The 71,839-nt window shown below is 40.3% G+C and overlaps 3 protein-coding genes across 4 annotated transcripts in view; 1 reads left to right on the forward strand and 2 right to left on the reverse strand.

Moving 5' to 3' along the window:
- TMEM246 (transmembrane protein 246) overlaps positions 1-1,104 on the reverse strand; it is a 24,388-nt gene extending 23,284 nt beyond the window's left edge. The window contains exon 1 of the mRNA XM_027862784.1: positions 979-1,104. The gene's annotated coding sequence lies outside the window, so the exon portion shown is untranslated. The remainder of the gene's footprint in view (positions 1-978) is intronic.
- Positions 1,105-17,459: 16,355 nt separating this feature from the next.
- Positions 17,460-43,627, forward strand: RNF20 (ring finger protein 20). 2 transcript variants are annotated; one of them, XM_027863108.1, is made up of 20 exons: positions 17,460-17,538; positions 18,385-18,552; positions 23,602-23,769; positions 23,893-24,040; positions 24,188-24,370; positions 26,809-26,927; positions 31,595-31,741; positions 31,838-31,915; positions 32,031-32,150; positions 34,934-35,113; positions 35,603-35,738; positions 36,202-36,323; positions 36,522-36,904; positions 37,590-37,707; positions 38,027-38,176; positions 40,233-40,445; positions 41,385-41,510; positions 41,675-41,815; positions 42,201-42,302; positions 42,568-43,627. In XM_027863108.1, the coding sequence occupies exons 2-20, from the start codon at positions 18,424-18,426 to the stop codon at positions 42,742-42,744; spliced, it is 2,940 nt and encodes a 979-aa protein (XP_027718909.1). In that variant the 5' UTR covers positions 17,460-17,538; positions 18,385-18,423; the 3' UTR covers positions 42,745-43,627. The 2 variants fall into 2 exon arrangements, with proteins under 2 accessions (XP_027718909.1, XP_027718910.1); XM_027863109.1 differs by lacking the exon at positions 17,460-17,538 and adding an exon at positions 17,561-18,150.
- Positions 43,628-51,550: 7,923 nt separating this feature from the next.
- The window catches only part of GRIN3A (glutamate ionotropic receptor NMDA type subunit 3A), a 217,483-nt gene continuing 197,194 nt past the window's right edge, over positions 51,551-71,839 (reverse strand). The window contains exons 8-10 of the mRNA XM_027863113.1: positions 69,339-69,503; positions 67,107-67,180; positions 51,551-51,887 (exon numbers count right to left, since the gene is read on the reverse strand). Of these exons, the coding sequence (XP_027718914.1) occupies positions 51,551-51,887; positions 67,107-67,180; positions 69,339-69,503 (576 nt within the window). The remainder of the gene's footprint in view (positions 51,888-67,106; positions 67,181-69,338; positions 69,504-71,839) is intronic.

A 71,839-nucleotide genomic window follows, 5' to 3' on the forward strand; every position in this document is an offset into this window, starting at 1 on the left:
CGGACAAAACGAACTGCAGGCATCCAAGAAAGAGATCTGGGTCCCCTTTCCAGGCCTTACGAAGCTGAAGTCTTCCTACTTTACCGCCTTCCTTCAAATCCAGCTTAAACCCCACCTTCTGCAAGAAGCCTTTTGCAATCCCTCAATTTTAGAGCCTTCCTGTCCTCCCTCTGCTGATTATTTCGAATTTATCCTGTCTATAGCTTGTTTGTATATAGTTACTTCTATGTTGTTTCCCCCATTAGTCTGTGAGCACCTCGAGGGCTGGAACTATCTTTTAACTTTTTGGGGGGAGGGTATCTCCAGCTCTTAACACTGGGCCTGAAACATAGTAGACGGTGACCAACTAGAAAAGACGGCAGCAAGTCCATGCAGCCTGTGCCACACCTGCCCTGCAGCGCTGGGAATTCAGCTCAGGGGCTCAGGTTAATCCAGGGCTGCTTGGCACGGCTCGTAAAGGGTCCCCTTAGAGAAAACTAGCCGACTTGCCCCGAGAGAAGAGCCAGGGCCCTTGCCCCCACTGTTCAGATCAGACTGCTCAATGCCCATCTCCATCTCCGCTTCCCTTTCAGGATCCACGGTTACCAAAGCACGTTCCGCCCATTAGCTCAGCCTGGGCACCAAGCACAGTCTTCTGCCTTCCAGATGCCGGACCCCCTCCCTTTCGGGTCTGATCCTACTGCTCTCCGGTCGGATCGTTCTTCCCCCATGGGGGAGGGGTCCTATTCCTGCCTACCCGTCCTCCCAGTCTGATCCTTCCCCCTCCCACACATGGAGCCAGATCCTCGCCCCCTCTCTCCCTGCAGGCTTAAGGGTCAAGGTCGGAAAGCCCAGAAGCCCAGGGCGGGAGGGGGAGCTCCCGCTGCTGCAAGGAGCCACTGCTGCTGGGAGCTGGGGAATGGGAAAGTGGGGGCGGGGGCTGGCGTGAAGGCTAAGAGAGAAGGAGGTGAGGGGACGCGAGGGATGCAGTATTCCTACCTGGGCAGGAAGGAGAAGAGCCGGGACACGCCCTGCCCCGGAACGCTCATTCCACTCCTTTGCAGCCCAAGGGTCGGGTCGTCCACGCCGGCCGCAGGCTCCAGCTGCCGGCTCCCATCCTCTCCCCTGCCGCCCGGGCCCCGCGCCAGCCTGCGGGCCGACAGGAAAGGGAGAAAAGCGAGGTGAGGGAGGGGCGAACGGTAAAACCGGGTCACGTGAGCCGGGCCAGTTTGCTGGCTGCTCCAGGCGTGGGCCAGACTTTCTTTTCTTTTTAATTATTTTTATTTATTTCGTTAAATATTTCCTAATCACATGTAAAATTTTTTTAACAATAATTATTTAGAATTTTGAGTTCCAAATTCTCCGCCTCCTTCTCGCCCTGCCCTGCTTCTTGAGAAGGCAAGAAATTTGATGTCCATTATACATGTGAAATCATGAGAAACATATTTACATATTAGCCATGTTGCAAAAGAAAACAATAAATATAAAGTTTTTAAAAAGTATGCTTCAATCTGTATTCAGAGTTCATTCCTTGTCTCTCTGGAGGTGCATAGTATTTTTATCATGTTGTTCAGTTGTTTTAGTCCTGTCCCACTCTTTGGGACCCCATTTAGGGTTTTCTTGGCAAAGATGAGGAACTGAGGCAAAAAGGATTAAATAAGTTGCGCAGGGTCACACAACTAATAAGTGTCTGAGGCTGTATTTGAACTCAGGAAGCCAAGTGGGGCATTCTATCCACTGCGCCACCTAACTGTCCCATTTCATCACAGGTCTTTTGGAATTGTCTTGGATCCCTATCTTGTTTAGAGCAGCTAAGTCTTTCACAGTTGATCATGCTTACAATATTGCTGTTACCGTGTACAATGTTCTCTCACTTCACTTTGTTTAAGTTCATATAAGTTTTCTCAGATTCTTCTGAAACCATCCTGCTTGTCATTTCTTATGGCACAATAATATTCCATCACAATCATATCCTATAACTTGTTCAGCCATTCTCCAATTGATGGTTATCCTCCTAATATTTTCAACTGGATGCAAACTGGCCTCTAATCTGTTGGTTGGTAGAGCCAAGGCTAGAGACAGTAGAGTCAGGACACAAAACAGAAGCTTAATTAATTTCAGATTGAGGAAAATGACATATGCATAGAGAAGGCCCCCCCTCTCCCCCTCCCCCAGCTAGACTAAAACCAGGTCTTGTATAGATCCTTGGCTGGACCATGACGCAATCATTTTTAGGTCCTGAGTTACTGTTGCCATGGGCTTTGGGGGAACAGTATTGTCTCAAGTCTTGGGGGTCTTGCCTACCCTGTGGGGCACAGAACCAGAGTTCTGTCACAGTAACAGGAGTATAGTACCTGTCAGTGACAAGGAACAGGGATTGTGAATATGTGATGAATGACCCTGGGAAATAAGGGGAGCTAAATCCCTCAGTTAATACCTGGTGCTGGTCCAAGTAATATACTTTGCCAGAGGGTGATATCATCCTGAGCACAGAGCTGAAGCTCAGGATACAGCCTGCTTGCTGGGCCTTAGCTCTGGGAAACAGGGTACTTCAAAATATTTTGATATATCCCCTTTTTGACCAAAGGGAGGGGGTATCTGAAAAAACCTCTACCCTTATGGCCAAATAAGGAGAGGCATTTTTAAGACAAGATACCATGGGATATTGTCCAAGGGGTTAGTTCCTTAAAGGGACCTATCAGAGAAGTAGGTCCAAACCGTTGTTTGAAAGGGGGATGGGGCCCATCAGGGCTTTGGTCCTTGGGTACATAACAAAAGGGTAGAGAGGGGAAAAAAAAGCTAAGACAGTAGACTCAGTCTTCCTTCGGAATCTTGGGAGAGCTGTCTCATCTGGATGTGGGCTGCTTCTGTGTCCATCCACTTGGTTGCAAGGGCTTGCTTCAGATGATCCAGGATTGAACAATGCAATAAAGTTTTTCTCACAATTAGTATTGTATTTATAAAACTTCTTGATTATAGAAATTTGCTACAAAAGGAAAAAGAGGGATATAATTATATTATAACAGAGTGAAAAACTCCCTTAGCTCTGTTGGGAAAAAATTCCCTTAGCTTTATTTGATTACAGGCATGAGTCATATCTAACAGCCAATCATGCAGCCACAGAGTGTCAAAAGGCAAGGCTTGGGATTAACCAGGTGGGGAATTTTTCTTTTCAGCAAGGAAATAGCACAATGGGGAAATAGAGTCGGGATGATCCTACTGAACCAGGCTTCATGCTAGGTTATCCTCACAATCTTTCCCAGGCACAAACATCTGCCTTTAAGCAGTTCTCAGACTTCCACACATGCCATTTTCTACTATTGGCCTTATGACAATTCAGTTAACTATCCCAGTAATCAAAGCTCAAAACAACAGTAAATTTACAATCCCAGGAATTTTTACCTAAAAGAGCAAAATTTCACTAGCCACAACTTAGAGCTTGAATATCTTTCCTAATGTTTCCCTAACAGTTAACATTTCATTAATTCTTTACTTATAAAACTACCCATATTCTGGGACTTTGTGTGTTTCGATTCTTATTTAAAAAAATTAAAGTTTGGTCACTATCCAAACACTGGAAGAAAAGTGCAGATTTTTTAAAAATTCCAAATTGCTTTTGAAGAGGTGATTTAATAAGTGTAATGGCTAATTTCTACATCACACTTTACAAAAGGCTTTTATGACAGCCACCCTGCAAATATTACTCGTGTTTTAAATTTAATCGCCAGACAGCACTGATAGATACTGTTGACTTCCTTACTCACCCTAGAAGTTTGTATATTTCCTGCTGAGTGGAAGTGTTCATGTTTAGTGAGTGCTATGCTCTATGGTGATCAGAAAATCTGAGACTTCCTATCCTTCATCTTCAACTCTTGCTCCAGGTGGTGGTTCACATGTAAAATCTATCCATTAGAACTTAATTCACTGCCCCTGCTTTCTTTTGGGCATTCTGATTTCAGTGATCCCTAGTCAGTGACCATAGCATAATGGAGTTGGTTTCTACCATATATCCTATCACATGCTAGAATGCTATACATTCCATTTGAATTGATTATGAATTTATAAGATTATGAAATGGGGGCAGGTACAACTCAGTTCTTTGGGTACTTATTGAGGAAGACCACAATTGGTTGTGGAAAATGGCAGCATTCACACTTTAAACACAGAGGATATGGGTGCAAAAAGCCCATAAAGACAGAGACAAGTATCAAAATATGGGCAGGGATACAGAGGCAGACAGTGGTATAGGAACAAGAGATGGGATGGTGAAGGCAGGTAGCTTGGGAAAGAGGATGGGCAGGGGGAAAGGCAGAGAATATCAGTCATGTAACCATGGATTAGAGTTGGGAGCACTAGGTAGCATGGCCCTGATGGAAGAGTATAGGGGATTGAGTGTATGTTGGACAAGTAAACACACCTACTGCGCCATTTCTTAGGAAGGAGACACAAGAGAGCTTCTAGCATCTCTCTTACTAGCAGGTTTGCTTTTGATCCTGTCAGACAGGAAGACAGGAATGGAATCATAATAAGGGGTTAAATAAGCCTTCTTTATTCAAGTCTAGTCTTCTCAAAGGGAGTTTGCTGATAATGGGAATACCAGCTCCTACAGTATTCCCTAACAATCCTTCTTGCAGGGGCCAGGGTGAATGGGGGGGGCAACTACTCCTCATCTCAATGGGGTCAATTGAGACCAGCACCACTTGTGCACTCCCCTGAATCCCCTCAAGCCTCAATGGGGACCGGTTGAAGCAAACACACAGATTCCCCCTCCCCAGCCTTGATGGGGGCCGATCAAGGCACACATAGCATTCAGCCTGCACATTCACCCTTGAGGGCATCCCCAGTCGCTGACCAGTGACCACTTGCTTTATAGGGCAACAGACAAAGAAGGCACATTGCCAGCAATAGCCTCACAATTCTACATCACTTCATCCCTATATCTACCGTCTGGCTGTGCAGTAGAAACTGTTTTGAACCTTGATTGTGAGAACTCGTATCTAACACCTGGGAAGTAGAGATTGTTATGACTATGGATTCTGGGAAGAAAACTTTAAGAAAGAATAACAAAAAATTCACTTTCACACACTAAAATTCACCTTACAGTATAGGACTTTGAGGTCTCATTTTTATATGATTTTTTTTTGGGGGGGAAATAGACCAACTCCTATCTACGCCACATAGGGGTTAGTTAATCAACATATCCAAATCATCTCAAAGTTATGGGTAAAACTGCAAAGGTATCAGTACTTTTTGATGTTGTACTACTCTAGAGCTGTGGAAGTCTGGAATTTGTCTGGAATTTACATATCATAGGACCAGAAACCTTGACAAGCAGCACCTAGATGGCTCCTGCTGATTGATCACATATTACCAGGATGTGAATATCAGTTAATATGTGATACAATTTGTAAATGATCCTCCTTTGATCTTTGGGATGATTTATACATGACTTCCAGGTTCCCCTTAGCAATCCTATTTTACAATATAATTTATATATATATATATTTTATACTGGCTACTTATAAACCTACTTACTATACTGACTGGATTCTGGGGGGGGGGATAGAGGGATGGGAAGGGGGGTGGGGAGGGGTGGTCAAGGAGACCAGAGCAAACATACATTTTTAACCCATCAGTTTTGCTCTTAATAAAGACTCAATATGTAAGCAGTACTGAATAGCCAGATAACACAACATATAACAATAAATATCTATCTACCAAGTAGCTGAGAGCTCATCACTCTCCTAACCTGGGAAGTCTCCCTTTGTCCCCCAGCCAGTTCTAGGCAGTGTAGTTTGAGTCCTCCCTTCTGTATGAAAAGGAGAGTTAACACACACAATGACAGAATGACAGAATTTGAAAGTTGGAAGGGACCTCAGTGGGCCATCTAGTTCAACTCGCAGATGAAAGAAATCTCTGCTAAAATAGACCCAACAAGTGGCCATTCAGCTTCTACGTGAAGACCTCCAAGGAGGGGGGGCCCAGCACTTCTTAAGGGAGTCCGTTCTATTCTAGGACAGCTCATTGTGAGGAAGTTTTTCTTGGCATCAAGTCTAAATTTACCTCTTTGCAATTTCTACTTATTGTTCCTGGTTTTATCCTCTGGGATAGAAAAGAACAAGTCTGATCCTTTCTCTGCCCTTCAAACACTTGAAGACAGCTATAATGTCCCCTGTAAGTTTTCTCTTCTACAAGCTAAAATCCCAACTTTGTTCTATAGATTTTCTTATGGGAGGGTCTCCAGTCTGTTCACCATCCTGTTTTCCCTTTTCTGGTTGCAGTACTGTTCATCAGTACCTTCCTAAAATGAGGTCCTTAGAACTGAACACATGACCTCCTTCTCCGGGTTTCATGTGGCTTCTTCTCTTCCCCACAGTTCTTTAGGATGTGAGGGGCTATCTTGTCAATCTAAATCAGGCTCTCTCCCAGTCTCAATTTCTGGGGAAAATCTCCCCAAGAGATTGAGGAGGGGAACTGTGGGAGACCTCCGCCTAAAACCATTTTGATCTTGGGGATGGTTGGATTAGGTACGGCCAAGGCAGTGTTACTAATGCCTCCATTTCCTCATTTCCTATTCCACTTGAAATACTTTTGTAATCACTAACACTCTGGTTTCCAAACCCACCACTCAACTGAAACTGACTCTCTAATGTTCTTTTAACTGTTAAGTTCATTTATCTTAGTCCTAATTCTACTTGACATCTGTGCAGTGTTTGACACTGCTGGCTACATGTTTCTTCTGGATGCTCTTTCCTCGTTTAGCTTCTGAAATTCTGTTCTCTCTTGGTTCTTCTGCTTTTTTCCTATGTAATTGTTATTTTTGAATCTCCTTTGCTATATAATCACCCATGCCCTACCCCCTCACTGTGATTGTTACCTAAGGCTATATCTTTGGCCCTACTATTAACTTGTCTATATGATATGTCTCTTGGTAACCAAATTCATTAGCTCCCGGGCGTTTAAATATAATTTCTACACAGACAACTCCCAGATTTACATATCCAGTTCTCTTCTTTCTCCTGAGTTCTAGTCTTCACACTGCTGCTCTGTCTTCCATCCTCTTTGAGAATGAAGAACAAACAACAACAGCTTTGTCTTTCAGATCACCTAAATATTTACTGGAAGAGAATGAAATATGCCACTTCAGTAAAGAATATTATTTTGTAGGGGAAAGAATAGTGACCATTTATTCATTCAACAGGTAACTATCGAATATCTACTTTGTGGAGAGAATTAGATTTAGTGCAGTAAGGCAGGGGTCTCCAATGTGGGGGCCAGGCCCCACAGAAAGTTATGAAATGACCACACTGGGGTTATGGTTTGATGACAATCAATGGGGTGATAAACTAATCAGAAGATAGTAAGATAAGTTTCATTCCCACTTTTCCCTCCCATAACCACCCCCAGCCAATCTTCCAGTGGGTCACAAAACTTGGTCCCTCAGAGCAGGTACCAGATCCAGATACACACAGCAATGAGCAGGCCAATTTTCACACACACCCTTCTACCCCATTGTCCTTACATCCTTTTCCCCATCAACAGCATATGCTGTGCTCTGGGGACATAGCCAAATGAGAAAGAGTTGCTATATCTCATACCTCTTCCAGCTGAATGAATTTAAATTGCATAATCTTTTCCCTCACCTCCTCTTCTGAACTTCCTTATTTCTGTGGAGGGCACAAACATCCCTCCACTGTCCCAGCTTTTTGACATCCTTTTCCTTGATTCCTCGCTCAGTCAAACTTCTCTCTTCCAATTTACCAATGATCTCTTAATAGCCAAATCTGTTGGATTTTTCTATTCTCACTTTTCATTCTTCTTGAACTATTTGTAGCATTGACACTGTTGACCACTTGTGAGCCACATCTAAATCAGACACAAGGACACTTATAACTTATATAGGCAACATACCACATACCATAACCCTTACACACTTTAAATACAACAGTCCAAAGGCTTTAATATTAAATGGTGTACAGCTAGCATTATAACTCAGTATTGTTTGTCCTTATTTGTTTCTCAATTCAACCTTAATAAATGCTTGTTAACTGATTGCTTTCGAGCCTAGACATTAATATGAAAAGCAACTGTGATGTAATAGAAAGAATTTTGGGTCTACCTGGATTTGAACCTTGGTTCTGATGCTCACTAGCTGTGTGACTTTGGGTAAGTGACAAAGTCATAGGTTCCAAGTTCAAAGGACCCTCAGAAACTATTCAGTTCAACCCATACTTGACTAAGAATCCCCTCTACAACATTTCAGGCCTCTGCTTAGAGACCTTAGGTAAGGGAGAACCCACTATGTCTCAAGAAAATCCATATATTATTATCCCACTTCGGGATAACTCAAATTGTTAGGGTAGCAATCCTCTGGGAACTTGGATCCTCCTTACTGCAATGATAGAGCAGAAAGGCTTCATCCTATGGGTATAGAGTGAGAGAGGAGTTTGCAAAGGAAATGACGGCTTACAACAGAGAGGAAAGTGCCACCAGATGAGATCACAGGATCATACCTAGAAAGAATCTTAGAGGCCATAGACATTATACAGACTGAGGCCCAGAAATGTTAAATGATTTGCCCCGGGTTACACAACTAACAAGTGTCTAAGGTAGGATTTGAATTCAAGTCTTCTGACTCCAAGTCCAGTGACTTAGCTACTTTCTGTCAGTCTAGGTCACTGAAATTGGACTAGGACACTATAGTCACAGTCAGGAAGAAACATCAAGGTGACATGGTAGTGGCAAACTTCTGGCTGTGACCTGCTCCCTAAACAGTAAGGTAGCTGAAGTGAGAAATCTAAGGCCAGTAATAATACAGCAAAGAGAAAAATATTGAGAGTTCTTGATCCTGAAGAATCAATGCCCCATTCTAAGTGTACCCAGGTCCCAAGTTTCCAAGGTTTAACTAAAGACTGGTCCTTCTGGATGTGTGAATATACCAAGTTATACTGTTTATCCTTCTTTGGAGAAGGAACTATAGGGGCTAAGCAAACTGAACTATGATTTCCCTCAAACTCTCAAGTCTAGAGCAGATTGTGTCCTGCCTGGACACTGCCTACAGGGTACAGATGAAAGGTAGATGCTTTATTATGTATTGTTTATTGCTTTTATTGATTCTGTGCCAAGCATAAAATGCTGTGTACAGTATCTCAGCACAGTCATTCTGTTCCTAAGGAGAGGTGACTCCATGATGTGAAAAGTCATATGACTAGGGCTCTGTCAAATATAGCAAGTTCAGGGTGGGATTGGGAAAGAGTGGGACTGGCCAGAGGGGAGAGCTTGGCAGCTGATTTTGGTAGGGTAAATCCCCAAGAAAGGAGGAGTCCATGAGGGGGTGGGGGGCTCGGCTGTATAGGTGTGTCTTGAAGGGCTAGTCTTCTAGGTTACCCGATTCAATGCAGGATTAATGTTTTAGCCTGTGGAGGGGTCTGATGAGATAAAGAAGTGCCTATGCTTGTTTCTAAAGCCCTTAACATTAGTGTATTCAAAATACTTAAAGACATATTCAACTATAAGATAAAGATTATGGTTATTATCAAATTACAGAGACAAATTAATCCAGTTTCTAGACTAGAGTGTAAATTCTCACTTGAGGTCAAAGTTCATTCAAAAAAGGTAAATGGCTTATGTATTCTACTTAAAAGTGCATCAACCACAGTTAATCAGGTGCCAGTTTCTACTGTCTTTAGGAAGCAGCCTTTGTGGTGAGATTTGGGGGTATGGGAGTGGGATTTAACAAATGAATGAATAAAAAAGTATTTATTAATGTCAGGATCCCTGTGCCAAGACCACCCCTCTCTTTTTACTATTAGGACACAGCCTGTTTTCCAGACCTAAGGCCCAGGAAGCAAACTGTGCCCTGAGCTTGACATAACAACAATCCTTTGCACTCACCCTCTGGATGATACTAGCCACAGCAAAATCCCAGAATTGTTTCAGACCAGGATCAGGTGGCCTCTGAGCTTGGACAAGCACCTGTAGTACCCATGTTCTGGTCATGAAGTCCTGCTATGAATCAAACTTGTCTCACTGTTACTGTTATCCCTCCATTGTCAGGGCTCACTGTCTGGCCATAGGTATAAGTAATGAGACTTGTCCACACTAAAGCGGGTCTCCTACTACAGGGGGCCCGGCACATATGTGTCTAGTTTCCCTCCTCCAATGTTATAAAGAAAGCTCTTTGCTTATAACCACTGTTGGCTCTTTGGTTTTATTTTGTTTTATTTTATTTTATTTTTAGAGTTAACTGTGGTTTTGATAACCTGTGTGAGCTCTCTGGTTTTTGTTTTGTTCTGTTTTTGAGTTAACAGCAGTTCCATGGCTGCTGTGGCTCTCTGGTGATTTATTTTGTTTTTCAGAGATGGCAGTTGGACCACTACTTCTGTGAGCTCTCTGGAGTTTTGTTTTTTGTTGTTTAGAGTTCACAGATAGTTGTGTGACCTCTGTGACTCTTTGGTTATTTAGATAGGATTGACATTAAGCAGTATGTGACAAGCACTCTACTAAATACCGAGGAAACAAGAAGAAAAATAAGACCAAGAAACTTATACTGTAATTGGGGGAAAGATAGTAAAAGACAGAGTTCAGTTACAGGGTGAATAGAAAGGCCCAGAAGTCCTCAAGTTGCAGCTAGCATGGATCTCAAAGCCCAGGGTTCTTAGGATTTATCAGCAGATTAGAAGCCCAGTGTTCAGAGGGCACAGAAATAGGGCAAATAGTAAGGTCCAGAGGTTCTTCATCTTACTGGAAGAAATCAGTTTGGTGATTCCCTGCTTACCTAGGTAGTATGTCTGCTTCAAAAAGCAGGGGGTTTGGAAGGGCCTCCCCAACCACCACTGGGAAGGGAGCAGGGATAGACTTTACGTTCTGAGTAGAATGGGATTCCTGGGCATTCTTGAATAGGGGTGGGAATGTTGGGAAGGGATGAGGAATTGCCTGGAAAGTTGGGAGAGAAGAGTAGCCTGACCATCTGATGTCCTTATGGGTTGTCATAAGGCCCTTCTATGGGTAAGGTTGGGGGCAGGGAGGAGGAAGGGGAGGAGAAGGAGGAGGGTGGAGATCTTTGTCCTTTGTCTCTCAATGTCTTCCTGCATCCCAAAAGATATTCGCTGACATAGCTTTCTTCCATAGTCATACTCTGACTTATACCCAAACTCCTTTAAAGAAAATGATTATAGAATGACATAGAAGTTATTTGATCCCATTCCCCTATCCCTTTCCTGAGATCATAAGTTCCTATCATCAAAGTCTGTCAGCTAGGATGATTTAGTGGCAAAGTGGGGAAAAAATATGGATCTAGAGTCATGGAACCTAGGTCTGAATTTTGGCTCTATTGTTAATTACCTATAAGATCTGGGACAAGGTTCTTTACTTCTCTGGGTCTCAGTTTCCTTTTCTATAAAATGAAAGGTATGGCAATAAAAATTATTCAACCTCCAATAAGAGAGACTGAAGGTCCATTGTCCCCTTTAATAAAATGGACCTCAGATCCTCCTCACAATCTGAGATGCCCCTTCCTTCTAGGGCCCTATTTTTACAGGGCTGGATATCTAAGCATTCAAGAACAGCCATACCAAATACAGAATAATTCCATTGGTTGACATGTGATGCGTAGTCTAAAAATAATCTATCAGCAGGGTTATGAGTTGGGTGAAGCAAGGAATATCTTCATTGACTAAGTGGTCATGAGATGGACACCTGCTCATGTTGGACAAGAGAGAATGGTCTGGTAGTACAAAAATAATTTTGGGGAACTTTCTATGTAGTTGAGTCACTTCGGCCACACTGGACTTGGTCACCATGACAAGGAAAAACAAAGGTGGAGGGCTTCTAGTTAGCTCCTTATGATTATGCAAGTGATCTTACCATCTGCAGCTCATAGCTCTGGGGCCAAATATACAGAACTTACAATCACTACCCCTGTCATATCAAATTGACTAATACTGGTGGAATAGAGTAGGAATCCTCAATGAATCAACTTTTTAATTTCTCCCTTCAATCCACAGAAAGATCCCAGTCTTTCTTTGGATTGTTAAAATCTAAATTCATGGAGGGCAATCCTTCATGGGCAATGCAGTAAAGGGGTGGTTAAAATTATCCAACCAATAAGAGAAACCAAGGCAGGGCTCTGAGCCAGTGGCACTTAATTAAGGAGTCCATGGTCCCCTCTAATGAAATGAACCCCACATCTTCCTCATGATCTGAGATGCCCCCTCCTTCCAGGACCCTATTTTTATAGGGCTAGATATCTAAATATTCAAGAACAGCTATACCAAATATAGAATAATTCCATTGGTTGACATGATGCATAGACTAAAAATGGTATGTCAGTAGAGTCACGAGTTGGATGAAGCAAAGAATATTTCCACTGACTAGACGGTTATAAGGTTGTCATAAGATGGACACCTGCTCATGCTGGACAAGAGAGAATGACCTGGAAGCACAAAAATTATTTTTGGGGACTCTCCATGTAGTTGAGTCACCTCCACCACACTGGGTTTGGTCACTATGACAAGGAAAAACGAGGGTGGAGGGCCCTTCCTATGATTATGCAAGTGATCATTTGCAGCTCACATTTCTGGGGCCAGATATTCAGAACTTATAATCACCACCCCTATAGAATTATAATGATCTAATACTGATTGGAATAGAGTAGGGGTCCTCAATGAATCACCTTTCTCAAAGGGTTGGACTTAATGATCTTTAAGTCTCCTTCTAGCTCTAAATCTATGAACCTATGAACTTAACCATTCTCCAAATAGTCATTTTACCTCTCTGAGCTTCAATTTCCTCATGTGTAAAGTGAAGGAGAAAGCAGGATGCTGCTGCTCTCAAATGAGCAGGTAGTTCAGTATCCAAGTTAAAAGGATCTCATTTTAGGAGTGCAAACTCTATTTGTCGTTGTTTAGTCATTTTGGTTGTGTCTGACTCTTCATGACCCCATTTGGGATTTTCTTGGCAAAGATACTGGAGTGGTTTGCCACTTCCTACCCTATCTCATTTTACAGAGGAGGAAACTGAGGCAAACAGGTTAAGTGGTTTGCCCAAGGTCACACAACTAGTAAGTGTCTGAGGCCAGATCTGAACTTCCAAAGTTAACAAGGTACTCCTCCAGTCAAGAGGAGGGGGGTAGGAGGCTGAGTGATTAATTACAAATTAATTGATTTTCAGGGGCTTCACTGGAATGGCTATTCTTTATGGTGGCAAACTCTTGAATACCAATTTGAATTCTTGGTTTTGTACAGGCTCCACAGGGTATTTACCAAGTTCTTTGGCCAATTTGAATAGAAATTTAGTTGATCAAGATTTTTTTCACATTTGATTTAAAGAGTATGATTGGTTGAATGATTGACTGAATATATGTTCATCTTACCTGATCAGGTATCGGGGCCTAGCATCTTGATACTTTAAATGAGGTAGGGTGACTGTATTGATTTACTTGATTAATGCTCACATACTGCAATCCTACTTACGTTCTCCATTTTTCTATCCTCATCAAACACCCTTTTCCCAATTTCCTTTAAACTTTTTAGTCCTTCATGCTCAACCCCATCTTTCAGCTTTCATATTGTTTCTCTCCCATTCCATTCAACCACTTTAACTCCTCTATTCCCTAATTCTTTTCAGCCTCCCCATACTCCTCAAAACCTTCATGCCTGCATCCCTTTCAACTTTCCACCCACCATTCCTCTCAATCTCTTCCATTCCTTTTAATGGCCAATCAGAAAGCAGCACCACCAGGATGCCCAAACAGGATGTGGACCCCAAAACAAGAGAAGGAACTTTCCTTATGTAGGCACTTGCACAGTAATAGCAAAAGCTGTCCTTTAGGTAAAACTTATGACATAAAAAATTTTTTTAAATTCCCAAATCCATCTTGTTTTCACTAAAGTGGCTGATTCTTCTTGCAACTTAGCCCATTTCATGACAGACATCAATCTCAATAAATGCCTATACTTGGATTACAGGTGGTCTGACTGAATTCTTTGAGATGGTTCTGCCACAACACATCATGAAACCGCAACATATATATCCATTTGATCCTCATATCCTGGTGAGGTAAATACTACACGTATAATTATTCTCATATTTTAGATGAGGAAACTGAAGTTTAGAAAAGTTAAATTATCTATTCATGTTTATATAATTAAGTGTCAAAGGCAGGATCTAAACCCAGTCTTTTTTGACTTTTAAGTTCAACACTTCTTCCTCTATGGTATTCCACTGCCTTGAATATCTCAGTTTGGTATTTAAAACTCTTCATAGTCCGACTCTAACCTACCTTTCCAGACTCCCATTTTACTTTAGTTTGCATATACTACCGATGTTCCACAAAAATACCTTATTTTTCCTAGAAGCTACTGATGACTTAATTGCCAAATCTAATGATCTTTTCTCAATCTTTATCTTTTTTTTTTTTTACCCCCATCCAGAATTTTACAATGTTGGTCCCTGCCTCCTCTGAATTTACTATCATCTCTGAGATTTTGTAACTCTGCTCTCTCTTGTTCCTCTTCCTACATCCCTGACTACTCCTTTTGAGCTTCCTTTGGTTGATCTTTTTCTTTTTAAATTCAATTTTCAGCTCCAAATTTGCTCTCCTTTACCCATTGAGAAGGCAAGAAAAACAATTCATTACAAATATGTATACAAAACAAATTCCTGTATTAGGCATGTCCAAAAAAAGAAAGAAAAGTAAATATATTTCAGTTTCTTCTTTGAGCTCATAAGCTCTCTATCTGGAGGTGGGTAGTATGCTTCATTATGAGTACTTTGGAATTCTGTTTGGTCAGTATATTGATCAGAGTTATTAAGTCTTTTAAAGTTTATTATCTTTACAATATTATTATTATATAAATTATTCTGGTTCTGCTCACTTGATTTTGTATTAGTTCATAAGAGAATTCCCAGGTTTTTCTAAAACCATCACCTTCATAATGTCTTATAGCACAATAGTATTCTATCATATCATATACCATAATTTCTTAAGCCATTCTTCGGTTGATGGGCATCCCCTCAGTTTCCAATTCTTTGCCACCACAAAGGAGCTGCTATAAATATTTTTGTACATGTGAGTCCTTTTCCTCTTTCTCTGCTCTCTTTAGGTTGTAGACTTAGTAACAATATTGCTGGATCAAAGGGTATATGCACAGTTTAATAGTTTTTTGGGCATAGTTCCAAGATGCTTTCTAGATTGGTTAGACCAGTTCATGGCTCCACCCACAGTACATTAGTGTACCTATTTTCTCACATCCTCTCCAGCAGGTCATTTTCCTTTTTTTTTTTTTCCTGTCATAGTCGATTTAATGTGTATGAGGTGGTACCTCAGAGATGTTCTAATCTGCACTTCTCTTAATGATTTTGAACATTTTTTTATGTGGCTTTTAATAACTGATTTCTTCCTTTGAAAACTGACTATTCATCTTTTGACTTTTTATCAAATGGGGAATGACTCTCTTGTAAATTTGACTCAGAAATGAAACATTTATCATAGAAATTTGCTGCAAAGATTTTACCTCAGTTCCTTACTTTTAAAAAAATTTTTTAGCTACATTGGCTTTGTTTATGCAAAACCTTTTTAATTTCATGTAATCAAAATTATCCATTTTACCTCTTATGAACCTCTTTTTCTCTTATTTGCTAATGAACTTTCCCCCATCCATAGATCTGACAGGTAATTTCTTCCCTAATCCACTAATTTGCTTATAATGTCACCCTTTATGTCTAAATCATTCACACATTGAGTTTATTTTGGTATGCAGTGTGAGATACTAGTCTATGCCCAGTTTCTATCAGACTACTTTCCAGTTTTCCCAGTAGTTTTTGTCAAATAATGAGTTCTTGCCCTAATAGCTGGGATCTTTGAATTTATCAAATACCAGGTTACTGTGCTTATTTGCTTCTGTATGTTGTATACCTAATTCATTTCACTGATCAGTCCCTCTATTTCTTACCAAATTGTTTCAATTACAGCTTTGTAGTATAGCTTGAGATCTGGTACTCCTAGGCATACCCTTTGCATCCTCCCCACTTTCCCCCTAATTCCCTTGATATTCTTGATCTTTAATTCCTCCAGTTTAATTTTGTTATTTTTTTCCCGCTAGCTCTACAAGGTAATTCTTTGTGTGTTGATTGGTATGACACTGAATACATAAATTAATTCTGGTAGTATTGTAATTTTTATATTATTGGCTTGGCCTATTCATGAACAATGAACATTTCTCCAGTTACTTAGATCTGTATTTATTTGTATAAAGAGTGTTTTGTTGTTGTGTTCATACAGTTCTAGTGTGTGTCTTGGCAAGCAGACTTCTGAGTATTTTATACTGTCTGTTGTTATTTTAAATGGAATTCTCCAACTCCTTTCTGGATTCTGTTGGTAATATACAGAAATGATGATTATTGATGTGGGTTAATTTTGCATCCTGCAACTTTGCTGAAGTTAATTGTTTTCATTAGTTTTTTACTCTCTAGGGTTTTCTAATTATCATATCTGAAAAAATGATAATTTTGTTTGTTGACTATATGTATTCACTTCTTTTTGTCATAATGCTATAGCTTTCATTTCTAGTACAATATTGAATAAAATTGTAATAATGGACATCCTTGCTTCACATCTGACATTACTGGAAATGCTTGCTCTTGGTTTTAGGCATACTACTTATCATTTTAAGAAAAGCTCCTTTATTCCTATGCTTTCTACTGTTTTTAATAGGAATGAGTGTTGTATTTTGTCAAAAGCTTTTTCTGTATCTATCAAACTAATCATATGTTTTTTGCTGTTTTTGTTTTTAATATGGTCAATTATGCTCATAGTTTTTCTAATATCGAACCATCCCTGCATTCCTGGTATAAATCCAGCCTTGTCCTAGTATATGACCTTTGTATTTTATTTCCCTAATGAATACTGATGCAAAAAAAATTTAAATAAATAAACAGAGCTCTTGGAGGTCTTTGAATCCAACCCCCTAATTTTACAGTTGGGGAAAATGAGGCCCAGAGAAGTTAAGTGACTTGTCCGGGGTCACACAGTTAATGTCTCAGTTTCCCAGTCACAAACCCACTCCTTCAACACTCATTCTCCTCAGTTCTTTTCCCCAAGCTGTGTTTACCTAATCCTCGGTCCTCCCCACTACTATTCCTCTCGATCTCCCCGTCAGTGCATGTTCCTCTATCACCACTTGCCATCTCCAGCTCCTCAACCCTTCACGCTCCACATCCCCATGTCCCGTTAGTCTAATGGAGCGTCGTGGCATTGGAACCACATCGGCCAATAGGCTTTTTAGTGCTCAGGCTCAAGTTCACCAATCAGAGCACAAAGAGGCGGGTCTTCTGAATGAGGATTGGTGCTGATAGAGAGGAGCGGAGACAAGAGAGACCAACGCCTTTTTATCACCGTGGGCGAGTTTGCTGTGGAAGAAGCCACTTCCGCCCGGCCTAGCTTGGCTTCTGGGAGGTTCTTTCCCTCCTTCCGGGATCCTGTCCCGCCTCCGGAAGTTTGGTTCTGTCCCCGCCCCGGGTCAGGGGTGAGAGGCCGCAGAGTGGCCCAGGCACACTGGGGTAAGTGATCCGCTGCCCGAGGTCTTATCTCGTATCCCCTAGGGAGGAGACCCCCCCCCCCGCGTCCACCGCTTATGAGGCTCCACCGGAAGGAGCGCGGCACTTCCGGCTGTTGCTTTAATTCCCCCGCGCCAGAAGGTTCCTCGGTGGGTGTCTCCATGTAACCGGCTCCTGCAGCGTAGGGCCAGGAGATTTGAACCGAGCAGACACCTCGTTTCGCCTTTGGGATCGCAGTGTGTCCCCACACCTGGACCCCACGCGTGTGCGCGCCCTGAGGACGTCTACGTCTCCCTTCCCGAATTCCTCCCCACCGGAGTGTCACCCCCTCCTCTCAGAATCACCGTCTGTCCTCTACCCTCCCCGAGCCACTTCCCCTCCCCAGGTTTTCTTGTGTCCAAGCCGGGCTCTCCCTGTGCTCTTCCTATGCCCGAGGATGCCCCCTTCCTCCTTGCGAATCAAACCAGCTCAAGCTGTTGTCTTCCCCCTCCCACACTTTGAACCCTTTGGGAACCCCAGGACTGCTCCAGCACTGGCTCCTAAAGCATAAGCTGACTTCTGAGCCGCTCAAGCCCCCTCCCCCTCTGCGGAATTTATGGGACTCAAGCCAGAGAGGTTAGTGGGAGAAATGGAAGGTTTTCACATTGTCTTTGGTGCTTGAGTTCCAAAGCACATTTCTCTCCTTCCTTCCTTCCTTTCTTCCTTTCTTCCTTTCTTCCTTCCCTTACTTTTCTTTCCCTCCCTTCCTTCTCTTCCCTCTCTTCCTTCCCTTCCCTCTCTTCCCTTCCCATCCGAGTCCTTGTGTCCCTACCATCTATGGCTGATCTCATGTTAATTCACTCTTTTCAGGAAGAACCAGAAAAATTGACAATCATCTGTTGGGTTAAAATGTCAGGAATCGGCAATAAGAGAGCTGCTGGGGAGCCTGGTACTTCTGTACCTCCAGAAAAGAAGGCTACTGTTGAAGACTCAGGGACCACAGTAGAAACTATTAAACTCGGGGGTGTGTCTTCCACGGTATGTATGCCAGATACACACCTTCTTTACCATTTACTAAACACTTTTTGAATACTTCTTATGTGCTAGTCACTGTGCGTCACACAAAGGTGAATGCAGTCTAGCTTTTGTTCATGACCTTATAATCCAGTAGAAAAAATAAGCCTTTTATTACAAATAGTTGAAATAGCTCCACAGGACTGTGGAAGATGAAATTTTTCAGGGTGGAGGAGTGGGATCTATGTAGCTAAGGGTTTTATGTGTAATGAGAGTTAGTACTTGTTGTGAGTCTTGAAGGAAGAGCAGGTGGGAATTTCAAGAATAAAGTAATAGACCAGAAAATAGAGCAGCTAGGTGGCACAGTGGATAGAGATCTCAGCCTGCCTCCCAAGGTTGTTCTTAGGATAAAATGAGATATTTGTAATACAATTTGCAAATCTTAAAGCATTATATAAATGCTAGTGATTAGCTATTTTTAATATTTAAAAGAGTCATGATTCTTTAGGGTGTGGGGAGGAATGTAGAAGAGATATTCAAGAGTTTCTATGGAAAAAATACCATCACCCTGGAGACAACCTGGTGATTAAACTTCTCCAAACTTAGCTAGGCTAGGTCCTTCACGACAGGCATATGGTGTAGTCAGTCATTGAGCCTGTATTTGAAGCCTTTCTGGATTCTCCTCCAGCGCTTTATTTTAACTCTGCCTGTGTCTTTCAGTTTTAACTGTGTCTTTTTTACACAATGTATTATTGGATTCAGGTTTCTAATTCATTCTATTATCTACTTATTTTTTATTGCTTAGTTCATCCCATTCATATTTACAGTTATGTTTACTATGTGTTTCCCTCCATTGTATTTATTTAGTTATCCTTCTCTCTATTCTTATTGTGTTCCTCCTCAACAGTCTGTTTTGCTTCTTACCACTGTCTCCCTTTTAAACCCCCACCCCCCACCCCATATCTCTTATCCTCTTCCTCTCCTATTACAATATTGAGTAAGATAGATTTCTATACCCACCTGAGTGTGTATATATATTCTTCCCTCTTTGAACCAACCAATGAGAGTAAGGATCGAGCATAGCCACTCCACCCCCTATTTTCCCCTCCACTATAAAAACTCTTCCTTTTGTGCTAATTTTATGTGAGGAAAATTTTCCCCATTTTGTCTCTCCTTTCTCCCTTCTTCCAGTGCCTCACTCTTTGTCACCTCTATATATTATTTTGGAGGTCATCCTAACATAATATACTCATGCCTGTGCCCTCTGCCTGTGTAAACTCCTTCTAACTGCCCTAATAATGATAACGTTCTTAGGAGTTAAATGTATCATCTTCCCACATAGGAATATAAACAGGTTAACTTATTGAGTCCCTTATGATTACTCTTTCATGTTTACCTTTTTATACTTTTCTTGAGTCTTGTGTTTGAATGTCAAATTTTCTATTCAACCCTGGTCTTTTCATCAGGAATACTTGGAAGTCCTCTATTTCATTAGATATTTATTTTTTCCCCTGACGTATTATATTCATTTTTGCTGGGTAGGTTATTTTTGATTGTAATCCTTTTCCCTGTGCCTGCTAGAACATCGTTTTCCAAGCCTTCTGCTTCTTTAACATGGAAGCTGCTTAATCTTGTGTGATCCTTACTATGGCTCCACGATATTTGAATTGTTTCTTTCTGGTTGCTTGTGATATTTTCTCCTTGACCTGGGAATGCAGGAATTTGACTTTTATATTCCAGGAAGTTTTCATTTTGATATTGCTTTCAGGAGGTGCCTGTTAGATTCTTTCAGTTTTTATTTTGCCCTCTGGTTCTAGGGTATCAGGACAGTTTTCCTTGATAGTTTCTTGAAATATGATTATCTCGGCTCTTATTTTTGATCATGTTTTTCAGGTAGTTCAATAATTGTTTATCTATCCTAGATCTGTTTTCCAAGTCATTTGTTTTTCCAATGAGATATTTCACATTTTCCTCTTATTTTTTTCATTGTTTTGAGTTTGTTTGTTGTTTCTTGAAGTCTCGTGGAGTCATTAGCTTCCACTTGCCCTATTCTAATTTTTAAGGTATTATTTTCTTCACTTTTTTTTTGTCCCTCTTTTACTGAGTCGTTAAATCTCTTTTCATTATTTTCTTTCATCGATTCCATTTCTTTTCCCATTTTTCCTCTACCATGCTTAGCTCTTTCAGGAATTCTTACTGGCCTTGAGTCCAATTAGCATTTTTCTTCGAGGCTTTGTTTGTAGCTGTTTTCATATTGTTCCCTTCTGAGTTTATGTCTTGGTCTTCCCTATCATAATAGCATTTTATGGTCAAATTCTTTTTTCCATCCTGTTTCTCGACTTTGAACTTTATATTAAATTTGGTCTCTGCTCACCTGGAGGTGGGGAGGCACTGTTCTAAGCTTTAGGCTTTTTAGTGCTACTATTTTCAGAGCTAGTTCTGAGGGTCTGCAAGTTTTTGATAGTGTTATCTTGGGAGAGGTATGGTCACTGCTTCTCTGGTCAGTGCTCTGGTCTTTACTCAGGAAGGTTTCTGGCCTCCCTGTGGCCTCAAGTACTAGTGCCTGTACCAGGTCCCTTGCTCTCCTCCAGGCACAAGTGCTAGCGCTTCTCTTGGCCCTGAAACTCTGATCAGAGCCCCTGTTCCCTTGGGACCAATCATAAGTGCTCCTCTGTGTTCTGGAGCTACAACCCAGAACTGCTTATGGGCAAGAGAGTTGCCAGTCAGTGCTGGCTGTACCCAGTGTTTGCAGAGGGTCCCCTGTGATCTCTTTCTGGCTAGCTGTCGAACCCCTTCCCATCTCTGGGCTGAGAGTTCTGTGCTGCTGCTGTTGTGGTTGCCTCTACGGCCCACTGCTCGTGTTCCTGCCATGCTCTGGGCCTGTACCCGTCCCAGTGTCACAGACCTCTCCTGTGGACCTCCTAAAGTGTCTTAGTCTGACCTTTTGTTGGCTTTGCTGCTCCAAGATTTGATTTGAAGTGTTATTTTTAAAGTTGTTTAGTGGGGACTGTTGGTAGTTCTGGCCTGTACTCTGCCGTCTTGGCTCTGCCTCCAGAAACAGTGGAGGTAATTTAACTTTTGTTTTTTAGAGGAGAGAAAGAGCTGTGGATGAGTAAGAAAGGGAGTACCTGGCGGGGTCCGGCGTGGTGTGGAATTGTAAGAATTAGGACTCAGCCTGCCATAGAGTTATGAGATGTCTAGTATGGTTACAGTCTGGGACACAGAAACTGGAAAAGGCATTCAATATCAGGTCCTGATAACGTAGACTAGAGTTAAATTCCTGGAGATAACAGGATTTCTAATGGTGGTACAGGGGATGTGCAGGTAGATCCCTGTTGAGTTTGTGAGTCAATTCACTGAAAGAAAAACCGCTTCGATTACTAGCTAATAAGGGGTATACTTGAGACTTAACAACAGAAAAAGATACTGTTCCTAGAGAAATGCAGAGTGCTAACGTCCATTGTCCTTTTCTGGCCTAGAAGATTTATGCTAGAGTTGTTAGTGTTATTCTGACTTTTTAGATTCCAGGCCTGGAGGAATAAATGTGGTCTAAAAGAGGAATGATAATGATGTATCTGATGGAATTGTTCAGTACTTTAACTTTCAGTTCTCAGGGAACTGTATAATATGAGTTTGTACCTATGTAATTTTGGTCACTTTTACACAGATTGTATCCCCAAGGTTCCCTTACATTGTAGTAAAGTTATTCATTTGAATTGACTATGTTAAACTGAAGTGCATTGGATCAGGAAAAGAGGCACCTCCAGAGAAGAGGGAAGAGGAGGGAAAGACAAGGATCTAGATATGTAATCTCTGACAGAAATCTTCTGCTTTTCAATTTTGTGGGTTGCAATAAAAAATGAAATAGAATTTGTAGTGGCAAGATAGTCTTAACTGTGTATGTGTATTTTTCTACATATATCAGTATAAATGCATGTGTGTATGTATATATCTATAGAACTTTCTATAGGTTTGTGATTTTGCCAGTGTCTGTCCTGTGATGGCAGAGTGCAGCTCTTCTACACCTCAGGAGATTATCTGCCTGAGTTGTGACCAGCAGTAATGATCTGGTAGCCAGCCACCTATCTGGAGATGAACATCTGTGTGCTTAACTCGTTCGATCCTTGGATGATAGACATGTAGTCTTGTCACTGGACTATTTCTTGAAGCTTTTCCTACTTGGCAGAGCTTACACTCCACTGGTTGAGTCTTTAAGAACTCAGTTTTAACTTCCATAGTATGATGAGGCACTGGAACAGTTTTTGGTGGAGGGTGTGCATATGTTCAAATATACACACATAGGAATTATTCATTATTTCTTACAACTTCTCTGCAGGGAAGATAGATTCTTCCTCAGATGAAAACAGATTAAGATTTTAAGGGGCTATCCTGAAGGAATGTTACAAGTGGTAAACCATTTGAAAAGGAAGTAGGGGGATAAGATTCTAAAATAGGATGATATGGGCCAAGGGATCAGCTGTGGTGGAGAGGTATACTAGCATTTGGCCATATATGTGGTATACCTTATGCATGGTATATATGGAAACTTTCCTATAATACTACTTGTTGAAGAAGAATACTTTGTATAAGGCTGTTTTGGAATTTGTTTAAGGAATTTATTTGGTAATGAAGTATGTTTGGGATGTTTTTATTAGGTGGTTTCATTTGGATGGTTATTATCTAGCTAACAGTTATATATCACTTTGAAATGCATATGTATATGTGTGCGTGTGTGTGTGTGTGTGTATACATATTAACACATATATTAAGTACCCCAAGAATAATGCAATTTGTAATTTTGAAACCTTGGTATAAATTGCTATTTTCTTTATTCATACAATAGTCCCTGTATTTCATTAGCCCATATTTTTGTCCCCTTTTTCTTCTCTTTTACCGCTTTCTCTGTTGGAAACTTTAAAGAGATTCAGTGCTTCAAATTTTATGTATAATTTTATTTCTTTTGTAGTAGAAATAACACATTAACACAATAAAATAAATTATCCTAGTTGGCCTCTCACCTAATTTGTTTAATGATTTTATAATGGCATTAATAAGATTGATATTCTCTGGCAGGAGGAGTTAGACATCCGGACGCTGCAGACCAAAAATCGTAAACTGGCGGAGATGCTAGATCAGAGACAGGCTATTGAAGACGAGCTGCGTGAGCATATTGAAAAATTGGAGCGCCGGCAGGCCACTGATGATGCTTCTTTACTTATTGTTAACCGATATTGGAGCCAAGTGGGTTATGTATTTGCTTACGTATTCTTTATCCTTGGTTCCTAGTTTGAGAATTGTAGCTTTCCTTAGAACTCTCTCTAGCCCTGGAGTAAAGCTTTTCTTTTCCTATTATACTTTTTCCAGTTTGATGAAAATATCCGCATCATCCTTAAACGCTATGATCTGGAACAGGGCTTAGGAGACCTGCTCACGGAAAGAAAAGCCCTTGTAGTTCCTGAACCAGAACCAGATTCAGATAGCAATCAGGAACGTAAAGATGACCGAGAGAGAGGTGAGTACTTTTGTAATGACATGCCGTAATCAGTGTCTGTTTTTAGTGATATAATTTTGCTATGAGGACATCTTGTCATTTCAGGGGGAGAAGAGGATTTCATGCTTTTGAGTTTAGTGATTGTTTTGCTTTTCTCTCTGTCTTCAGGGGAGGGACTGGAGCCAGCTTTTTCCTTTCTTGCTACATTGGCCAGCAGCACCAGCGAGGAGATGGAATCACAGCTACAGGAGCGTGTGGAGTCGTCTCGTCGAGCTGTGTCTCAGATAGTAACAGTTTATGACAAACTGCAAGAAAAGGTGGATGTACTGTCTCGCAAGCTAAACAGTGGAGGTGAGCCAATTAATGAGAGATATAGGAAAAAATAGAAATTCATCTTCATTCTTGTGTTCATTGTGCGTCCACAGGTACTAATACATTTATGCAAAGCCCTCACGCATATAAACTCATGCTCAATTCCTTTTGCCCAAATTTTCACTTTCATTTAAGGAAGAAAGAACCTAGGGACTGGGGTTACAAATTTAAAAAAAAATGAAACAGTACTGACCTTCAGGGAGTTTTACTGGACCCATACTACCAAGTTTATAACATTGACTTAACCAGTCTTGGAAAAGAACTGCAGATGAATAATGAGCTGGGCCCAGAATTAAATAGAGGCACCTAGGTGGTGCAGTAGTTAGATTCCTGGACCTAGAGTCAATGAGATCTGAGTTTAAATCCAGCCTCAGATACTTACTAGCTATGTGACCTTAGATAAGTCACTTAACCTCTGTCTGCCTCAGTTTTCTCATCTGTTAAATGAAATTGATGATAATAGCACCTACCTCTCAAGATTGTTTTAAGGATAAACTAAGAATACTTGTAGAATGTTTCGCAAACCTTGAAACACTGTATAAATGCTAGCTATTATTGTTATTAAATAGGAGGCAGAGACTAGGCCTGATTGTATTTGGGAAATGGTGCAGTGATTTCAATAATCCCCAACTATTTCCTAATACAAAACATTATCTTTTTAAACATTAGTATTTTCCCAGTGATGATGTATTACTGTAAATTATGGAACATCACAAACATCACAGAGAATTAAAATTTCTGGTGAGCCAGAGGGCAATGGAGAGAGATAATAAGGCAGACATGAATAGATTTTATTATGTTATCAATGATTTCTTAGAAGAAAAAAGTACCATAAGCAATTAAGGAAACATGATCTAAATTAATGTGGGCTAGTCACTTAGTAAGGTGAGGGCTAGCGGTTGGATAACCACCCATATTGCTGCACTAACACCCAGGAAATGTTAAAAGATAGAGGGGAAGACCTTCACCTGGTTTTATGGATCTTCTGTGAAAAATGTACATAGGATAGTTTACCTGTCAGATCTATGGATAGAATTTAAGACCAATCAAGATATATAGAGAGCATTACAAAATGTAAAGTGGATAATTTTGATTATATAAAATTAAAAAGGTTTTGCACAAACAAAACCGATGCAGCCAAAATTAAAAGGAAAGAAAAAAACTGGGAAAAATTTTTTTTACAGCAAGTATCTCTGATAAAGGCCTCATTTCCCAAATAGAGAACTGAGTTAAATTTATAAGAATACTAGTCATTCTCTAATTGATAAATGGTCAAAGGATATGAACAGGCAGTCTTCAGACAAAGAAATCAAAGCTTTCTGTAGTCATTTGAAAAAATTCTCTAAATCATTAGTTATTAGAGAAATGTACATTAAAACAACACTGAGGTGCCATCTCACAGCCATCAGATTGGCTAATATGACAAAAAAGGAAAATGATAAATGTTGGAGGGAATGTTGGAAAACTGGGATACTAATACACTGTTGGTGGAATTGTGAACTGATCCAACCATTCTGGATGTCATTTTGGAGCTATACCCAAAGGCTATAAAACTGTGATCCAGCAATACTACTACTAGGCCTGTATCCCAGAGAGATCAAAAAAAAGGGAAAAGAACCTGTTTGTACAAAAAATATTTATAGCAGCTCTTTTTGTTGTGGCTAAGAATTAGAAATTGAGGGGATGCCTGTCACTTGGGGAGTGGCTGAACAAGTTGTGGTATATGATTGTAATGGAATATTATTATGTTATAAGAAATGACAAGCAGTATGATTTCTGAAAAACCTGCAAAGTCTTACATGAGCTTATACAAAATGAAGTGAGCAAAACCAGAACATTGTAACAGCAATATTGTTCAATGAAAAACTGTGAATGACTTAGCTGTTCTCAGCAGCACCATGATCTAAGACAAAGGACTCATGATGAAAAATGCTCTCCTTCTCTGGGGAAAGAACTGATGGAATCGGCATACAGACTGAAACATACTATTTTTCTTTCTCTCTTCTTTTCTTGCACAAAATGACTAATATGGAAGTATTTTACATGATTACACATGTATAACCTATATTACATTGTTTATCATCTCAGGCAGGCAGGAGGGAGAGAGAGAATTTGGGACTCAAAATTTAAAAATGTTAAAATTTTTTTTTACATGTAATTGGGGAAATAATAAAGTATTTAAAAATAAAAATAAACATGTATGTAGGAGCAAGACAGGAATTGTACATGGATGAGAAGACACTTATGACATATAACTTACTGGAAGAAGAAATAGCTACATCAGTGGTCCCTCAGAGTCTTGAATACGTAAGCTGTGGAGTTCCTAATAGCAGTGAATGGGAATTATTAAGATGATGTGATTGTGCCGTCACTTTAGTGACTTAACTCATTCGTTTCACCGGTTTTTGTCTCCACAGATGCTTTGATCGTGGAGGAAGCAGTCCAGGAGCTGAACTCCTTCTTGTCCCATGAGAATGGGCGGCTTCAAGAGTTGGCAGACCTTCTTCAGGAGAAGCACTGCACCATGTCTCAGGAGGTACCTGCCCCGAAAAGAGAACTCTCCTCTGTGTTTTGATGTTTTCTGCCAGTGGCGCGTGTCCGTCTTTCATCTAGAACACTGTGTACTACCCTGGTTACTGTGCAGCAGGAAGGTTATTGTTAGAAGAGTATGCGGCTTAGTCTAACAAATACAGGATAACCAGGGTTGAAGAATCAAGGCTACATGGGAAGGGGAGAGGAATTCCTGTGGAGTGGGAGTCGGAAGACCTGGGTTCTAGTTCTTACTCTACCCTTGTTTGAGGGTAATAGCAAAAAAGATAAAAAAAAAAAAGATCTCAGCACTCCCAAAACAAACACAAGAAGATGTGAGGAGTTATAGTGAGGAGGTAACAGAGAGATTCAGCATAGAGCATGAGGCAACGACTTGAACCAGCGTATGGGTCCTGGATGTTTGTGGTAACTCCTATTGACTAAGTCAGTTAACTCTCTGACTTTGACTCCGTCACTTAAAAAATGAAAGAGATCAAATGTCCAAACCTAGGTGTTACGGTGATAGATTTTTTACTCTAATACAAAGACCGCTGGACTGAGATTGAAAAGCTCTTGGTTTTATTTTTCAATTTTTGAACTGACTAAGCAAGATCCTTAGATTGCTTAACTTTTCTATGCCTCCCTTTAAGTATGAGACAGTAAACTTTACCCTCTTTTTCTCTGAGGGGGTAGTATAATAGTGGTTGTCCTTTGTTCTTGAAGAGGACCAAAATGACATCACTGTGTTAGAGTCAAGGTACAATGTGTCTGACTGTGGCTGATCAGACCAATACAAGCTTGGAATGCTGTACGATAGGTCAGGCACAAATAGTCCATGTGAATATTTGGAATAGAATCTCTAAATTTGTGCATCTCGTGTTTTTTTTGAGCTGAGGTAAGAAAATAGATGTTCAAACACTTGGAATAACTAAAAGGGTTCTTTTTAAGGTTAAGGTGGTTACTTATTATCCTTGTTCATAATGGTGAGACTAATTTGTTGGGGGGCTCAGTTCTACTCTCATGCCTCATGCTCCCTCTCACTTCTGGGCTGCCTGGAAGAATTACCGCTTTCCCTTCTGGCTGTCTATGCAAACTTGTCGTGTGTGTTTTCATCCTCCTGCTTTTCTCCGATCTGACAGTGAATGACTAATAACTTTTTATAAAACATGCTTTTGTGACTTAGTGTGACAAAGGGACCTTCCTTCACTTGAGGACAATAATATTAGTAGATATATCATACTGCAATTATTTGAAGGTAGTGACTAAATAATTTTTCATTTCATCTTCTAGAATAAACTACTTCTTCCTGAAACTTCTATGTGTATTCAGTCACTGCACATTAATAAATACCTGATTCTGAAAAGGTCTAGTGAAGAGATGGATTAGTAAATATTTAGATATGTAGTTTATATGTTAAATATATTGATTATTTAGTTATGTTAAATTTGAGATTTTGAAAAAATATCTCTGAAAGATGAGTAGCTCAGTTGAGTTATTTATGATTTTAAAGTAATGTTTACTTAGAGTCTTGGACTTGGATTCAGGAAGGCTTAAGTTTAAATCCTGCCACAGATATGTACTAGCAGTGTAACTCGGGAAAAGCTCACTTCCACCTTCTCAGCCTTAGTTTTCTTGTCTGTAAAATGGTGATGATAATAGTACTTACTTCAGGGTTGTTATGTGGATCAAATGAGATAATGTATATGAAGTACTTTGCAATTACTAAGGAAATCATTTGTGGTTTGGCCCTGTTTCTCTTTTATGGAATTCACCATCATAGGGTGCTAGAGTACAGTGCTATTTTTACCTAAATTGGAATATTGCGGACCAAGTTCTTTTATTGATACAAATAAATTTGTAAATAGGAAGAGTCTTCAGTTCTACTCTAAATCATAAACTAATTGTTGTTGAAATGGAAAGGCACAATACTGTAATTGAAAGACTGCCAGACTTAGAATCAGAATTCACAACTCTAGTACAGACAGTTCTCACTTTCTGCAGACCTGTACATAGAGTCATAATGTGAATTTGCCTGCAGAAGTGGAATATGGAAGGAGGGAGGGAGGCAGGAAGAAGGCTTTCTGCGCCTGTGGAGGAGGGAGGTTGCATAGGGTTCAAGGACAGGTAGGAGCTGGAGACAGTAGTGAGAACAGGAGGGGGAACACAAGGCCAGGACCAGCTACATGGGCCTGGCCGGAACTGAGAGGACTAATGTGTGGGAAGGTTGAGGGCAGGAGGAGGCCAGATGTGGGGGCTGGACACAGACACAGACAGGAGAGGATGGGCAACACACCAGGGCTGGTCACGGACACATGGCATCTGAGCACTGATAGCTGGAAGACATCCACATGGGGACCAGACATGTGAGTAGGTGGGCAGAGTGGGGCAAAGGTCTCTTTTAGGTGCTGAAGGTCTCAGGCTGAGTCCGGACCTGGCAGCAGTGGTGGTGGTCTCTGCATACCTCTGTTCAATTTCCCCTGGAGGTTTTTTGAGGTTTTCTTTTTCTTTCTTTCTTTTTTTTTTTTTGGTGGGGATTGGGAGGCTGCGGAGCACTGAGCTGAGGGACAGGAGCAGAAAGAGAGAATCCAGTACTGTATAGTAAAGTTACTATAGGTGTGTTTTTGGAATGCAGATTTCTTTCAGAATGCTTGATGTAAAATTGAATTTGTATAACGCAATATGTAAAGTAAGAACTGTCAGTACTTAGTAGCTGCAGTAATGGGCAAATCATTTAAACTTAATGAAACTTGAACTCCTGCCCCTGTGGCCTTGGCCTCTGCTAGGCATGGTTTAACTTTCTCTTGCCTTGGACCAAGTCACCTTGCCAGTTTCTGACCACCTCTAGACTGTGCTGCCATACCACCCACCTTCCACCTCTAACTGTACTGTAGCTCTTATTTTCCTCTGTTAGAATGTAAGCTGCTGGAGTATTAGAGGTATCTTACTTGCTTGTATTTGTATTCTCAGCAATTAGCACAGTTCCTGGCACAGGGTAAATGCTTAATAAATGCTTTTTCTTCATTCATAAATTTTGAACCTTGGGTTTCTCATAAGGATTATAATGTCTCCCCTTTACTAGGAGAGTTGTGAGCATCAGATGACCATGTTGTATGTGAAAGTCCTTCACAATAATAAAGAAATATGCTATTATTATTATTAATTATTATTCTTGCTTAATCAGCATTAGCAAGTTGGAGAGTCACATTCATTCATATATATGTGTATGTGTATATGTATATGCATATATACATATACAGAGAAATGATTAAGTAGAGTTAAAGGAGAAAAAATGCTTGAAGTATAGTCAAAGTATAGAAGTATAGAACCAAAAACCCTAAGATTTAGATAGTTAAAAATAGCATCTGTATTCTACCAGTTGTTCATGTCCCATTTCAAACATAGCAGATACTTTTGTAACTGACTTGATACTTCATGGAACAAGATGATAAGCTCATGATTCCCTAGGAATATCAAACTCAGTCTTTTCCTTCAAACTGAAACTGAACTAGATTCTATTTTTATTAAATTTTTGGACTACTGATACTGATCTTTTGTCAGCCAAGGCAAGGTTTAAAAATTAATAATTAGTTTTTAAAGTTGTATAACTACCATTTGTGAGCAAACCACCATTTGTTTTTATATTGAGTTCTCATTAGGCAGACATATAAAACTTAATGTATATTAAGTGTTTGCTACATTCAGAGAACTCAGAAAATGAGAAATTTATTTATTAAAACATGTTCCCTGCCCCCAGGGAGCTTATTCTTGTAGGGGAAAAGGTACTTGCACAGATGATTCTAATATGCACTATTACAAGCTAAATATGTTAAGAATACCAATTTCAGAACCAAAAGAAAGTTTTGTGGTTAAAATTATACAGTTATATTATAAAATGACATAGTTTGGTGGTTAAAACATATGAACAGTGTTCATACATTCTTTATGTTGTGTCTCTCTGTGAATATATGAAAGTTTTATTCTGTGTAAGTTGGATGTTAAGGAAAAGTGAAGTTATCTCCAGGTGTGCTTTAATTTATTTCCTAGAAATATTTATCTTATATATTGAAGGGAGTTTTCTTGCTATAACTTTTTGTGGAACATATCCACACAGGAGGATATGTACTATAATTTCCTATACTGGCAAGTGGTGCTTATTGGGATAGGACAGTTAGTGAGTATTAAACATTGCTTTCCTTATGGGCCAGAGTCCTCTTAATCTTATAGACTTCATAGAGATGTAGTAGTCCAGAGATCATTAACAAGATTAAGTGAGATAAAATATATACAGTGCTTTGCAAATCTGAAAGTGATATATAAATATCGGTAGTTGTTATTAAGAATATTCTTTTTAGGGGCCACTAGGTGGCGCAGTGGATATAGCACCGGCCCTGAAGTCAGGAGGACCTGAGTTCAAATGCGGCCTCAGGCCAAACACTTGACACTTACTAGCTGTGTGACCCTGGGCAAGTCACTTAACTCCCATTGCCTAAAAATAAAAAAAACAAAAAACAAACGAATTTTTTTTGACCCTTGCATGAGACTTGCCAACTGTCTTTGCTATGATACGTTTTAGTGCTATGAGGGATTTAGGACCTAGATCAGGTATGCCAAATAACAGTTTTCTGTTTATTGTTTTCTTTCTGTTCTTCTGAATGCCTGTACTTGGGACAACAGTTTTCTAAGTTGCAGAGTAAAGTGGAAACTGCTGAGTCACGGGTGTCTGTTTTAGAGACGATGATTGATGATTTGCAGTGGGATATTGACAAGATACGCAAGAGGGAGCAGCGCCTCAACCGGCACCTTGCTGACGTGTTAGAGCGGGTGAGTACTTGTCTTTGGGAATTTGGGGACAAATCTGACTCTGTAACTCGGATTAAAATCCTAGGAGATCTTACTAAAGAACTTCACTCTTTGTAGGTGAATTCCAAAGGTTATAAAGTGTATGGAGCTGGGAGCAGTCTCTATGGTGGCACGATCACTATTAATGCTAGAAAGGTAAAGAAAGTCTCAATATTTGTGTGAGGTTGTGTTTTTGAGAGACTGGACTGCAATTTCACATGTGAAAAAGAAATCTTCTAATCATATTTGATGACTTTCCCCTGCCTTCAAGTTTGAAGAGATGAACGCAGAGCTTGAGGAGAACAAAGAATTGGCTCAGAACCGTCTCTGTGAGTTGGAGAAGCTCCGGCAAGACTTGGAAGAAGTGACTGCCCATAATGAGAAGCTCAAGGTAGGACAGTAATTCCTCTTAGAAAGCTTCATAGGCCACTGACGTGTACATTTTTGGTAACTCTTTGCTTAGGGTAATTATTTTTTCTTTTTTTTAAACTATTTATTTATTTATTTTTAGTTTTCAACATTCACTTCCATAAGATTTTGAGTTTGAAATTTTCTCCCCCTCCTTCTCCTCCCCCCTCCCCAAGACTTCGTGCGATCTGATGCAGGCTCTACTTACACATTCCTATTAAGCATATTTTCACATTAGTCATGATGTAAAGAAGAATTAGAACCAGATGGGAGGAACCATGAGGAAGAAGAATCAAAGCAAAACAACAAAAGAAAAGGAGAGCAAATAGTATGCTTCCATCTGCGTTCAGACTCCATATTTATTTCTCTGGATGCGGATAGCCTTTTCCATCGGGAGTCTTTTGGAGTCCTCTTAGATCCTTGCATTGCTGAGACGAGCCAAGTATATCAGAGTCAGTCACCATACAGTGTGGCTGTTACTGCTTAGGGTAATTTTTAAGGTTCTTCATCCGTAGATAAATACACAGTTCATAAAGGGTAGATAAAAATTTGTGTTGTTTTGTTTAGGTTATATTCAGTAGTGCAATCTAGGAGATACGAAAATACTAGTTTTTCATTATTCTAATAAATCAGATACTCCTTTTATCCCTGATACGCACTTGATCCATTTCATTCTTGATGTTCAGTTAGTGTAAAATATGATTAAAAATGTTGCTCAATGACCAGTATATTTCCATTTTTAGTTATTTTTTAAACTTATGAAAGTGTATCCTTGGGCTTTGCCAGATCTGTAACAGAAAGGGGATACTACTCTTAGTCAGGTCAGCCATCTTGTGGTACATGAGGAGAATTGTAGGTAACTCTAATGTCTTCTCTTTGACTCTGTGGAACTTGTTTACTAGATTGATTGATCAGTTTATTCCCCGCAGGGATGGCCTTAGGACTGTCTTTCCCTTGCTACTATGTGGTCATCTATATTCAGCTTACAGAAGAAAATGATAAGAGAGTATCTCTTTGATGAAAATGGATCATACTTTTATAAATGAAAGATGACTGTTTTCCTGCCTAGTTGTGTTTTGCTCAGCCTGAAATGTCATTCCCAGCTTGGTTTTTCTGTTGCTGCATCAGTAAAGATTCTGCAGTCGCTGTCCGCTTTAGTGATGAGATCAATCAGATCGCTCTTGCTCTGCCTCTAAAAGGAATGGAGGCTCTTAATGATCTCTACAGACTCGTGCAGAAGACAGGTGTTTAGTGAGGAGGTCGTACGTCTGCTGCATTTTAGACTTTATTTCGGAATAGTTACAGAGATGTTTGGAGAAGACCAGTCCCTTTACCGTTTGAGAATTCTTATGGTTGAGTTGTTGGAGAAATAAGAGGGAGTGAATCTTCAATCAGAGCCGTTAGAAGAAGAAGAATCTAGTATAATAAACTTCAGATGCTCACTTTCATTAGAATGGTAAATTTGTTTTTCTTGATATTTGTAGGATGCTTTATAAATTAACTATCTTTTGGTATCTTGTGTGAATGTTTAAAGGGCAACTGCTATGTTCAAAACACCATACTAAGCATGTCTTAGGAAATTTTGTCTTTCTTTGAGATTATTTAATCAATCAACAATTTTATTAAGCACCTACTATGTGCTAGGTATTGGGGATACAAAGATAAAAGCAAAACAGTCTCTGCCCTCAAGGAGCTTACATTCTAAGAGGGGAAACAATGTTCACATGTGTAGGTATCCACAAAAGAGATAACCAGTTTATTTTGGGGGTTAAAACGTTAACCCAGGAGGGACCAAGAAAGTTCATATGAAGAAGGTAGAGCTTGAGCTTAGTCTTGAAGGAAACCACCGACTTTCAGATGTGAAGACGAGAAGGGAGAACATTTTATTTTGTTATTTTTTTAGGCAGTTGGGGTTGAGTGACTTGCCCAGGGTCATATAGCTAGTAAGTGTCAAGTGTTTGGTCTGAGGTCGGATTTGAATTGAGGTCCTCCTGACTTCATGGCCAGTGCTCTATCCACTGCACCACAAGGGAGAACATTTTAGACATGGAGGAAGGTCTGGAGACAGGAGAAGGAGTGCCATGTGTGAGAGGAACAGCAAAAAGGCCAGTTTGGCTAGACTGTAGAGTTTGTGGAAGGAAGTAGTATATAATAAGGCTAAAAAGTTAAGATGGAGCTGTGTTGTAAAGAGGGTTAGATGTCAAGCAGAAGACTTTTACTTGATCCTGGGATTAAGAAGGGAGCCACTGGAGCTTGAGTGACAGGATCAGACTGAAGTTTAAGAAAATCACTTTGGCAGTCTGGCCAGGAGAGGTTGTAGTAGGGAGAGATTTGAGGCAGGGAGATCAATTAGGAGGAGGCTGTTGCCTGTTAGTGTTGTCAGATGATAAAGGCCTATATTAATGGACAGAAGATACTCAAGAGATATTGTGGAGGTAGCAGTGTTGAGTTTTGTGCAACTAATTGTATTTGTGGGTTAAGATAGATGAGTCAAGGATTACATTAAAGTTGTTGCTTGGCCAACTGGAGGGATGATGGCACTCAACCCTAAAGAGGGGAATTTAGAAGAGGGGTGGGTTTGGGCGAAAATATAATGAATTCTGTTTGGGATATCTTGTACTTAAGATAACTGTGGGACTGTAGCTCATTAACAAGGCTGGTTCTGTAGATCTGGGAGTGGTCTGCATTAAGATGATACCATAGCTTTTTATGGCAATTATATATCTGACCTCCCTCTTACTCTTTTGGGGGGATGCACCTATTCAGGTAGAGTTGCGGAGTGCTGTGGAAGAAGTAGTAAAGGAAACCCCTGAATACCGATGTATGCAATCACAGTTTTCTGTCCTCTATAATGAGAGCCTGCAGTTGAAAGCACATTTGGATGAAGCTCGTACCCTGCTTCATGGCACTAGGGGCACTCACCAACGCCAGGTGGAACTCATTGAGGTAATAACCCCATATCTCTTCTCTACCCCCTAAAAGCCTTTCTCTTGCAAAAACCTCCCCAGTTCTGAACATTGCCTTCTCTTCACACCTTCAGCACTTATATATAGTTTAGTCAGTAATGATTTGTTCATATTTGCTAAATTTTATTTTGGAAGTATTTCAAAATCATTATCATATATTACCTCTCTAACTAGATTTTAAGATCCTCAGTGACAAGATCATTCTTTTTATTTCTTTTGTGTTCCTTGTCAGTGTCTAATGTAGTGTTTTACACAGAGTGGTTGTTCAATAAATGTTGACTGTCTCTGAAACTTCTCAGGGTAATAACCCCTTTTTTCCCTGACGTTTTCATCTTTTTTTTTTCTTGGGCTATTGTGGATCAAGTTTGGGAGATAGAATAGAAATTTGATTTATTTTGATCAGTTTGACAGGGGAGTGACATGTACCTGTTTCTCAGTAGTGATATTTTTCTCCCCTTCCTCTGTTTAGCGGGATGAAGTCAGCCTCCATAAGAAGTTAAGGACAGAAGTGATCCAGTTGGAAGACACACTGGCACAGGTCCGCAAGGAGTATGAAATGCTGAGGATAGAATTTGAGCAGACTCTGGCTGCCAATGAGCAAGCAGGTAGGGATCTCTCTCTCTCTTTCCTGAAGTGGATCTGCTATTAATGACTCCTTGAAAGACTCAGACTTTGTTGGGATAGAAATTAATCCAGATTTCCTTTAGTGTCAAATCTTATAATTCAATGTAGTTTATATCTTACTTTGAGATTAACTCAAGTGGACCAGTTTTTTCAACCTCAGAGAAGTTAGTTCTACTGAGTAATAGTTTCTCAATTGTATAATCATAAATTTAGTTTGGGAGAGAACCTTTGAGAGGCCCACGGACGTTAATCAATTTCCCCTAGGACACGTAGAGAATAAGTTGCAGAGCCAGGAGCCAAACCCACGTCCTTTGATTCTAAATCCAGGGATGTTTCCACCCTATGGTGCTGCCTCTAGGAGGTTTCTGGTACATTCTGTTGTTCTTGTCCTTATAATTTTGCCAATATCACAACTTCTTGTGATACTTTTGTTTGTGTTTTCAGGCCCCATAAACCGAGAGATGCGTCATCTTATCAGCAGTCTTCAGAACCACAATCATCAGCTAAAGGGGGAGGTCTTAAGGTATAAGCGCAAACTAAGAGAGGCCCAGTCTGATTTGAGCAAGGTAACTGGAAGGGCTGAGTGGGAAAACCTGATCTCTGAGCTGAGAGCATCATAAAGCTTGCTTTTGGATTTTCTACTGTGTTTAAACATTTAAGGCTTCAGGCATAATACTCCTTTTGGAGAGAAAAGGGATATAATGTGAGTGGTTCAGTAGGATACTTCAGCTGTCTCCTGCTTTTTCTCCCTTTTGGCCTCCCAGACACGCCTCCGAAGTGGCAGTGGACTTTTGCAGTCCCAGTCTAGTACTGAAGACCCCAAAGAAGAACCTGTGGAGGTCAAGCAGGAGCCAGAGGACTCTTCCACCCAGACCTCAGCACCCAAAGCTGCTCAGGAAGAGGCCAGTGAGACCAAGGCCAAAAGAGATGAGGAAGAGCGAGAACGGGAAAGGCGTGAAAAGGAGAGGGAACGAGAGAAAGAAAAAGAAAGAGAGCGAGAGAAGGAAAAGGAGAGAGAACGGGAGAAGCAGAAGCAGAAAGAATCGGAAAAGGACCGAGAATCCAGCAAAGATAAGGAGAAAGGGAAGCATGAAGATGGGAGGAAGAAAGAAGCAGAGCTGATTAAGCAACTGAAGGCTGAACTCAAGTAAGAGTGCCTCGCCTGCTTCTTGGCATTTCTGTCCTAAGCCATCACTTTATGTTCCTCATGAAATGACTGTCTGGCACCCTAGATATTGTTAGCCCTGCCCTCATGATGAAAGCAGCTAACTGAGTAACTGATATGACCACAGCTACTGTCACAGCGACAACTCAGATGTCCAGATTCGTTATTATGTGGTCTGGTGTAGCAGGTAAACATAGGGAAGAGCCATATCCCCTGGCCTTACTCTTCATGGATCTTAATTTGTGGAATGATGTTAGCTTCCTAGGAATTATTAGTAATTATTGCTATTCAGTAGATCTAGCAAGTGTAAATGGTTTCACTATTTGGACTTTTTTTAGTCTTGTGATGGAACACTTGAACAAATTTGTGGGCATCAGAAAATTTACTTTGAAAGTTTGTGAACTTAGCAAATCTCCCGTTCTTTTCTCCTTTTACCCCATTTTTCCCTCGAGGGAGAGATACATGGTTTAGTGACATAATTCCTCTCCACTCCCCAGGTCTCAAGAATATTTCCCAGTATCCAGAAATGGTCTATGTAAAAGTTTTACATTGTAGAGAAGCCAAGTGCAGAATAAAATTTTGATTCATTTGTAATTACTCTTTACAACATGGCAGCTCCGTGCTGGGGACCACCTTTGCCAACTTCCTATGTTCCTTTTGTCAACAGGAAGGCACAAGAGAGCCAGAAGGAGATGAAACTCTTGCTAGATATGTATCGTTCTGCTCCCAAGGAGCAAAGAGACAAGGTTCAACTAATGGCAGCTGAGAAAAAGGCCAAGGCTGAGGTAACCTTCTGTTTGTCTGTCTGCCTGTCATTTTTGTCAGTCATCTTCATCTTTGTGTGGAGCTGCCTGAAGAACAACATTTTGTGCTGTGGAGAGAGCCCCTAGGCCAATTAGGGAGGAGATTGTACACACCTAATCCTTCTAAAAGCTAATGCTTCAGTAGCCTGGTGTCTTCTTTTGTGATGTGGGAATAGGGCCAGATGGTGTAATGGTTAGCTCCAGGTTCTGCAGACTTTTAAAAGGCCCTGTATCTATGTATGCTATTCATTTCTGCAATCCTATTGGCTTGTGTTATCTGATTGTTTTCTTCTTTTTTGAGTTGGAAGATCTAAGGCAAAGGCTCAAGGACCTAGAGGATAAAGAGAAAAAGGAAAGCAAAAAAATGGCTGATGAAGATGCCCTGCGGAAGATCAAGGCAGTAGAAGAGCAGATAGAATACTTGCAGAAGAAACTGGCTGTGGCTAAGCAGGTGAGAGAAGACCTTGAAAATGACCTTTTAAGCAAGGAAAGGGGCCTTGACTGAAGTAAATACAGGGGAAATTTGTTACTCTATTAACTATTGCTTCTGTGCTTTAGCTCTGTTTTGAAGAAGTGAGCTTAGTCATGAAGCTGCCACATAGATTAGGGAAACTTTTACATACATTCTTATTCCATGTATGTGTGGTGTATGTATATGTTTATATAAATGTATATATATATGTAATTTTCATAACAACTGTGCTATTTTTTCATGTATATAGTACACACATGCAATTTAATATAATTACAGTTAGTGAGGATGTATAATTGTTTCAATAATCAGCCAGCATTTATTGAATACAGATTGATATATTAGGTGTTATGTATACACTAGATTAAAAGTGGAATTACTTCAATTTTTATTAAATTTGTTTAGTAGGACTTCCCTCTTTTTCAGAAAAGTTTATTACCGCATTAACTCAGTGTATTGATGACCTTCTTCCTCCCTATTGCTTCAGCTGTCACATCTCTATAGAGGTGGTATAGTAGAGACATAGAGTCAGGAGAGCCTGGGATCAGATCCCAGTAGCTGTGCAACTGTCAGCAAATTACCTCAACCTCTCTGAACCCCAATTTCTTCCTTCTCAGCAAAATGAGATAAAAATACCTGTTGAACTTGTCTCACAAGTATCACTGTAATGATAAAATGTTTTGTATAGCACTTAGCAAGCTTTAACAGCTGATATTTATATGACTCTTAGTATTTGAGAGTAATAATAATAATGACAGCAACAGCAGTGATGCTAATCTTGCTTTTTCCTCTAGGTCTGCATTCCAACCCTCTGCGGGATATCCCAACCCAGATTGCTTGTTGCCACTTCAAATTCTACATCTCCAAAACTAAACTCATGTTCTTTCCCTAAAACCTGTTTTTTTCCCCAAACTTACCATTTTTATTAGTGGCATCATCATTGTCCCAATTACCCAAGCTGAAAAGTTCTCTTAGTCATCTTTGACTCCTGCCTCTTCCTTTTCACCAGTATCCAATCAGCTGGGTCCTGTTGATTTGATCTCTTGGAGGTGTTTTCATATGTCTCTTCAGCCCCATTACTGACATCATAGTCAGACCCTCATTATTTTTAGTCTGGGTTGTTATAATTATCTCTTGATTAGTCTCATTTTTAGTCAATTCCATACCATATACTGCTGTCAAGTTAATTTTCATAAGTTGTAACTCTGATCATGTCACCAACTCTTTCCAAACACATTCAGTTGCTTGCCACTATTTTCCAAGTACAGTCCATCCTCTTTGGCCAGATATTGAGGAGACTTCAGATTCTGGCCCTAACTTACCTTTCTAGCTTTCCACATTCTGCTGGCGCCCCTTGTTTTACTGCCTTTGAACCTTTGCTTATGCTTTTTTACTCCACCTTAAATGTTCTCCCCTCAGCCTCATCTCTCTAGCACCATCCTTTAACACTCAGCTCATATACTCCTTTTCCATGAAAGTTTCCTTCTTTCCCCTTGTTAGAGGACAATTTTCATATTTCTATAGTTGTACTTTCACATTCTCCTTTGAGTTCTAGTTCTTTGTGTATATCCTATCCCTTCCTCAAGGGTACTCCTAACTCTTTAGGGACAAAGATTATATTTTGTGCTTTTTAATATCTATCCTCTGTTGTGTCTTCCATAGTACCTTGTACAAACTAAATGTTAAAATAAACCTATGTGGAATGAATAAATGTAGATTAATCTGTAACATAGAGATAAAGGCAATAGGAAAGTCCTAAGGTGGGCTAGAGCAGAGAGAATTTGGGAAAATATTAGAGCATATACCCAGTATGAAGCTGTCTGTTTCTTAGGGTAATGTATAGTAATAATAATGATGACTCATACTTATAAGTCGTTATTGTTTTCTTCTAAGACCTTTGTTTTTTAAGTGAGAATTTTCTCTTATCAGAACTCCTTCCTTTTTAATTGAACAGTAGGAAGAGGTTAGTTGATTTGTGCCAAGTTCTTGGGAGTTGGAAAGTGTGATTCAGAATGTAAACTCTTTCTTTCTTCAGGAAGAAGATGCTCTACTCTCAGAGATGGATGTCACAGGGCAGGCATTTGAAGACATGCAGGAGCAGAATATCCGTTTAATGCAGCAGTTGAGAGAAAAAGATGATGCCAATTTCAAGTTGATGTCAGAACGCATCAAGTCAAATCAGATTCATAAATTACTCAAAGAGGAGAAAGAGGAGCTTGCAGACCAGGTTCTGACCCTTAAGACTCAGGTAAGCAGGAAGGATAGGGTTCTTCTCTCATGTGCTTTAGTGTCCTCTCCAGGGGTAAGAGCTGTCTCTATTTGGCACTCCTTAGATAGAAGGCATAGTGCTAGGCTGATGGGGTAGTGTGGGGAGATGAGATAAAATTCACTAAACAGTTCAGTTGCCTTTGTGCTCATGAGACTATGAAAGGAGTGACTAGAGAAGGAGACAAGAGATGGAATGATCAAGCACTTGGTAGGGGTCCTCAGGAATCTTTTGCTCTTCTAAGTAAGAAAGACACATATTCTAGAAACATTACTAAAACCTTTCCCATTTGTGACTGTCCTAAGTAGCAGTGTGGTCTGTCTTCTTTTAAGAGATAGGAGACTGTAAATATGAAACATTATACCATCAGACTTAGTAGATGTGTTCATTAGTTTTGCTGCACTGCTTTTTCTTTTCTTTCTCATATTCATTTTTACAAGGAATGGCTCCCTGTGTAAGGAAGTATTGAGGGATATGTTTGGACTTGAAGGTAATTTAAAGCAAATGGTACCAGTAAAAAGTTTTAAAAAATAGAAATGCATATAAATATTTTTTTCTGGTTGAATTTATGGTTTGGAAATTAGGATAGTATAAGGAAGAGATAGTTACAGTGTTGGCAGTAGTTAGAATTTCATTTCCACTTTTTCCAAATGAGAATTTCAAAGCATTAAAGTATGTTATACATCCTCATTTTGAGATTGACAAGTGGCAAGTACAAATTCCTGTGTACAATAGAGAAATTAAACTGACTTCTAAACACTTGAGTGAGTCTTTTAATAGTTTGGCTAGTGAAGTCAGGAATAAAGCTTGAGATTCTTAATATGCCTCTTCCTTTTGTGTTTGAAGTTTAAAAACATGGTCAAATTTTAGGTTTTAGAATTTTTTCTTGTTTGTGTGGAAACCCTATTTTCTTCTTTGAAGGTGGATGCTCAGCTACAAGTAGTAAGGAAACTGGAAGAGAAGGAACATCTCTTACAGAGTAATATTGGCACAGGAGAGAAGGAGCTGGGTCTTCGGACGCAAGCTTTGGAGATGAATAAGCGCAAGGTGAGTATTTTTCTAGGTATTAAAGTAACAGTCTATCAGAGCAGTTATTATATATTGATAAAAGTATAAACTCTTTATTTCCTATTTTGGGTTAAGGTTTTTCAACACTGGAAACAATGTAGTGATGGAATAACTTTTTTTTTAAATTATTGAATTCTTTACAGGCAATGGAAGCAGCCCAGCTTGCAGATGACCTCAAAGCACAGTTAGAGTTGGCACAGAAGAAACTTCATGATTTTCAGGATGAAATTGTGGAGAACAGTGTGACCAAGGAAAAGGATATGTTTAATTTTAAACGGGCCCAGGTACTGGCTTATGCTTCTTTCATCTCTGCTTTTAGATCTTTTCCGAAGAACCATACTGTGATAAAGACAGAGTTAAGGAAAAACAGTGACGGTCAGCCAAAAGTTCTAGTTATGCCTTTAATATTTTTTTCCTCCCTTTCCTACATTTTTTCCATTCTTAATTGTGTTAGGTTGAATTTAACAGGGCTCTCAGATTGGCTAATTGAAATAAAGGGAGTGTTATCTTGCTTTTTGGAGTCATATTTCTCCCCAAAAAGAAAAGTGCTCATGAGAGTATAAAAGAGAGGATTAAAAGAGAGGATTAAAAGCTTTGATTTCCGTAGTCATTGTGTTCAGTTGATTTTCTTTCATGGAGGTGTGATTAACTGATGTTTTTCTGTCACAGGAAGATATTTCCAGACTTCGAAGGAAGCTGGAGACTACAAAGAAACCAGACAATGTACCTAAATGTGATGAGATCCTCATGGAGGAAATCAAGGATTATAAGGTGAGGTACATCTTCAATGGTGTTCCTGAATTACTTTAAATCAAATGAAGTCAAGGCTTGAACTGGTGTCACCAGGGACAGGGAGAATGAAGCCTAGGCTCTATCCCTCATTAGAATGATACACTTTTGAGGTGTTAGTAGAACTTAACGTGTCACTATGGTGTGTGGCTTTTCATTTGAAGATTGTCAGTTCCTCAGTTCACAGAATGGTGGTGGTGGTGGTAGTGGCTCAGCGTCTTACCCACTGCGCTTCTTTCCTTTTTAGGCCCGACTAACCTGTCCGTGTTGCAACATGCGCAAGAAGGACGCTGTGCTTACCAAGTGCTTTCACGTCTTCTGCTTTGAGTGTGTGAAGACGCGCTATGACACCCGCCAGCGTAAATGTCCGAAGTGTAATGCTGCCTTTGGTGCCAATGACTTCCATCGCATCTATATTGGTTGAAACAGGTTATGAGCAGAGGAACAGAAAGTCAGGATAGACATTCTTCATGAACCATCAGACTGTTAACCTCTTCTCTCCTTGCTGTCACTGGAAAGGCCATGTGTTGCCATTCACAGACTCCTGCCCATGTTCTTCTCCAGAATAACTGGGTGACTCCAGTGAGAGAATTGGGTAAATAAAAGGACTAGGTTTGTGGGAAGAAGTAAAAATAAGCAAATGATTGACTACCTTCCCTTCTAGGTTAAATTTATTTAGGAGCCCACTATACTATCTTGGCCTGTTGGCCTATCCCCCCCTCCCAAAGATACTGAGATGGTATTTTTGCTCTGGAATAGTACTGATTTTGTACTGATTGGAGAACAAAGAGGGGAAGGAGTCGGCTGGGGGCAGGCTGAAGAAAGCCGGAGCTCCTTAGCAGAAAGTTGCCTTTGGGCATGATTTGGTTTGTAAACTTGTAGCACAAAAGTGACCTAGGGGCACTCTTCCTTACACAACGTGAGCTGATGCTCTCAGGTATGAGGTACCTTTAAGGGCCAGTTACAGAATTTCTGGTGGCACCTTTGTTGTTAGAGTTTTTAATTGGTGGAAGATATATCAAGTAAAGTCTTTAATTCCTCCCAGGCTGGAATAGTTGCAAACAGTATAGCCCCTTTCTGACTTTCAGTATGACTAGAATTGGAAGAGACAAAAGAATCAGACTGAGGTGATGAGAACCTTCTGGGCTAGCATTCTGGTGGAGGATGCCATGAGGCCTTGGTGAGCTCTGAATCCTTTGTTCACTTTCCTGGGATGTTGTCAATCTTCGTTTTCCAGAGGACTGTTTGTAGTGTTTTCCATCAGACTTTGTACTTGACAAATGCCAATTAAAACATGGGTCAATTTATCTTTGTCTTACAGGTTTTTTCCTTGAGAAGGGTGAAAGCTGATTTAATACTTAACTGTTTTACTGCTGGGTTTCCTTTAAACATGAATTATCATCTTAGCACAAGAAACTTGATGAAATTTTTAAAGAACATTTAATTTTATGTATTAATGGAACTGTTCTTCTAGTCATCTTAATATGAACATAGGCTATTTAAAAGTTATGGTAAGAGGTTTTCCACTCCACTCTCCTCCTCCCCACCTCATGCTGCCTCTCATCCTCATCCTCTACAATAGTCCTGTGCTTCTATATCACTTCGTGTAGATTGTTTAAAACTAATATTTATAATTCTAAAAGTCTAGTTGTAAGATAATTCTTAAAGTAACTCTGACCATATTTTGTCTCATTTGAGTCACTGAGTCCTTGATTTGGAAGGACCCTCAGAGGTGGGATGCAGGCCAGCCTCCCCGCTGTCAGTCTGGAGCTCTTTCTTCTGTGGTACAGCTGTTAATTACCCTGTACTTTCTCTTCAAGGTAACACCAAAACGTCACCAACTCTGAAGATTAGAAGTTGTGAGGAAGAGCTGAGGGAGGCCCTATGCAGTAGGGTGGGGGTATTCCTTAGTTTGGGAGGTAGCGTCTGGGTGCTAGTTCTGGGTTTACTGCTATTTGTGTGGCCACGACCAAGTCCCTTTCCCTGCCGGAACCTTGTTTCTTGCTCTGGTTGTTTTCTTTGGCCTCTTGAGAATTGGAACTAGCTCACTTCCTAGGTCCCTTCGTTCTCTAAAGCTTTCATTGAACTTTGATCCAAAGCCTTCCGGCTTTAATATTTTGTGATTCATTGAAGCTTCACTCTAGCTAATTTGTGAAGGGAAATTTGTCAGAAATGAGAAGTAGAAAGACAGGCAGTGGCAAAGCTAAGGGCCTGAGGCAGCACAACTGCTGGACGAATGATAGATGTGGCCACAATGCGGGTTTTTCCATGAGCATGGGCTGTGCTGGACAGTAGCATCAAAGAAGAACTGAACAACCTGCCTGACCAGGTGAGGAAAGAGCTTGGTGAACAGCAGAGGACTTAAGCATCTAATCATTGTATGTTGGCGTGGGTGTCTGGCCCAGCCCATCACTGAAAAAGCCTGATGAGTGGTCATCCAGCTTATGCTTAAAGGTATCCCAGGGAAGAGGAACGATGCAAAGCTGACCTATTCAACTTTGGGAAAAGCTCTCATTGTTAGAAAAGTATTCCTGGGGCAGTTAGGTGGCGCAGTAGATAGAGCTCCAGCCTTGGAGTCAGGAGGACCTGAGTTCAAATCCAGTCTCAGACATATAATACTCACTAGCTGTGTGACCCTGGGCAAGTCACTTAATCCCGATTGCCTCACCAAAAAAAAAAATGTTACTAAGTTCTAAGTTTATGGGGCAGCTAGGTGGCGCAGTGGATAGAGCACCAGGTCTGGAGTCAGGAGAACCTGAGTTCAAATCTGGCCTCAGCTACATGATGCTCACTAGCTGTGTGACCTTGGACAGGTCCCTTCATCCCGATTGCCTCGCCAAAAAAAAAAAAAAGTGTTCCTTACATCGAGCCAAAATTTACCTTTTTGCAACTTCAACCATTATTCACACTTTTGCCTTTTGGGGCCAAACAAAAAAGTGTAATCTAGTAGGGTGGTGCAGTGGATAGAGTGCTGGACCTGGAGTCAGGAAGACCTGAGTTCCTATCCAGTCTCAGACACTTACTAGATGAATGACCCAGGACAAGTTACTTAATCTGTTTGCCTCAGTTTTCTCATCTGTAACATGGGAATGATTGTAGCACCTATCTGCCAGGGTGGTTGTGAGGATCAAATGAGAGAAAATATAAGGTGCTTAGCACAGTGGCTGGCACATAATAAACACTTTATAAGTGTTAGCTGTCATTATGAGTATGATTATTATTCAAATCCCTGCTTCCCTTCACACATTTGAAGACAGCTATCATGTGCCACCTCAGTCTCTCTTGTCCAGGCCGAACATCTCCAGTTTTTTCAGGCAGTCTTAATATGGCATAAACTAGATGCCCTTTACTATCCTGTTGCCTTCCTTTGGACACTGCAGCTTAAAAATGTCTTCCTAGAAATGTGGTGCCCGAAACCGGACTGTCGCCAGGGTATGAGGTGACCCAGGCCGAGTACAGTGATACCTCTTCCCCTCTTCCTGGAAGCTCTGCCTCTTGATTTAGGGCCCAAATCATGTTAAACCTTGAGCTGCAGTATCACACTGTAAGATTCATATTGAGCTTGCAGTTTACTAAAGCCCTCAGACCTTTTTTTAGGTGTACTGCCATCTTGTGCTTGTAAAGCTTCAATACAAGACTTTGCACCTGTCCCTATAGAAATGTGAGCTTTATATAACTTGGGGGCTTTAGGGCTATTGAGGAAGAGGAATGTACAGGGAGCATTTGCAACTTAAATTTCTGTCCTCCTAAGGTGGGTTTGGCAACATCCTCTTTAACTCAAGGCCCTCTAGCTGGGTTAAATTGCATCTATAAACTGGAAAAAGTAGGTTAGAGACAGATTTTACATTTCAAGGGAGAGTCTTGGCTCTGCACTCAAAAGACCTGGGTTCAGATTCTACCTCTGGCACTCGTTCCCAGCATGACCTTGGGCAGTTCACCTAATCTCTTAAGCCTCAGTTTCTTAATCTGTAAATTAATGAGTTTAGATTAGATGGTCTTTGAGGACCTTTTCAGCTTTAAGTCTATTATCATTTGATCTTGATTGGCAGGATAGTTTGTGTTTTATCCTGTCAGTCATGGAGGAAGGCAGGACATGTCAGGGCAGTGAGTATTCTGACCTGTGTATTAGCATAATGATTTTGGAAGTTGTTTAGACAACTGGGGAGTCAAGAGGCTGAAGGTAGGTAGAGAAGTTAGGAGGCTATAAAGTATTTCTGCTTCTAGGGAGAGGTAATGCTTGCCTGAACCAGGGTGCCTAGTGGTAGATTAGGAATAAGAGAACCTATACCAGAAATACTGCCAAGCTAGAATTGAGAGGACTTAGTAACTGATTGGATGTGGGTAGAGAGTAAAGTAGGTAGAGAGAAGAGTAAAGAAGCACACCACTTAGGATCATGGGCTTTGGAATTAGAAGAGTGACCCTTTATTTTAGAGGAAGAAATACGCCCAGAGAACAGATGACACTCTCCTGGGGTGTTACAGGCTGGATAGGGGCAGGATTCAGACTTGTCTTCTGCTTCAAAATTAATGTTTTTCTATTTATGTAAGAGTCAAAGGTAACAGGTTCTGGGCCCAGGTGACTGGGATGCTGCTGGTACATCTCAAAAGAGAGGAGATTTAAGGGGAAGGACAGGTTCAGATGGAACGGGAAGAGATGATGAGTTTAGTCTTAGGTTGAGTTTGAAGTGCCTGAAGGACATCCAGGTGTAGGTATTCTGTAGACAGAAATATCACTGGGTGAATCAGAGTAAGAGTGAGGAAGGTAAACATTTATTAAGTTCTTACTATGTGCTGGGCACTACGCTAAGCACTCTGTAAGTATTTATTCTATTTGATCCTTACAGTAATGCTCATAACAAGACTGGATAAGGAATGACCAATTTGAAAGCGTGGGAATGAATGAAATTGCTAGCAGAGAGTTTTATGAAAGAAAAGAAGACTGAGAGAAGAGGTTAGGGGACCAATTCTGGCCTATGATGTTTGTATTAACATAGTGTTGGGTTTCCTCAAATGTGATTCAGTCTATATTCTTTTTAAATCTTTTGAATTTTTTATGAGCCAGCATATATACTTTCTGCTGGGGAAGTCTAGTGCCATTCATGTCAACCTTTCACAAGTACCCAGAGACGAACTCTATTAGCATCATTCCAAAATTTTGTTTCAATCCAAACATTTATTCCACATTCATAGAAATTTGTGATGGAAAAGACCTAAAGACATTTCATCCATCCACCCAATTGTACACGAAACATGCCCAGAGCAAATCATCCTGTTTGCTTTATGCCCAAAGGACAACATTTCAATACTTCCCTGGAGCTGAGCAGTCTGTTTCATATACTTCAGAATGAAGACACATAGGAAAAAACTCTTTAGCCTTCCTAGGAAAATACAGCAAAATCTGCTTTCATAAAACAGTAAGCCATGATAGTAAATAGTATTGAAGAAATAGGTTTATGGCTTAGGTGGATGATGAAAGGAGGGACTGAGCAACTGGTCAGGCAGTCACACAAAAAATGTAAAAATTTGGTTTTAATGACCAGAGAAATACTCCCTTTGAAACTGGGCATGGATTTCTGACTTGCCAATCTTGACTTTGTAAAGTAGACCTTTCTACTCTTTCTTGGTTTCTTAGATTTTTAGAGGAGTTTTCTCAAAGGTTAAATTTAGGGTTGAATTTTAGCCCTAATGAGTCTAAAGCCAGATGACCTGGGACTATTCTCTTTGAAATTTCCTTTCACTTTTATTCAGTCCCTCCAGTATCCCTATTTGGAAGGGCAGCTGCAAAACTTCATCGTAACAAGGAGGATGACCTTTTATAGAATCACCAGAATCGCTGTTCTCTAAACACATCAAAGGAACCCAGTGGAGTCCCATGCTAGATTGCTGTAGTCATATCACTTGACTACCCTAGAAATGCTTTTAAGAGTTGTCTTGCACATCTGGTGTATTTATCATTTGCTGTGCCTATGGGGTACGTTTTCTTTTTTATGCTGTGTGGCATGTTAGCTCTGGGCCCTGTGATTGCTATCCAGACATTCATTGGCCACATTAGTACCACTTAACACAGCTATGCGTGGTGCTCACATAGAACCCTTTTTCTAGTGAGTGAGCTTGAATTTCCCAACATTTTCCCAAAACACAGTTGGGCATTAGGTGGCCAATGACATTCCCTTCCTTGTAGCTGAGGGAGTAGAGATACGGAGTGGTCAAATGTTACTCCCAAAGAGACTTGATAAGAGAATTCAAACTTTCTGTCACTTTTTCCTCCTTTATTCACCACCTTGTAATTTCATGTATTTGTGAAACAGGATCTCATTCAGCCAAGGGATGAAAACTCCTTTTCTTTCTTATGTAATACCATCCCTAACCTGAAGGTCACTGACTTTTTCTCTTAGAGCCCAAGTAGGGCATAAACCCATGGAACCCAGGTAAGGATAGAGCTGGGCAGAGCAGAGTTGTTTTGAAGGACTCATAATTTCATGAAAGGTTTTTTACAAAACACAGCACACTGTTTCACAAGTTGCAAAACACTGTTCAACCACCAGCAATAAAAATAACCATCACAATTTAACATGAAAACAGTTTCATTTCATCACAAGAAATTTTTTTTTCCAGAAAACGAAATCATTTCAAGCAACATCAATGACAGTAAACCTGGTGACAGCCCCCACCAGCTGACCTTCAGGTAGCTACATTTCTCTCCCAGGCATTCCAGTGACAGCTAGTTATCACCCGATAGTCCAGAACAGACATTGAGTGACTGAGTGGGACAAAAATTACTGCCTATTTTGTGACAAGGTAGAGAAACCCAAAAAAGCATTCCTCAAAATGTCTTTGTATTGATGTGTGCCCTGCTTTAATTAAATCCATTATTAAAAAACTCAAACTTAGAAAAAAAATAAATTAGGGAATAATTATTTGCATTACAAAAGGATTCTTCACTTTACAAAAGACTGCTGGGTTCCTCTAAGTAGTTAGCCACCCAAATGCAGTTAGAATGTAATTAGATTTACAAAAATTTCCATTTATAGGCAACTTTTCCAGAACCTGGCTACTGTGTGAAGTGAGGTACACCAGTACATAAACCTTTTGGATAAGAGGTGCACAGAGGGTAATGACCTGGTCCCTACAGTATCCTGGGCTGTAATTAGGAAATTCTGGGAGATAGTTTTAGAGATGTGCCTTCAAACTCAGGGCTTCCTACTTTAGAGCCCTGTGAGGGATAGTCTTGAGAGCAGGGTTGGCTGAAACCTTTAAAGGTTTTTAGTCCCTCTTCCTTTCCATTTCCCCTTCTTGAGGTGTCTCCTTTGCTTTGTTTCCTATTGACTCATTTTCCAGTTGTGATTTATCACCCTCAAGGTTTAAAATATTACTTCGTTAGGAGTATTTGAATGTTAATGGGAGCATCCAGAAAACAGTTCTCCATTTAAGAGAATGACTTTAGTAGAAACTTCAGATGCCACAGTGTAAAGTGAGGGACAGTTGGGGAGTAGGAGCCCTTTCATTCCCTTGATGGAGGTGGCTAACTACTTGTCAGGTTGACTGGTTGTAGCCAACTACTGTGCCAGTCACTTAAGAGGCACTCGAAAAGTAAGCTTGTGAAGGCAGGGACTGTGAAGATTTTACTCACCTATCCATCAGCACCTAGTGCAGTGCAGTTCCTGGAATTAATAGGTGCTTAATAAAGTTTGAATGGATTAATGGACAAATGGTGAGTATTGGGAAAAAAAGAATGTAACTGACTTAAAGGAGAGTCTATTCCTGAGTGACATTTTTTGGTGCCCTGGTGGTTGTGGAAGGTGACATATTGTAAGCATATTCTCCCAAAGGCAGTAATACTTCGTTTCAGAGCACTCAGAGCACTCAGGGCCCTCGGCAACCGTGATCTTTTGGCTTCCCTGGCTCCATCCCAATCTCACTTCTCCAGAGAGCTATGTGGGGGTTAGGAGGTAGCTAAATAAAGACAACTAGATAACTCAGATCCAACTTCGTGGAGGTGATAAATATGTTAGAGGTACCAACTGGAAGAACCGAGAGTCATTTCAGTATGCCTTTGGTGACCGGGGCATTTGGCAAATATCACAGTAATTACACAAAAAAGGAAGGGTAGATGCCTGAAAGTTCAAGCATGGGATGGAGCAGGTTCAGTTGCATGCATGAGGATCACTTTTGGGGCTTCCTACAGTCCGAGGACAGGTTGTTGCTAATTTGAGAATTAACCCATCACATGGTTTGCACAAACATTTTCACAGGATTCACAGTCACACACATCCTATTACAAATAGTAAACACAGATGTTCATCAGAGAGGCCTCATCTCTGTTTTCTTTTCTCTCATTCTTTTTGTCTCACAAAAGGCACACACTTATAAAGAAAGCTTAGTTTGACTCAAGAATATGATGCCATTTTTTTTTTCAGCAAGATTGGCTCTAATAGAGTCTTAACAGAATTAACCTCGTTGCTGTGCTGAAACCCAATTAGCTTTTTGAGGGTTCAGGTCATCTTTTCTTCACTGCCCTTTTTACACTTACCCTACCCCCAAAATGAAAAAAACCACCCCCAAATTTGAGTTGGGTTAAATTGAAGAAATGTTATTAAAATAGTAGTCCTGGGTCACCATTCTATACAATCATACCTCGTGTAACATTGCACTGTCCCACAGTACTTTTGCAATAACATTAACATGAAGTAACCACATCATCACATCATGAAACCCTGATGTACCATTTTCAGGCCAATTGATCACTGAAAACATTGAATCCGTGGAACTGGTTGTCTCTTATAACATTATTACACCTGATTAATCATGTTAGTCGAGGTATGCTTGCACTAGTAAAAACATCAAAACCCAGTAAGAGACACAGGTCTGACTGACATTTTTTTTAATGCGCAGAAAGGGCTAAAAACCAGAAATGTGGCACCAGGTGAAGAAGGAAACAGGAGATGGGTATGGTCTGGTTTGTTCCTTTGTCCAAGATTGCCCTTGACTGATTCAAAGTTCACATGGAGGAAAGATTCTTTCTCTGAATGAGAATACCACCCTGGAGGATGGGAATTGATGAGTCACTTTGAGGTTGCCTTCTAAGGAGAACCTATTGTTTTGTTCTCCTTCACCACTGCCAGCAGTTACAAAAGTGCATTACAAATTTTACAGAGGGGTTAGAGAAAGGTTGAAAGTGGCTTGGGGGAAGGACAGGAAGGTCAGGACAGAACAGATAGAGATTGGATCACTTAGGACTCGACTGTCCTGTTTGTCCTCTGATATTCTTCCAGTTGGTTCTTCCTGTTCATGGCCAGCCTTAGGTCTTGCCTAATCACCTGAATCTGCTTCTCCAGCTCAGTGAGCTCCTGGGTCACTGAGTTCCTAGCAGTATTTAGGGAGTCTGGTTTCCCATTGGTGGTGAAGGAAGTGGGAATCTCTCTCCTCACTATAGGGAGGGAGATCCCCTGATGGGGGTGCACCTTCAGGTGGCTTTGCCCTTCATCACTGTAGGTGTATTTCCGGCGATTGCAGTGGCTCAGGTTGGCAGTATTCCATACGCTGAGCTGACTGTTCGCTGCGTTGGACCTAGGGAGACAATAGAGATCTTTCAGAAGAATGATACTTGGAATGACACTAAAGAAGAATGACTTTTAAAAATACCACTTCTGGTGGATTTAGAGTGCTATGGTTCCCTTTTCACCCTCAACCTGATCCCTTGCCCCTGCATTCATCTAGTACAGGGGTGGGGAACCTGTGTCCATAAAGGATTTGTTCCTTGAATTTTGGATTAAGTCAAAGGGCTGCACTTGAGGACTTAGAGGGCCACAAGGCCTCAAGGCCACAGATTCCCCACCCCTGAAGTACCTCCAGCTGGGGACCAGGTAGCTTCTTTCTTCAGGCTTGTCCTTTCTTAGGACATATCATTTCCTCACATAAATCCTGTAAGATAGGTAAGGGATTGTTGTTGTTCAGTCATTCAGTTGGGTCCAACTCCATGTGACTCCATGGACTTTTTGTCCATGAAGTTTCCTTGGCAAAGATACTGGACTGGTTGGCCATTTCCTTCTTTAGTGTGTCCCTAGTTTACAGATGAGGAACTGAGGCAAATAGGGGTTAAGTGACTTGCTCAGGGTCCCAAAGCCAGTAAGTGTCTAAGGCTAGATTTGAACTTAGATCTTCCTGGCTCAAGCCCAGTGCTCTTTGCATCACACCATCTAGCTGCTTCATAGGTAAAGGATTACTGTCTTCATTTTGTAGAGGAAGAGTTTGCAGCTCAGAGAGAAGTGACTTGCTTAAGGTCATGCAACTATTAAATGGTAGTGCAAGACCTTCAAGTCAAGTATCCTGACTTGTAACTACAGTGTTCTTTCTACTTTATCATACTGCTTAACTTTCCAATAATGGGGTCTTTTAACTCATCCTGTTTGAATCAGTGATTGCTTGTAATCACTTGCTCCTATCCCTATCCACTTTAGCAGCAGCAAGTATTGTAGAGGGAGGCAAGCTTCTCTCATAAACAGTGGCTACAGCTTTTTGTCCTTTACTCATGTTAGCTCTTCAGTATCCCAATCTTCTGATTCTCATGTTGGAACTGACCTTGCGTCCCACTGAATTTTCTCAGGGGGCTGGATCTCTGTTGCTAAACTTTTGGTCTTCTTTGTGGGACCCCACATATCTGCTGTTAGACCTCCCCGATACCAGCTGCCTGGTACCTTTTGCCCACTAGTAGGCTCTAGACTTCTTTGTCTTTTTGATCTCTTTGAAGTTGCTTTCTCAGCTTTGCTTGGACCACCTGTCCCACCCTATTGTGTCTTCTAGTCTAAGCCTGTTTTTTTTTTCCTGATCGAATAAGATAACATATTCAAAGCATGTTGCAAACCTTAAAAGTGTTACATAAATGCTAACTGTTGTTATTATTATTATTACTGCCTGATTCCCTGAATTCTGACAACTGAGTATCATCATTCCCATTTTACAGATAATATAGCTGAACCACAGAGTATGTCTTGCTAATGCCTCACATTTCTCTGGTGCTTTAAAGTTTCCCCACAATAACACTGTTGGTTTAGCATAGAAAGCATTATTACTATTTTAAAGATGAAGAAACTGAGACTGAAATCAAATGACTTGCCTAGGTTTACATGACTTTAAAGTAGGTATCAGATCTGGGATTTAAGTGCAGGCCTCTCTGACTCCAAATCAAAATCTTTCCACCGACCCATGTTGCCATGAATACATGAGCCTAATGGGGCCAAAAGCTCCTCTTTTCCTTCCTACAGAGAGACTGTCACTATGAGATGTCTTGTATCACTCTAGACGTGGCAGAACACATGTTTCTGTAGCTGACTTCCTTCTGTTCCAGGGTGCTTTTGTGCCCTGCTCATCCATCATCCCAGAGTGGCTTATCTTGCGTCCTGATAGTTCTGCTCTGAGTGTTTGTGCTTGGTGAACCAGAAAGGTCGCCTCTGAAGGGCAGAATTGGAAGAAAAATGTGTAAGCACCGTAGGTGATGAGATTTTTACAGGGAGGAGAATCTGCGTCAGATCTAAGGCTTAGAAAACAAATCCCAAGGCAAATATCTAATTATCACAGGGCAAATAAAAGCCAAATAAAAACTGGTTTTGCTGCTGCTCTTGGTTTGACTTTTATCCCAGCAGTGCCACTGGGATGTCACTTTGGAATGAGGTACCTACGGTTTAATGGGAAGTTTGGAGCACTAAGAATACCCCCTAGGGCTCTAAAGGAACATACTATCCTATTTCTGAAATACAGTCTTCCAGCTGCACAGCATTAGAAGAGTTTCTCTCTGTATGAATGGTCAGATTATGGCTTCGAACAGTATTGTTAACAATGTACTCAATCTGGTGAAATTAAAAAAAAAAAAGAATGGTGGGAACAGAGATCCAACCCAGGGGAAGCAGATATAGGATCATAGATTTGGAGCTTGAAGGGATCTTAGAGGAGCATCTAGTCCAATAAGGAACCCGAGGTCCAGAAAGGTCAAGGCCTTGCCCAAAGTCACGTGGAAGAAAATGGCATAGCTGGGATTTGAACTGAGGTTCTTGCAGCTGTAGAAAGCACAGATTTAGAGGAAGGATTCCAGCACATTAGGTAGATCTCTCTAAAGGATCTCTGGGAGAACAGGGAGAAGAATCACACTGGATGAGAAGATAATGTGCATCAAAGGAGGGAAGGCATCCAATATTGATGACATTATGGATCTACAGAAAAATTCAAGAAGTATGAAAGATAGATTAGAAAGGGAGACGGGGTACAGGGAAATCAGGTTTAAGACTATTAGAATGTTTAGTCCCTGCGATGAATCAGGACCGCAGTAGCATTGGAAAGAAAGGAAGGAAGCAAGTATTTATTAAGCACTTGCTATATGGCAGGCACTATGCTAAGCACTTTACAGTGTCTCGTGTTATCCTTACAACCCTGTGAGGTATTATACTCATTTTACAGTTGAGGAATCCGAGGCAAACAGAGGTTAAGTGACTTGCCCTGGGTCACACAGTAGGGGCCTGAGGTTGGATTTGATCTCAGGTCCTCCTGTCTCCAGACCTGTTACAGTTGTTTGTTGTTTGTCCTTTGTTCTCAAAGAGGACCAATGCATCATGAGGGTGATGTCTTGACTTGTATTGGGTTGGATTAAGTGAGGCAGAGCTGAGCAAAGTCATCAGCCTCACACTCTCCTCCAGAGTCATCTGAATCCAGTGGCATGACATAAGTCAAGACAACTGGCAGTGGCCCAGCCTCCAGATCTAGCACTCTAAATAATGTGCTACTTATCTGCCTAGGAGAGGGGAAAGGAGAGGTTGGTTATGGGTGATTTCATAAACACAGAATCAATAGACTCTGACAATGGCCCAGAAAGATCAAGGCCTTACCCAAAGTCATGTGGGCAATAAATGGCAGATCCAGGCTTTGAACTGAGTTTTTTGCAGCTGAAGGAAGGATTCTAGCACCTCTCTGAAGGATCTCTGGGAGAACAGGGACAAGAATGTGAGAGGGGATACCAAAAAATCCAAGTCAACTCCATTGTTCATTCAACACATTGAGAGACATATCCTTGAATGTGTCTGCGGTGTTCCCACCTTCATTGTAAAGCAGTCTGGAGGTGGTAGCATATAGAACCCCAGTGGAGAGTACTGGTTGTGACCTTTGCTACACCTGTACTGACATTTCTGAAATGACATGGTGACACTGGATTCCTGAGTCAGGAGATAACCTGGGTTCAAATCTTACCTCTGGCATTAGCAGATCATCTGTAAAATGGATATAAATAGCTCTAGTACCAACCTCACAGGGTTTGTGAGGGTCAAATGAAACCTCAAAGTGCTATATAAATGCCAGCTACCGTTAATGTTTATCTCAGAGAATGCCCATGGCAGAGGACATGTGTCAGTACCAATTAATGGGACCAAACATGCTTTTATGGGAAGGATATAATTCTTATATTTGGCCACATAAAGACAGCTTTAGTCACTCTTATTATTGATGTTAATCCTTTTTTCCTTCTCCTGCCTTATGTCATCTTCACAAGGAAGAATTGGGTTCTTTGTGAATTTAATAACAGATAGCAATATCCAGTATGCAGAGATATAGGACTCTGGAGAAGAGTAAGGTGGGCATGACAAAAAAAGTACATTAGGTGAAATTCATTCTTTACATGATGTAGGCATCCTCCTCTAAGCGTGCTCTAACCTGTTAGTGTCTTTCCCAAAGTATGTTTGACCTCTTTTTCAACCTGTATCAAGATTTTAACCTTCTTGAAGGCAAGGGCTTTTGTGTTTCTCATTTGTGTATCTTTAACACCTAACTTAGTGCTTTGTCCATAGCAACCTTCATTTAGTGTTTGTTGGATTGAAACACAGATATTCAGGGGGAGGCAGCTATAGGTCCAGACCACCATGAAAGCACTGTCTCTTTCCTAGCCCTCAAGACCCCAGCTGACTCCTTCTAGGGCCTCCTTAGGTGTTAGCTCATTGCCTACAATGCTAATAGAGACATTTCTACTGCTTGGCATCTCCTCTGGTCTGCTGACGAGATACTAGGTAGGACCACAGAACCAGAGCTGGTTTGGAGCCTGCACAGAAGACAGCTAGTCCAACCTGCTCATTTTATAGATGAGGAAACAGGTCTGGAGAAATTAAATGATTTTGTCCAGGGTCATCCAGATACTAGGTATATGAGAAGGGATTTGAACCCAAGCCCTCTCCAGAGCCAAAGCTTTTCCCACTATTCCATGCCTCTTCTTTGTGTGGACTGGGTCAGGTAATTGTCAAATGCCAAGGGAGAAAGGAAGAAAGAAAGCAGACTGCAAGTGGCAGCTGGGCTCCCTGGCAGACTAGGTTAAGCTATTGTTTACTTCCCAGGGGAAAATGGCACTCACTTCTAGGGGCCATGGCCAATAATCACCTCATTCACCATAAGTCTAATCAAATTTTTGCTGGAGGGGATAATCTTGGAATGTCCTAGGAGAACCTGGCACTGTGATGTGGAAAGACAAAAGAAGCAGATGATTCCGTGCTGGCGTTGAAGGAGTTTGCAATATGCTGCATAGGTGTACCCTCTCTACGTCTTCTCACAGGTAAAGGAGAAAAGAGAATGTGTTTGTAGGCACAGATTCCCATAACAGGAAGGAGAAGAGGAAGTTTATCCAATTTTATCTTTGACTTATTGACCAAATTGTTTTTTTAGGTCCTCAGTCTGGATCCTTGTAGTCCTTGAGCATATGAATTCACAGCATTCAATACACAGGGTTACTTAAAGCAACTGATGATTGTTTTATATGGAGAAACCATGTAAACGTTGAAAGGGACCTCAGAGATAGTCCCACTCCTTCACTTGTACAGATGTGGAGGCCCAGAGAGGGTTTATGATCTGTCCAAACTTTGTCCACAGGTTAAGTCAAGAGCAAAACTATGATTTGAACCCAGTTTCTCTGACTCCAAATCTAACACTCCTTTTCTATGCTGCCATACTGGTGGCCAACTGGCCAGCTTAGGCTTCATACTCAAGCCTGAGAGCATATTCAGCATGAAAACGTCAAAGCTAGGCTGATATAGGGCAAAGATATGTACAGGGATAGAAGCCAATAATGACACCAGAGGGCTATAAACCATATAGGAACAAAGCCCAGACAGGGCCAGAGACCAGACAGGTCTACAGACCATATATAAGGTCAGATACCATACAGGGCCAGAGATCTTATCAAGATAGAGACCGTATAAGGACAGAGACCATACAGGGCTCAAGACCAGAGAGGGCTGGCTAGAAACCATATAAAGTGAGAGACCAGATAGGTCTGGAGTCTATTTAAAGATAGAGAATGTAAAGGGTCTGAGAATATATAGGAAAAGATAGAGACTACAAAAGTCTGGAAATTAGACAGGAAACACAAAACTAAGGGAGCTATAAACATTTGGACATTAGACTGTCTGTGTCTGTTGCTGTTCTACACTCCTAACTCTGCTTTGCGGCCTCAAAAGTAACACGCTTCATTCTAGTAGGGGGTCTTACCAGAGTCTTCCTTTCTAAAGGATTCCATCTTCATAAATGTTTAGAAAATATAATGGCAAACTCAAACCAAATCCACTGGATCATAGTTCACCAGATGTTACATAGTGCTTTATAGTTTGCAAAACCCTTCCCTAAAACCACCCACTTGAGGGAGTCAGGTAAGGAAACTGCAGCTCCTCAAGACGTCCCTCACCCCTATCACATGATATATGTGGCAGACCTAGGTCTCCTGGCTCCAGTGCTCATTCCATGGCGCCACACTACCTTCCAGTGGGTTCAAAACAGGAAATGAGAATTGCCCCGTTCATTACATATGGCTGCAGAGGTCACAAGACTCTTTAGGGGAAATTCACTTTAGTGGAATTTATTAATGAAACATACAGAGGAGAGGCCTAAATAAGATGAGTTTCTGTTGATTTTGAGAAGCTCTTCCACCAAGGCTGTTCTTGCTGGCCTTGAAGAGCGGACTCTACGGTCTAGAAAATAAAGACTCTTGCTATCAATTTGCTGACAAGGTAACACTGCACTCCTAAGCTCTTTGTAAGTGACTTGCCTAGGGTCACACAGCTAGTAAGTGTCAAGTATCTGAGGCCAGATTGGAACTCAGGTCCTGACTCCAGGGCTGGTGCTCTATTCACTGCGCCACCTAGCTGCCCCCTCCTAAGCTTTTTGCACCCTTTTCTTTCCAATCATCCTTTTAGGCAGAAGTGATAAATGTGCCAGGAGACATTTCCAATCTCAGCCTTTTCTAAGTTTCCACAAGTTTTCCTGCCATGCTGAGCTGAATGCTGAAGGGGTAGAAGTTTGGGATCTAGCACAAAGAGTGAGACATAGCTAAGAATTTTCCTCAAGTTTGTGGCTTTTAACTGGCTTTGGGATCTGGAGTTGGACTGGAAATGCTTTGAAGAGGCTGCAGGGGTGGAGGAAGGAAAAGATAATATCTGTCTGCTGATATTTTGTAGGAATTCCATGTAGAAGAGGGTTTTTTTTTTTAGGAGGATTTGATTGTTGTACTTGGCTACAAGGAGTGGAGAGAACTTAAGAGGAGAGAACACAGAGGAGAGAACTTCAGTTAAGTTTTAAGGAGACAGAGATAGAGAGCCTTGTCAGATGTAAAAATCAATAATTTTGATTCCATTAAAAAGGCTTTATACAAATAAAACCAATGTAGCCAAAATTAGAAGGAAAGCAGAAAATTGGGAAAAAAATTTATATATAGTTTCTCAGATAAAGGTCTCATCTCAAAGAACTTTTGCAAATTCATAAGAATATGAGTCATTCCCCAATTGATGAATGGTCAAGGAATATGAACAGTTTTTTGATGAAGAAATCAAAACTATACATAGTCATATGAAAAATGCTCCAAAACGTTATTGGTTAGAGAAATGCAAATTAAAACATCTTTGAAATATCATCTCATACCTGTTAGATTGACTTAAATGATGGAAAGGGAGAATGATAAATGTTGGAGGGGATGTGGAAAAATTGGGACATTCATACACTGTTGGTAGAATTGTGAACTGATCCAATCATTTTGGAGAGCAGTCAGAAATTATGAACAAAGAGTTATAAAACTCTGTATACCTTTTTATGCAGAAATAGCGCTATTAGGTCTGTTTCCCAAGGTGATCAGGGAAAAAGGAAAAGAGCCTACAGGTTCTAAAATATTGATAGCAGCTCTCTTTGTGGTGGCAAAGAACTAGAAATTGAGGGGATGCCCGTCTATTGGGGAATGACTGAACAAGTTGTGGTATATGATTGTGACAGAATACTACTGTGTTATAAGAAACAATGAGCAGGTTGATTTTAGAAAAAATATATGGAAAAACTAGCATGAAATAACAAAAAGTGAAACACACACAACCAAGAGAACGTTGTATACAGTAAAAGCAATATTGTTTGAAGAATAATCATGAATATACAAGTTATTCTGAGTATTATAAATACTCAAATCAACTACGAAGGACCTACGAAGGAAAATGGTATCTATCTCCAGGGAAAGAACTCATAAATAGAAGTATGCATGGTATGCTTTTACATATATTTATAAATCTGTGTCAAATGGTGTCCTTCTCTAGTGCAGGGTGGGGAGATAGGGAAGGAGAGAGTTCAGAACCTAAAATGTTACAAAAAAATTACATTAAAAATGTTATAAGGAGACAGATTGCATTTCAGCGTGGGGAATCAATTTGAACTGGTTAACAGAATGCATTGCCTCCTGGTAGGTAGGTAGGAAGTTTGCTATCATTGGAGGCCACTGATGGGTCAAGAGCCCTGGGAATAGCAGTGATCCCCCCCACACCACTTTGTCCTGCTTCCAGCATAGTTCGTGATAGCCATAGTCCTGATAGCCTGCAGGATGTGATCTGGTAATGCCTCACAGGTTCTGTCTCCTTAGCAGCTACAGATTCTGAAGACTCAGAAAAGTCCTTGGCACTGTCAAATGATTCAATATCAGAAATGGATGGTTTTATCAGTGGAAAAGACATTCAAGATGATGCATTACTATCTGCTTTGCCACTATACTCTAAGGACCATTTCTACTGAAATGGGACCTTGAAGTAAAACAATGTGAGCTCCTTGAGAGGAGGGATTATATTGTTATTATTATCAATGATAATAATAGCTAGCATATACATTGTGTTGTAAGGTTTGTAAAGTGCTTTACAAATATTATCTCATTTCATCCTCACAACACTGGGACATAGGTGCTATTATTGTCCCTGTTTTATAGATGAGGAAATCAAGGCAGACGGATGTCTGACTTGCCCAGGGTCACAAAGTTACTAAATGTCTGGGGCAGGATTTGCATTCATGTCTTCCTGATTCCAGGTCTAACACTGTCCACTGTGCCACCTAACTGTCTGTGAATTAACTATATTGCTTTTCTATTTGTATGAGCGGTACCTTAGCACAATGATTTGCACACAGTAAATAGTTAATTAATGCTTTCATTCATTCAGGCAGTAACACAAGATCATTTGGGATGTCCAGAAGGATCTTTCAGGTAGAGAATTGAACTAGAAGATTTTGAACCAATTCAAGAATTCTGTGATTAATGTATTAGTTGAAAAAGTCGACACACAACTTGATAATCAGCTCTGGAGAAATAATGTCACCCTTCTTTTTCCTCCCCAATGGAAGACAACTATAGCCATTTATACAAAACTTTCAAGTTTACAAAGTTAACTTTACATATCTTATAATGCTCATCGCTTCCTTGCTATGAGCATCAAGAAAATGTGTGGCTCCCTATTACTCCTAGGAACAATACTTAAACCTCCTGTTGGCATTTTAAGCCCTTCACAATCTGACTGAATTTAGCCTTTCTCTTTAGGCTGATTACTCACCACTCAAGCACTCTATACGCAGCCAAACTAGCCTATTTGCTGTTTCCTATTGGACATTTGATTTCCTGCCCCCATGCTTTTGCACGTGCATTGTCCCCTGTGTCTGGAATGTTCTCTTTTCTCACATTCGCCTCTGGGACTCCTAACAGCCCCTATAAGGCTTAGCTCAGTTGTTGTCTCCTTCAAGAGGTCTTTCTTGATTATGCCTCCCCCGCCCCCACATCCATAATTGTATTTTATTTTTAATATTTCTTGTATTTGCTTAGTTGTGACCGTGTTGCATCCCTCTAGTAGAATGTAAGCTTCCTAAGGGCAGAGATGGGTTTATTTTTGTATTTGTGTCTCTAGTCCTGAAGTTCACAGTGACTGGTGCATAGTAGGCATCTTAATAAATTTTTGTTGCTTGATGATTGAAGAGATATTATTAACAACGATTTAGAGAAGAGGAAACAAGTTCAGAGAGGTTGGTACTTGCCCAGAGTCTCTCTCAAGAACTTTGGAATTGATTGTGTGATGTGAGAGACACTGGTACAGGACTGCCCAGCGTGGAACGTCTGCATTAAAGAAGGCTCTATGCTCTATGAGCGAAGTAGAATTGCAGTAGTTCAAAAGAAAGGTGAGATGTGCAAATTTAGATATCTCTGCTCCAAATGTTCATGTGGGCTATTTGTGCCTGACCTATGGTAGAACCTTCTGAGTTTGTATTGGTCTGACTAGTCACAGTCAGACACACCGTACCTCTATCCCAACATAGTGATGTCACTTTGGTCCTCTTTAACAACAGAGGACAGCAGACAACCAGCTACTTACCCAAGACCATCTTCACTTCACTCTATCACCTTCACAGAGTTTCACCCTCTCCCCACCCTATTATTGCCTAAAACTCAGAATGGAAAGGAAGAAAGGATGGCTCCTTCAAATATATTTCAATATCCAAAATTGCAGTGTTCTTTAGAGCCCAGGCAATGGATTCCAAAGCTCTCATCCAAATATTCCCTGGGTATCCTGTTTCCATGAGTTCCTTTCTAGGCAGAAGGCAGACTGGTTCTATAATTTGCTCTGGCTGCCTCAAAGCTCCGGAGCATCTGGTAGGTAGAGGAGATGATTCGGAGGAAGGAGAGTGAGGGCAGCAAGCACAGGGAGTTTTTGAAGTCTTGGAATTGCTCTGTTTGGAATTTAATGAAGAGGAAGGGCGAGGAGGCCTTTGTGGGTCACAGGGGGATAATTTGTGGGAGGCGGTGCCAGGATAGATAGGCTGACTTACTTGAAAATTTCCCCTGGAGCCATAGAATTTAAACTTATACCAAAGTAGCACATGAGTACAAGAGTTGTTAATATTTTTGAATGTTCCAGGGACCACTTGGTAGTCTATTGAAGCCTATAGACTCATTCTCAGAAAAATGTTTTAAATGCATAAAAAAAATGATAGGATTATAAAAAAATCATATATATTATATACTATATTACTATATATGCTATATGCTATATATACTATTATATATACATACACAAAGGAATTATATCAAAATATAGGCATCTATCAGTATCAATCTCTCACCACAGCTGTACATGTATATAAACATATATGAGAGTATGCACATGTATATATATATATGAATACACTTACATGTATCTACACATGGATATATATAAACAGTGCATATATGTAAAAGAGCACACAATATATCAATACATATACATGTATACACACATGTATGTATCTATATATGTATGGTGTATTTGTGTGTATGTAGGTTCAAATACAGGCTATATTATACCACTGACTCCACATCTAATCTTCAGCAAGTCATTCAACTGGTCCAGGCCTGCCAAAGCCTCATCTAGAAAATGAGGGGTCTGGACTAAGTCATCCTTAAATTTTTAATAATAATGCTAATTTCTATACCTGAGTTCTTCTCCTGGCTTTTCCATTTACTGGGTGTGTAACATGTCACAGAATTGATAATCTTAGGTTGGCATGACCTTAGAGGTCATTCAGTCCAAAGGTGTGACACAGGCATGAGGGCCACATGTGGCCCAAACCACATAGAAAATGTAATTGGGAAATATTTAACAAAATAAATAAAAATACAACAAGATATAGATAATATTGATAATAGGTGGTTTTCTAAGTTATATGCAACCTGCAGATATTCTTATGTGTGGTTTAGTGCCCCCTGTTTCTGTTTGATGCTACTGATTAGTTTACTCACCCCATAAAGGAAACCTTTCTACTACAGTGATCATTTTTTTTTTTGGAGAGGCAATGGGGTGAAGTGACTTGCCCAGGGTCACACAGCTAGTAAATGTGTCTGAGTGTCTGAGGTCAAATTTGAACTCAGATCTTCCTGAATCCAGGGCCATGCTCTATCCACTGCACCATCTAGCTGCCCCAACTATAGTCATCCTTGATGAGGGACTCATCCAGCCTTTGCTGAAACACTGCCATTAATCATGACTTTACCATCTAACAAGGCAATGCATTCTGTTTTTGGACCAATTTGTTGTTAGAAGGTTCTTCCTTACAGTAATAACAGCACAATTAAAAGATGGAGCTTTAAAGTTTACAATGTTTTCCTCACAATGACCCCAAAGGAAATCAAGCTAGTATGACTTCCATTGCTTTAGACATTGGAGGGACAAAGTAGCTTGTTCAGTTTGCACAGACAGTCAGGGGTGCAGGTTTTTTTTTTTTTTTAGTGTAGTGAAGTGATAAAGCCTGGGATTTGGAGTCAAAGGGCTTGTGTCTGAACTCTAGCTCTGTTGCTTACTCACTGTGTGACATTAGGGAACTTACTTAACCTGTCTGGGCTTCAGGTTCCCCATTGCACAATGAAGGACCGGGGACTAGATATGACCTGCAATGTTCCTTCCTGCTCTAAATCTTGTGACCTTGAACTCAGGTTTCCTAACTCTAGCTTCTGTACTTTTCTCAGTATATTCTTGGTACCTCTGTTACAGTGAATTGAAATCTGCCTTCCTATTTTCGTTCTGCTATCTGGGGCCACACAGCATAAGTCTAATTTCACCAATAGATGACGTCTTCAAAATAAATGAAGTTTTCTCTTTATATATTTTCTTCTAGGAGGTCCCCAGAATTCCATCAATCATTCCTCATTTAAATTGTTGCTATCCCTCAAATATGTTCCACTTTCTCAATGTGTTTTCTAACATATGGTATCCAGAACTAAATATAATAATCCAGATAAGGCAGGGTACATTGGCATTATCACCTTCCTTTCTGAATTGGAGGCTTTAAAAAAATCCTCAGCACTTAGTACCGTTCTGGCATATAGTACGTGCCTAATAAATACTTATTGACTTGACTTCCTTGTTCAGAGCATTATAGAGTAAGCCTTTCTTACTGGAGCTTCAGATCTTTCAATTTTTGGCAATGATATCACTTTGTTGATTCCCTCAAGCTTGTAGTCAATTAACATCCTTGAGTCTTTTTGACTCTAGCTGTATTTAATCAGATCTCTCCCATCTCATGCTTGTGTAGTTACATTCTGAGACTTGGTGCATTATTCAAGTTTAAATTAAGTGTAAAGAAAGCTGTCAGCAACTCCTAGGGCTTTCTGTCCACTATGCTCAGACTCTGAATGGCCAAGGCTGCCTATATCAGGGAATCCCCTTTGACTCTTAAGAGGAAAGCAGAAATAAACTGTTGCGTGTATCTTCTTTGCTCCTAAAAAAAGGTCTTCCACCTGAAATAAGAATTCTAGGGCAAGCCTTGGGGCAGCTAGGTGGCACAGTGGATAGAGTGCCAGGCCTGTAGTCAGGAAGATTCATCTTCCTGAGTTCAAATCCAGCCTCAAACACTTATTAACTTTGTGACCCTGGGCAAGTCACTTAACTCTGTTTGTCTCAGTTTCCCCATCTGTAAAATGAGTTGGAGAAAGAAATGGCAAACACTTCAGTATCTTTGCCAAGAAAATTCCAAATGGGGGTAACAAAGAGTCAGACACGACTGAAAAGGACTGAACAATAAGGGCAAGCCTTCCCCCAAATTAATTTTACTCGTTAAAGATGCAATCCAGATGAATGGAAAGAGTAATGACAAAACAGTTGAAAACTGAATGCTGCAAAATTATACTGACCTAGCTTGGAAATATATTTGATGCAAAAATTAAAAACATCAATAAAATATATTTTTAAAAATACAGTCAGAGAGCTTCAATTACCTAGAGTAGTTTGAAGGCTTAATTTTGTTATTAGGATCTATTACTATGAGTAATTTAAGGGATTTGTTTACTTATTCACTGGCTCTCTACCCTAGTACTCTTGCCACAGTTTGTCAGAAGTTGGGGTTAAGAGGGAGTAAGGAGAAATTGACTTAATATCCTCTCCTTCCTCCTATTCCTTCTTTCTCCTCCCCTTTTCCAAAATGTTAACATGGGTGAGAGTCAGGGGAAGAAGGAAGAGAGAAACAGTTGTTATACTTCATGGAATAAAACAGAAAGACTTGGAGTTAAAAAATGTAGATTTGAGTCTCATCTCTACCATTTATTAACTACGTTTCCTTGGGGAATTATTTCACCTCCCTGAGCCTCAATTTCCCCATCTGTAAAATGATGCTAATAAGACAGACATTATTCCTAGCTCATCTAGTTCTTATGAAGAATGTTCTTTGTAAACCTTGAAGAATAATCTCACACTAAGATTGTGTCCATCCAAAAACTTTGAAAGACTTCTGAACTCTGATCAACACAATAAGTAAACATTATTCCAGAAGAGTGATGATCAAACATGCTACTGACCTCCTGATGGAGAGATGATGGGCTCAGGGACAGATTGCAACATATATTTTTTTGGACACAGCCAATGTGGCAATTTTGTTTTGCTGACTATGCATGTTGGTTACAAGCGCTTTAGTTTTCTTTTTTTCCAGTGGGAGAGAGGGGAAGATGAGACAGAAAATGAGTTTTTGTTCATTGAAAAAATAAAATAAAAGATAAAGTCACTTATTTAAATTCTTTTCCCTTTTCTGCCTGTCAGTCTCTCAATCTGAACTGTAAACTCTTATCTGAGATATGGTCCCAAATTCCCTTTAACTCCTATCACACAATTTGAGTTATTAGCACTGGTGCTTAAGATCATTCTGCAGACTATATTTAGCAAAACTTCAAAGGAGCTAGATGGAATTGAGTGAGGTTTTTCCCAAACCCCACCATTCCCCAGGTTGCCGAGCAAATTAATGAAGGAACCTTTTAAAAGGGTTGTCAATTGAAGCTTTGATTAGTTACCTTTATCCTACTTCCTATCAGCAGTCAAAATCACTGTATTCTCTACAATTATAATTATTTTATTTTTTTGGTGAGGCAATCGGAGTTGGGTGACTTGCCTAGGGTCACATAGCTAGTAAGTATTAAGTGTCTGAGGCTGGATTTGAACTCAGTTCCTCCTGATTCCAGGGCCAGTGCTCTATCTACTGTACTACCCAGCTGCCCTAATTATTTTATTAAAAAAATAAAATATTTAAAACATTTAAAATATTTTAAAAATATATTTTATTTTCTCTTTGCTAAAGTTAAAAATTGAGACTAGAGGTTGGAGACAAGATAGAGGGACTTCATTCATACTATAAGAGATCGAATAGCTCATATGATGATAGGATTTAGAACTACATCATCTTGTCCATTTCACAAAAAGGGAAACTGAGGACAGGATAGAGAAAGGAAGAAATTTGCTCAAGATTGTGCAGGTAATAACTTATGACTGAACTTAGATGTTCCAACTACAAGACCATTATTCTTTCCACTGAAGTACAGATGTAGGCATATTATATCTCTACCTTCTCCTACATCTGTATCTGTCCCTGACTGCCATGTAACTGATTTTATTATAAAAACCCATTCCAACCATTGCTCTGATTTTCCTTTCAGAAAATAAATCAACAATGAATCTGTAGTATTAATCCATTTTTTACCTTTTTTCCACTTGCTTTGTCTTCAGCTGCTGCTTTTCCTCAACAAACGAGGTATTTAGAGCTCTATGTAACCTCTGGAACAGAGAGAAAACATAAAGAAAAACAATTAGAAACTCTTCCCTTACAGAGTCACATACTTCCAGTAGGGAAAAAAGCCCTGGCTAGGCATCTGCCCAAGAGAACAGAGGGTACTGAGTCAGTTCAAGAGAATGTTGGCTTTTTATTTCCAACTCCTGGGGAGGCTGGAAGTAGGCTCTACTCCCACCCAGCTTTAGATTCAATGAAGGAACCTTTTAAAGACCTTTTAAACCTTTTAAACCATTTAAACCGCACAAGAAATCTCCAAGTTGTCGTTCTTTCTCTGAAAGGAAGCCATATGACTGAATATTTAGTAATTATTTTGGGTGTGAAAAGGTCAGTTCAAACAGTCTATATAGAAAGTTCTGATTTTTTTGTTCTTATCTTAAGGAACAGCCAGTAGGAGAACCTCTCTGATAGAATCCGAGTGTCCTCATAATCTGAGCTACTCAGTTACATTAAGGGAATGAGTAAGGGAATTACAAGATCATAGATTTAGATCTGCAAAAAATCCCTTGACGGTCACCTAGTCCAACCCTCTTATTTTCTGGATAAAGATGATGAGGCATAGAAAAACGAAATAAATTGCTCATGATTACACAGGTCCTAAATATCAGAGCCAGGGTTTGGATGTAGGTAGGTCTTCAGACTCCAAATTTAGCATTCACTGCACACTGGTGGAAATGGCATGGTCCATGTATGGGGGTGGCCAGTGGTGTTACTGACTTTAAGGAATGTCCTGAAGGTAATCAACAGCCAAGACCTATGGGTGTTAGAGCTCACTTAAATGTGTCTCTTACCACAGAACAAAGAAATAGGGTGCTTTCTTGAGCAGTCTCTTCTATGGGGGTAGTTGTGCAGAAGTGAAAGACTTTAAAATGCTTCCATTAGGAAAGACTGGGTAAGACCAGTAGAAGACAAAAATAGGATATGAGTAGGTGTCAGTCCTGTCTTGACTTGATTTATTCAGTAAGCTGATTCATGAAATCTAAGCACAAAGCAGTGCCTAGCATTGTGCTAGGCTTTGCAGGAGATATAGAAGTATGCTAGGAAATTGTCCTGTTTTCAAGGAGCTTAATTTGATGGGAAAGTAATTTTAGAATAGAAGTTCTTGAAAAGGAGAGGTCTACAGACTCTTAAAGGGTCTGTGAATAGATTTCAAGAGGTTCCATGAAATTGGATGAGAAAAAAATCCACATCTTGATTTTTTTAACCTCTAACTGAAATTTAGCATTTCCTTCAATTATTTAAAAACATTATTCTGAGAAAGTGTCTATTGGCTCCACCAAACCAACAAGGGGTCCATGACACAAGTGAGGTTAATAAGAGCTCCTATTTTAGAGGAAAAAAAGAGCTGTAGCTTCTTATGTGACTGTCTACATGCTTCTAATTCTCCACACAGCTGGTTAATCCTGCATTTCATAGAGTAATAAAATAATAGAATCTGAGTTGGAAGGGACCTTAGAGATGATGTAGTCCATCCTGTATCTGAAAAAATAAGCTCACTTTAAAGCTAGGTTTGAGTTGTGAGCCTGACACTTACTGCCTGAGTGATGTTGGACAAAACACTTCACATCTCTGGCCTGTTTCCTAGCTGTAAAGCTAGAATGTTGGACTAAAAGATGTCTAAGTTTCCTCAGAGCACAAAATTCTATGATGGCTGATAAGTGGTCGTCTAGTCTCTGTTTGGAACCTATCAGTTTCACTCTCTCCCAAGCTAGCACGTTCCATTTTTTTTAACATCTGTTAATTATTATGAAATTATTTCTTATATTGAATTGAAATCATTGCCCCTATAAATTCCACCCATTTTTCCTAGTTCTATCTTCTGAGGCCTAACAGAATAAATTTCTCCCACATGATAGCCCTTCAAATACTTACATGGTTAGCACAAGACTCCCTCCAAGTCTTCTTGTTAATAGGCTATCTCCATTTTCTCCAGCTGAACCCCATATAGCTTGGTTACAAGGTCCTTTAATATCATAGTTGTTCTCTTCAGGAGGGACTCCTTCCCCAAATGTGGTATTTATTAGAACATAATTCTCCAGACATGGTCTTGCTTACTATATGCCTGACAACAAGAATTTGTTTTCTACATCCCCTGGTAGGGTTGGAATAGAGATCACAGTCCTCTGGACCTCCCATGACACTCACCTGACTGGTGTGAAGCCAGTATTTCAGCTTGGATTTCTTTTTGATTCGTGGTAGGATCAGCCTATATACTATGTGCTCTCCAATGGTAGTTAAGATAGATAAGCCGATGCCAATGCACAACATCACAAAGAGTCCGGAAAAGTGCTTAATACCCATTTGTAAAGTCTAAATGAGCAAAGAAAAGAAAAAGGAAAGCCATTTGCAAAGAATGACAATAGGATTTGGTCCATTGTAGTATACACACAGCCATGACCTTTATTCTAAAAAAAAAAAAGTCAAAAGTATAATACTTGTGTAGTCATTAAATAATAAATTCATTCACTCTTTAAACATTTGTTAGGTAACTACTAAATGCAACACATTGTACTAGAGCTAGATGTAGTGTGTGGATACAAATGAAAATGAAACAAGGCCCCTGCCTTCGTGGAGCTTATGATCTAGGAGACAAGATAAAATTCAATTTATCAAGCAGTTCCAAAACACTGCTATGCCTAATATAAAAAGGAGTCTTTGATTCTCCTGGTTCAGGCTTAGGATTAGGAAATGATTCAAGTTTGGTTTTTGTCATTAACCCGTGGTTGTCGCAAATGCTAAGGAGAAAAACCCTTCTCTGAGTTTCTGAGTCTAAAGGACCTCTCTGGGCTCTGTTATCGGAGTCTCTTGAAATTCTCCATCTGTTTTAGAGAATGAGGATATGGTCAAGGGAAGAATGATTCTAGGGAGGTTAGTAATCACTTTTTTGGGGTTCTTTGAGCCACTTCCTGGCTCTCTAGTTGCTCCTTGAACTTGTAGTCCCATCCCCTGAAGGCCTTTCAGCCAAATTTGAATGACTGTTCATCAATATATTGTAGAGGTAATTTTTGTTTAGGTGTGGAGCAGACTAGATGACCTGGGAGGTCAATTGGAGCTATTGCCAAATGTGCTGAACTGCTTTGATGGGTGGCGAGTATTTAATCTGAGGCTGACTGCTCACTTTTCAGGGAGGTTGTAGATAGGATTAATGTTTTAAGTAGGAATTGGAATATAGGATCTCTGAGGTCCTTTCTACCTTTTAGAATCTTAGGTTCTGGGATGTCTCCAATCTCAGAGAAGTTCCTTCATTGCGTAAATCTAGGAAAGTGTCTTTCTCCGTCAGCTTCCTCTTCCATGGCAAGATAAGGACACTCCATTCCTTCAGGTGTCAGGTCTAAGATGTGACTCTAAAACTTTTGGGGCCTCAGCTGTCATTATAGTTTATATGTACAGTATTACTATGAAAGACAATGTTTCCCTGAGGGAGGAGACTGTTTCATTTTTGTCTTTGAAATGCTAACATCCAGCACAGGGCCTGGCACTTTGTAGGTGCTTAAGAAATGCTCGTTGATTCATTTACCATTTAATGATAATGATGATGACCTTTGCTTCTGTGTACCACCTTTTAGCCAAAAGAATCAAAAGGAATTTCAAATTTTCTGAGCTTGACTTTTCTCTTTGTTTAGAGGAGCTAGAAGGAGGCATGTGCATGGGAAGACAGCCTCAGATGCCATCTTTAATGGTCTCTAATTCATCCAAGATTACAACTGGCTGGACAGGAGAACACTAAAGCTACTGACCATTTGCAGATTTCTTTTGGCTAACTTGTAGGGTTGGGAGAGGTGTGGAAATGCATCCTTTGGGCATATAACAGGCATGTAGATACATTAATCCATCTCTTCTATGTCACCCTCTCAACCCCCATTCCTCAACTTGGGGATGGAATCAGTGGCAGTGTAATTGAAAGAGAATGATGATGATGATGATGATGATGATGATGATGATTACGATGATATTAATGATAACAATACTTAGGTTTATATGCAGCTTTACAATTCAAAAGTGCTACTGCCTGCATTGTCTCATTTGATGGGTTTATTGTACCCATTTTACAGATGAGGAAATGGGTTTAGAGAAGCTATAAAGTGACTTTCTCTAAGTCATATATCTAGCAAGTAACAGAGGTTTGGAGTCCAACTCAAAACGCCTGACTCTAAGCTCAGAGAATTTTCATTACAAATGCTGTGCCTCTCAGTTCCTCCTTCCATTGGTCACCTCTTTCATTGCCTGTCTTGTATTCCATATCCTAAATATTACTATTCCCTCCCTATTCCCGCATCCTCCTGACCTTCATATTCCTGCTTCTGATGTTCCTTTGATTTCCATCTTCCTGTTATTGGCCTCACCACCAACCTAGTCACCTAAGCTTGAAGATATGAATTCATTTTTGACTCATCGCCTTCCTTTATCTCCTGGAAACTATCAGTTCTGCCTCTTCAGTTTCTCAGCTGGTAGAACAGAGGCTTGGAATATAAAATCTGGTTAGAAGTATCTTTAGGTCTGGTTTGATCCTGTCTCAAAGGGTATCAATTTCAGAGAGGCAAATACTGTATCCCCACTTGGTCTGTGGGAGTGTCAGGTTGGGAGGTAAGGGATACAGGGATATTCTGGGTGATTATCAAGCTTTCAGAGGATCTAAATGGTGGGAA

The sequence above is a fragment of the Vombatus ursinus genome, unplaced genomic scaffold, assembly GCF_900497805.2.
Source record: "Vombatus ursinus unplaced genomic scaffold, bare-nosed wombat genome assembly UNPS02014770.1, whole genome shotgun sequence".
NCBI lineage: Eukaryota > Metazoa > Chordata > Mammalia > Diprotodontia > Vombatidae > Vombatus > Vombatus ursinus.

Coding starts and splice junctions, on each gene's coding strand:
- RNF20 (XM_027863108.1), top strand. CDS start 18,424: ATGTCAGGAATCGGCAATAAGAGAGCTGCTGGGGAGCCTGGTACTTCT. Junction 41,816..42,200: donor TTAATTTTAAACGGGCCCAG/GTACTGGCTTAT, acceptor TTTCTGTCACAG/GAAGATATTTCCAGACTTCG. Junction 42,303..42,567: donor AGGAAATCAAGGATTATAAG/GTGAGGTACATC, acceptor TTTCCTTTTTAG/GCCCGACTAACCTGTCCGTG.